Source organism: Geotrypetes seraphini, chromosome 10 (assembly GCF_902459505.1).
Source record: "Geotrypetes seraphini chromosome 10, aGeoSer1.1, whole genome shotgun sequence".
Taxonomy (NCBI): domain Eukaryota; kingdom Metazoa; phylum Chordata; class Amphibia; order Gymnophiona; family Dermophiidae; genus Geotrypetes; species Geotrypetes seraphini.
The window spans coordinates 121,819,300-121,880,187 of NC_047093.1; the positions used below are offsets into that span (position 1 = coordinate 121,819,300).

Consider the following 60,888-nt stretch of genomic DNA (forward strand, 5'->3'; position numbering starts at 1 on the left):
TCCTGTGGATGCTTTTCCTTCTGATAACATTTGCTCTAGAACCAGAACTGTACCATATAAGGCTTATGTGAACACATAAAGGTTTATGGATGTGAAATGCATGAACTGTCTGGTTTAACATGGAGGATGTCCTACTCTGCTCCTTTTTCCAACCTCATGTTGGATGCTTGTTAAAAAGAACTTCTGATAATTGTTCCTCCTATAGTCTGCTCATAAAACTTCCACACACATCACTTTTCCTCACCTGGAGTACTGCGTCCAGCATGGTCACTGTACATGAAGAAGGACACAGTACTACTTGATAGGGTCCAGAGGAGAGTGACTAAAATGGTTAAGGGACTGGAGGAGTTGCCGTACAGTGAGAGATTGGAGAAACTGGGCCTCTTCTCCCTAGAAATGAGGAGACTGAGAGGGGACATGATCGAAACATTCAAAATACTGAAGGGAATAGACTTAGTAGATAAAGACAAGTTGTTCACGCTCTCCAAGGTAGAGAGAACGAGAGGGCACTCTCTAAAGTTGAAAGGGGATAGATTCCGTACAAACATAAGGAACTTCACCCAGAGAGTGGTAGAAAACTGGAACGCTCTTCCAGAATCTGTTATAGGGGAAAACACCCTCCAGGGATTCAAGACAAAGTTGGACAAGTTCCTGCTAAACCGGAACGTACGCAGGTGAGGCTGGACTCATTTAGAGCACTGGTCTTTGACCAAAGGGCTGCTGCGTGAGCAGACTGCTGGGCATGATGGACCCAGCAGCGGCAATTCTTATGTTCTTATGTTCTCAGAGGTCCCACACTCTGGTTGGGTGCTCATTAGAAACCTTCTCATCCTTCATTGCTTCTCCTACAGCCTCACACACTGGTTTGGTGCTCATTAGAGACTTCCACACCCATCACTTCTTCTGCAGCATCACATGTAGGTTGGGTGCTTCCTGGAAACACAGAAACACAATGGCAAATAAAGGCCAAATGGCTCATCCGTAGCATAAACTATCTCCCTCTCCCTAAGAGATACCATGTGCCTGTCCCACACTTTCTTGAATTCAGACACAGTGTTTGTCTCCACCACTACTGGGAGACTTTTCCATGCATCTACCATCCTTTCTGTAAAAAATGTATTTCCTCAGATTATTCCTTAGCCTATCACATCTTAACCTTATTCTTTGCACTCATCTATCATAGCTCCCCCAGAGTCCCACACTGCACACTCACCAAAAGCATCCTGCTAGTCCCCTCTTTTCTGTAGTCCTGGGTAATCTTGAGCTTTTCATCTGCCTTGGACAAAGCTTCCCAGCAGCAGGCTTCAAGTTTCAAGTTTAATCAGCTTTTGATATACCTGCCCACTGGGGGTCCTTCTGAGCAGTTTACATACAGCAATAAAATAAGGAGATAGAAAAGTGGAAGTTACAACCAGTCACAGAAAGAGATAGAACAGAAATCACAAATGTGCATCCAGAACTGGCCAGCTATGCCCCCTAATTCACCCAATAGCAAATGGTCCAAGCCACCATATGCAATGTTCTAATGACCAAACACATCCTGAAAAAATAACATTTCATGGGGGGGAAAAAAATGTTTTATTTCCCAATTTAAATTTCTGAAAATTCCATAAAGGCAGGTCAATAACACTGAAAACAGTACCAGAAGTAATATCTGGCATAATATTGGATAGGATGGATAGGAAAACTAGAAGATTTTACTGAGCAGATTTAAGTTTTCCTTTTGACAACAGGATGAGAAGCTCGTGATTCCATGATATAAACATTTTGGATAGCTGTATCTTAAGGATGCTGTTAATACACCTGCTGTGAGAAGGCACATACACACAATATTTAACAATCACCTTTCTCTGCAGAGTTTACAGTTTCTTTCTGGGTCGCCTCTGTAATGGCATTCCTTTTCTATCCTCTGTTCTTTACCAGTTGCATGGGGTGGGCTTTTATCTTCTGCACTGGCTTTGTTTAGGGTTTTTTTTTTTTAATCTGTGTGGTTGAATTAAGATTTGTAACTAGTGTTGACATCATCCCAGCAGTCATGCTCCCCCTCCCAAACACATTCTGTTTTCCAGCCCTACTTGCAACTCCTCCCTAGACCGACAGGATAAAAGGAGGCACCCAGAGCTGCAGGCAAAGGAAAGAAGCTGTTCCAGAGAGGATCAAGACCAGTGCCAAACCCTGCAGACAGGTAGGACCTGGGGAAATAGGCAGGGTATGTTTGGGGTTCCCAGTCACCAGAAGAAAAAATGTAGAGATTGTTACTGGTTTCTATGAATTCTTTTCCTATCAGTAACAACCGTACTGTGGGAAACCTGCAGTCTGACAGTGTCGATTCCAGGCTATTGATTATTTTACCAGCACATAAACAAAAAACCCTCTGGATGAGGTATGATGTGCCACCAAGGACAAAATAGGCACTAGAAGGGAACAAGAGACAATTTGAAAATACACCAACACTACAAGGGGACAAGAGAGAGACCATCAATGTATATATAGACAGGATAGTTATTCAATACACAGAAAATAAAAAGTTCAATAATGTATAGACACTATAAAGGGATAAGAGACACTTCAGTGATGATTGGATACTAGAGGGAGATTATTCATCAATAGACAATAGAGACTTACTGATTAAAAGATATTGTGAGAGAAGACACTAGATTCTAGAAAGAGAGTAAAATGCTACTTATCAGATATCAGAATGAGAGCATATCAATGAATGAGTAAAGTTTAAAAAGTGAGAGGTCCTTAGGATTGTATGAGACATATTTATTTAATTAGTTTTCTATCCCATCCTCAACAGGATGGGTTACATAATATACAGTTAACAGGTTAAAATCTGCCATAGTTACAGGACAAGTTGGTGTTTTTTTTTCTGGTACAAGATGAGTGATAAGTAAATATATAATTATTATAAAGAGATATAAAGCATGTTGAATGATTAAAAATTATGAGACAGACTTTGAATCGATAACTAGTATCAAACAATGGATAGATATTATACAAGACAGTCACTAATTAGATATTAGACAGCCCAACATTCTACGAATGGATATTAATCCTAGACAGCGATAGAGACAGCATGAAGCTCTGTGTGTTTGGGTGTAACTAGGTGTGTAGGAGTTGGGCTTGCTTGGGCTTCTGCTCTTCTTTCTTGTTAAGCGAGACCACTTGTTCACCATCAAAGATTTTCTGATGCAATATAAACCAGAACTTGCAGCTTGCTGTGTCCTCGCACTCCAGTATAGCCCTCAAAGCCCTCAGGGCAGCCTAACACAGAGCATCAGCCAAGACACTACAAATCATTGCAGTATGAGCCTTATGACTGTCCCGTAGTTCTTCAATCAGCACTTCTATAAATACACATACACCTTACGACACAGTTCAGCAGATATTTTAGGATCTAACATGCAAATAGTGAAGAAACAGACTCTTATGTGTCCTCTATCTCACATTTTTACAGGATTATGGTTTGGTTGCCACAGGCTTTCAGTAACCTCTGCAGTTAACAGACTCTCTGTGACTGCCTGCCTGCAAAGTTAGGGAGGGAGGAAGCACATGGATCTCCTTGCAGAAATAGGAAGGATGGGAGCTTATGGGTCTCCTTATGGGGATAACGAAAAGGGAGCTCCCAGGTCTCCCTGCAGAGATAGAAAGAGAAGGAGCTCACAGGTCTCTGTGGAGATAGAGAGCTCACAAATTTCCCTGCAGAGAGGAGGGAAGAAACTCAAGGGGTCTCTAAATGAAAATATTTGAGCATGGAGGGGAAAGGCGCTCATGTTTCTCTAGTTTTAGAAGCAATTCTGCTATTTGAGAGCAAGGTGGGTGCTACTGGCTGTGATAGGAAGAGAATCATAGAATTCTTTTTTGGGGGGAGTTATTCTGAGTATGTGTACATACCAGGATTATAGCCAACTCTCCAACTTTAGGGGCACCAAGGAGTGAACTGAAGGGTCAACACATTCCTTCCCCTCTTTCTCTCCTCCCCCTCCGCATGCACATTTATGTACCTTGGCTGGCGGGGATGCCAAAGCCTATCCAGCCAGTTCATGAGCAGCTTCTCTCCTCCTGGTGCTGATTCTTAAATGTAGTAGTCAGCATCATGCCTCCAACCATTGCCAGGACTTCTGGCGCATACTCAGTTTATGGACTGAGCATGTACAAGAAGTCCTAGTGGCTGCTGACCTCTACAATCAAGAATCAGCAACAAGATAAGGGGAGCTGCTTGGGAATTGGCTGTCTGGGCTTTGACATCTCCACCAGTTGTTTAAAGGGGTGTTGCAGTTCTGAAGTTTCAAGTTTATTGAAAATTTGGCATACTGCTCATCAAAACTGTCTGAGTGGTTTACATCATATGCTATGGGAATTAAAGAAAAGATACAATAACATAACAAATAAACCAAAATTGAAAAGGAGAGAGAGTTAAAAAAAAAATGCTGCTACTATTTGGGTTTTTGCCAGTTACTTGTGACTTGGATTGGCCTCCGTGAAGACAGGATACTAGGCTAGATGGACCATTGGTCTGACCCAGTAAGACTATTCTTATGTTCTTATGAAGAGGGATAGAACTTCATAATTTGATAGAAAAGAGAGGGGGGAAAAGAAAAGGGAAATGGGACCCAGGTTCTCCTGTGGCTACCTGCTCTTGGGTTATATGCTCTTTTATCCATTGTACAGGGAAACATAGTGTCCAAAGAAAGGGCAGACAGGGATAAACATAGAGGATCTCTATTAGAAAATGAATGGTTTAAATTAGGACCATACATCAATTAATCATGATTAAAATTTTTAATCTCAAAAAGCATCCCCCTCACATTTCCTTCTATACTCGTACAGTGACGAATGTAGACAGCAGAAGTAAATTCTCGGAACCGACACGTTTTAATTATTAAAGTTAAATTAAATCATTTTTTTAACCTTTTGTGGCTTAGTGATTTTATCTTTTAAAGATAAAATCACTAAGCCACAAAAGGTAAGAAAATTGATTTATTTTAATTTTAGTAATTAAAACGTGTCGGTTCTGAGAATTTACTTCTGCTGTTTACATTTGCCACTGGGGATACTATTTTCAATATTAAAGTGAGCTGTGCATTCACAGCAGCTGATTTTTATTGCTGGTAGAAGCTGTTTATGATACCAGCAAGTTACTTACAGCCTTGTTTGGCAAAACATGTTGGCCATGTTGCTGGGAGCACTTTGAAGAAATGTAAACTTATCACCACATTGTTTACCGTTTCTTCTGTTCCACTATGTTACTGTTTTATGAAACTATTTCTAGCTGGATAAAGGGAGAGCAAATAGAGAGGGTAACTCTGTTCCCTGCTCCTTCTTTACTTAAGTACAGTGTCACCTATCCCTCCTTCTCTTTTTCAGGTGCTCTATTAAACCATGACTTGCCCTCAACTGCTCCCTGTGCTGTTTTGTGTCGTGACAGCAGCTTTCTGCAACACACAAAGGGAAGAGAGCAAAAACAGGTGAGAGAACCTGACACAGAAACTCCCTTTCATAGATAGGGCTGTCTGTCATACTGGCTGGGGAAGCAGGGTGACTGCAAGAGGGGCCAAGTCATGGGGGTACACTATATGTTGCCATTTTGAGTCAATCTGTGAGCACACAAGCCTAGAAAGAAAAGGAACTTTGGACGATGGATCCAATCTTTTGCCGCCAAAGATGGTATCTTCTTTGTATGGCTGATTGTATCTTGCTTGTTTATAGAGAAAGCAACTGGCATTGACTGCTAATCAACCCCTTGTTTGCCTCTTTTTGTTTTAGAACTTTGTCTCCTCCTGTGATTTCCTTCTTGGAGATGTTAAAGAACCTGAAATCAGCATCACAACCTCCCTCAGCCATATGGATGACAGAGCGTTTCCAGTATGTGGTACCTGAGGAGGTCCAAGAACACATCAGTGCTCCTGTAAGGTAAGACTCTAAAACTAAAACAGAGCTGCTCATCTTCCTGCCTAAACCCACCTTTCCGCTTTCCTCGTTCTCCGTCTCTGTGGACAACACTCTCATCCTTCCTGTTTTGTCTGCTCGTAACCTTGGGGTCATCTTTGACTCCTCTCTCTCCTTCACCTGCCACTTCTTCCTCTATAATATTATGAAAATCCGACCCTTCTTCTACCAAAACACTTATCCAAACCCTCATCACCTCGCGCTTAGATGATTGCAACTCGCTACTCTCAGGCCTTCGATTTAGCCATCTGTTTCCCCTCCAATCCGTCCAGAATTTGGCTGCACAACTTATATTCCGGGAAAGCTGCTATACTCACATTACCCCTCTCCTAAAGTCGCTTCATTGGCTTCCCATTCGTTTCAGACTACAATTCAAACTCCTCTTACTGACCTACAAATGCACTTACTCAACTGCCCCTCACTATCTCTCTTCACTTATCTCCCCCTATGGGGGGGGCTTGGGCTCCACTCAGCTGGTAAGCCCCTCCTATCTGTGCCCATCTCTTCAACTGCCAACTCCAGTCTCTGTACCGTCTGCCTTGCTGCACCGTATGCTTGGAACAAGCTGCCCGAATCTCTACAGTGGGCTCTGTCTCTGGCAGTGTTCAAGGCTGTTAAAAGCCCACCTGTTTGAGAGTGCTTTCAACTCGTAACTCCTTTCACCTTGGGTTCTGCATCCCCAACCCTATATGTCATGTCTGTCCATCCAAGTTAGACTGTAAGCTCTTCTGAGTAAGGACTGTCTATAAATGTCAAAATGTACAGCACTGCCTATGCCTTTCAGTGCTATATAAGTGATAAGTAGTAGTAGTAAAACCACCTGCAAGGTTTACTCACCATCCCACACTTAATATGCTTGATAAGCATAAGCCAGGGTCAACAGGCTCATGCATCTCCCAACTCTTTTTGAAATGTACAAAATAAAGAAATGTAGATAAATTTGTAAGATTCCCAATGATTTGCTCTCATGGTTTCACATTGCCTCTAAGGCCTATTAGCCTGATTATCATAGGACTTTTTGGACTTAGCTCAGGATTTTTCAGCAGTAATCCAAGGCAAGTAACATTCAGCTAAATTAGTCTTATTATCATAGGAATATGTGGATTTAGTTCAGGTCTTTTTCAGGAATAGCCCACAGTGAGTTTTATTCAGGTGTTGTAGACTGATTATTGTACAATTATACTGACTATTGGGTAAAAGCTAAAATGTGATTGGCTGAGGTAGAAATATGATCATCTAAGCATCTAAAATCTAAAGAAAACATAATTCCCCTCTGGTATGTAAGACCTGGTGTGGCAGCCTTCCATGGTCTACTTCCCCCACATTCCCCATCCTTTACTAATGAAATCAGACTTAATCACAACCCTGATCTGACTGCATTTTTTGCTTTCTTTGCCCTACAGCCCCCTATCTCACCAGAGGGAGAAGCGCCACATCACTCTGGGTATTGCCATGCGAGGGTGCCATCTGGGGACCTGCCAGCTTCAGAACCTTGCCAGCACACTCTACCGCCTTGGAAACAACAATGGGAAAAATGGCTCTAACAGGAACACCAAGGACCCACTGGGCTATGGACGCAGACGTCGCTCTTTGATAAAGAAACAGCAGCACAGTCTTGCCCAGAGGATTGCCATGGTTCAGCGACAGCTAGCCACCTAGGCCCAAATCATTAGTACCACCTCCTATTCCACACCTCCCAATGCAATAAGACAATGCTTTTCCATGAAATGCAGACAACATGTAGAGCTTAAGCCTGCACATCTTGGCCTTCATGTGAAGCAAGTCCAGAGACCTCTACCTCAATCGATTCCAATTGGGAACATCTAACAAACAGCAGCCATGGACCAAATAAGGACACATTGAGCTGGGACTGATGATTGCATGCTCCTGGGCTAGCCACAGCAACTTTAAGAGAAAGGAGAAATGCATGCATCAGTTTGTGTGTATTAACAGAACTCTGTAATTGATGTGTACATGGCAAGCATCTGCATCACTGTTGCATCATCATGAGTACCTTGAACTCCTTTCTGCATCCTCAGGCACAGAGCTTCTCTCTGCGAGGTAGAGAGTGCACAAGCAGCAGGGTCTCACAGAAACATTACCAAGGAAAGGGTTTTGAAATCTCCACCCCATACCAGAAGCCATTCTCTGTATTTCTTGTCTCTAAAATCCTTTGCTACTTTTTCACTTTAGACAGTTATTCTTTGACTGGTCCTGTTTCTGCTCTAACCATAGACAAAAAAAGACCCAAGCCACATTTTGCAGCATGGAAAATGTGAGACCATAATTAATCAGGCTTAAATTAGTCTTAAAAGAAAGTATTTGATGGAACTTGAGCACAGCAAGAGCTGTCCAGCTATGCACCAAGGACAACAAGCAGCAAGAGCTGTTCAGCTGGGAACCAAGGATAGCAAGCAGGACAATATAGAAGTGATGCTAGAAGGGTCATGCAGATAGCTTACTGTGAGGTTCTAATCCCCATTCCAAAGAACTGAATGTGCAATGTCTTCAGCACCACACCCCTGAATCCCGGTTCCCGTTCTTGCTCACACTGCATTCCTGGGTTTCCATCCCCCAACCTCAGCCTTTAGACACTCTATAGCTGGGTCTCTCCCAAACCCTCTGCCCTCATCCCTGAGCCCCTCTCAGATCTTAGATACACCCTACACATCAGAGCTTCCCAACCTATAGGTTGGGACCCAAATGGGTGTCACAAAATCCACATTTGCGGGTCACATCTTGAGGGGTTCTCCACAAGTGCATCATTATTCTGCACCTCAGGGGTGTCGCATAATTTTATTTGGCCACAATCATAGTGATCACAGCCATAAAAAGAATGACAAGCACTGCTATGTAAAGCCGCCCCGCCAAACCCTCAACCCTTAGATATACCCCATCCAAAAATTTCTCTCCGACTCTCAACCCTTAGACACATCCTATTACCTGGGTTCCTTATTGCCACATCACAATTCTGGGTACAACCTCTAAACCTTCAGATACACCCTATCCCTAGGCTCTCACTTGTTAATTCCTGCCCATGTAGCATCTGTTGACATCCCACCCATACACTGTCTCTCTTTGTGCTGCACCTCTATGTCCCCCACCTCACAATTCTCCTCCTTAGAATACCCACAGTTCTGTATATATGCTATTTAAGGATATAAATTTTTATATTATATATTTATAGTTTATAATGTTTAATGTGCAGTTTTATATCATATTTAAGTTAATGTAAACAGAGTACTTGACTTCTTTCTGGGTCCAAGCTGTATGAATTAAAGTGATTTACCACTGAACATAATCATACTAATTTCCTTCCTGCTATGATTTCTTCAGAGCTCCAAACTGTAGCTTGCTCCTCCCTCTCCTTGAGTCAGTCTGATTGATCTAGTATCCCAGTGCAAGCTGGGCTTTGTAGTCTCCTAAGTATATCTTTCCTGGTAGGGTATTTGAGGTCTGTAATGTAACTAGCTGTGATGTCCAAAATGAAAAGTTGGAAATCAAATTGAAAATGACGGAGCCTGCCATAGGGATTCAGGCAGTTTGTTTCACAGCAAGAAAACATTTGCCTTCTAGTTAGCTTGGAATTGAGCTTAGTGGCTCAGTGGCTGTGCTGTGCATGCAAGTTATATTCCCTCTAAGCCAGGGGTAGGGAACTCCGGTCCTCGAGAGCCGTATTCCAGTTGGGTTTTCAGGATTTCCCCAATGAATATGCATGAGATCTATTTGCATGCACTGCTTTCAATGCACATTCATTGGGGAAATCCTGAAAATCCGACTGGAATATGGCTCTCGAGGACCGGAGTTCCCTATCCCTGCTCTAAGCGGAGCACATGAGCAATTGTTCATACATTCTACAAAGGATCACGCACAAAAATACTTGCAAATCTGGAAAATATGGAGATTTTAGAACTTGTTGCTCAAGCAAAAAAAATTTTTTAGAATTTGTTGCTCACATAAAAAAAAAAATTTGCTCACACTCGGCCAATCCTTAGAAGGAGCATTGTATGCCAGTTCAAGTCTTTTGATCTGTGGCAAAGGCAGGTCTACACAGGGCAGGATTAATTCTTCAAGGGCTCCTAGCACACAAATACACTGGGCCTCCTAGCCCTGCCCACACCCCACCCCGTTTTACCTGTTTTCTGAAAGTTGGTCAAAAATGTATTAAGGATCACCTTTTCTATTTCTATCAAAACAGCTACAATACTACTTTATCCTAAAGCAATAAAATAAAAAAATAGAATTTTTTTCTATCTTTATCATCTCCTTGCCATTCTCTTTCTTCCATCCACTGTCTGCCTCCCCCCCTTTGGTCTGGCATCCATCATCTTCCCTCTGTACCCCTCATGGTCTGGCATCTCTCTCCCTTTCTCCCCCTTGTGGTTTTAGCATCACTCTCTTCTCATTTCCTCCAATCAGATCTGATATCTCTTACTCCTTCCCTGTTCTCTGGCATCTCTCTTTCTCCTCTCTTTTCCCTTTCCTTTTCTTCTCTGGTCTTCCTTCTCTATTTTCTGCCTCCATCTAAATTAAATTCTTTCTTACTATTCAGTCCTCAGTTTCCCTGTTTTCACTATGTCTACTCACAGCTTGCCACCCCTTTCCTTCACCCCTCCACTATCTCACTAACTCTATCTTCTTCCCCCCCATCCAGCATGTGGGAAAGCAGCAGCAGTGGTGAGGAGGTGAGGGCCCCTCACCTCTGCTTTCCCATATGTGCCTGACGCTGACGGCACAAGTGTTCCCCACTTCCATCATCTACCCCTTGTATCTCTCTCTCTCTTCTCCAGATTCTCCCCACTTCCATCATCTGCCCGGCTGACTGCAGTGCTACCGTCTCTTTCTCTCTCCCGGCGCCACCCCAGGCCCATCTCCCTCCCCTTCGCGTGGGTCAGTCACCACTCACCTTTCAGATTTTTTTTTTCAAATGGCAATAGGCCCACGGGAAAGATTGGCATCAGCCCCCCACACATGGGCTGCAACCATCCGTTCTGTTGCAAGCGGTGCAGCTTCTTGCCCAAAACTGCCCTCTGATGCCAACCGCCCAGGCAGAAACAGGAAGCTGCATCAGAGGGGAAGCTTTGGGATGAGCACTGCTTGTAACAGAACGGTTGCTGCTGATGCCGGGGAGTGGGAGGGGGCGATGCAGATCTTTCCTGGGGGGCCTGTTGCTGTTTGAAAAAAAAAAAAGCTGAGTCGTTTGTCACTTGTTTATTCAGCGGGGCCCCCTGGCAAGTTCGGGCCCTAGGCATGGGCCTATTGGGCCTACCCGTTAATCCAGCCCCGGGTCTACAGATTCTGTAGACCAGGGTAGGTCAACACAATGATGGTACCCATTATTTGAATTTAGGTGTTGTGATCTGTGGCCCCTGGCCAAGAAGCCTCATAGCTACAGCTGAGCTTGGTACTGGGAGGGGAAGTAAAAATAAGAGAAAATCTACAAGAATTTATTAATGAAGACATGATTTGCACCCTGACAGCAACTGATTCTAAAGTTCTGAGTTATTTGGATGTCCAGAGAGCAAGAAGAAAGAAACAGACCCAAAAATAACAAAATATTAAGGGCCAAATATACTGTGCCTATGGGAAAAATGATCTTTAGATATAGCTCAAAATTGGGGTTTATTTTATAACAGATTGCCTAGCTCGTGCAGCAAGTGTACATATAAACCCACCAGTGATTCCCACTATGAAGCTACAGACAAACATTTCTATCTATTCTAGAGCATACAAAACATATAAGAAAATGCATACACATATTTTTGAACATTCAAATAAGTCAGTCCAATCCATACCCCATCTCCAGACCTCTGTTTTATGTATGTAAATGGCTTTTAAAATTATCTCTTTGAGCATAATGTGCATTTTCATGGGCAGCCACAAGATGTCACTAAAGTGGTTGTTCATTTAAGTTTTACGGACACTCTTCCCTTCTTCATCTGGATTAGTCAAATGTCTCTGAGGTCCCCTTTTTACAAAGCTGTGATAAATGCCACACAACCCATAGAAACTGAATGGGCTGCATCACATTTGCCATGTGGGAATCGCTACTGCAGCTTTGTAAAAGGGGCACAAAATCAATTACAAAGTAAACTGTGAGAAAACTTCTGTAAACAGCATGCTTGTTTTTTCAAGGTGGAAAATTAATGATGGAAGGATAAATAATTGTATTTCTGAGGCAAGCTACAGGAACATAGGATGGAAATAGGTTGTTGAGATATGAGTTTTCTTTACTGCTCAAGGTGTGCTTTCTGGCTAGAAAGGTTAGGGCTCTTTAGCTTGGAAAAGAGACAGCTGGAGAAATGATTGAAGTCTACAAAATCTTTAGTGGTATAGAATGGGTATAAGTGGATTGATTTTTTTTATTTATTTATTACAAAGACTAGGGGGTAACTGATGAAGTTACAGGGAAATACTTTTAAAATCAATAGGAAGAAATATTTTTTAGCGAATATAGTTAAGCTCTGGAAAAAACTGTCAGAGTATGTGGTAAAAAGAGATTAGGTTCTTACCTTGCTAATATCTTTTCTAGTAGATAGGTGTGTCTTTCTGGGTAATATCTCTGTGCCTGCGAGGCAGAAGGAATCCGCTTCGGTTTTTGAATCCCTCCTACTTCACCAGAGGGCTCTACTGCCCCCTTCAGTTTGCCCCAAAGCAGATGATAGCCCCTTCTAGAAACATATGTGAAGGAGGGGGTATGGGGAAACTCCACGAAGAACAAGTCTGTTCTGCTCTGCAATCATAACAAACATGTTAAGCAGTGAACAATCAACTATCAAAAACAGCAAAACAATCAAGCCAAACAGAAACATTAATGTGTCCTAGCAATAGACAATTCTTCATATCCTTAAGGAATGACTGGCATCCAACTGACAGGATTGGATAGGAACATTCTGAGTGAGACAGTAGGCAGATGCAGGAAATAAATGAGAGGGTAGGGGGTCCAGAATGACACAGAAAAGATACTAGCAAGATCAGAACCTAATCTCTTTTTCTAGTGCCCTTCTGGATGGACATGACATACGAAAGCAGTCTCAGAAATCTAGGGTGGGATCACTGCGCCGGCTTGTTAATACTGAGGGCCCAAAGGCAGAGTCCTCCCTTGCCGCTACATTCATTCTGTAAAATCTGGAAAATGTATGTAGAGTGGACCAAGTCGCCACCCTACAAATCTTCTTGGGGGTGACTCTACAAGCTTCAGCACACGAAGAAGCCACACTTCTAGTTGAATGTGTCTTTACGGAGACTAGTGAGTGTTTTCCACAGACAATATATACTAATATAATGGCCCTACGGATCCATCTCTTTCATTTGAAAGGAAACACTGCAATGAGAGGGCATAGGATGAAGTTAAGACGTGATAGGCTCTGGAGTAATCTGAGGAAATCCTTTTTTTACGAAAAGGGTGGTAGATGTGTGGAAGAGGTGGTAGAAACAGAGACTGGTGTCTGAATTCAAGAGGACCTGGGATAGGCATGTGGGATCTCTCAGAGAGAGAAAGAGATAATGGTTACTGTGGATGGGCAGACTAGATGGGCCATTTGGCCTTTATCTGCCATCATGTTTCTATGTTTTTATCTGGAGATTGTGACTTTGGAGGCTGGTGCGCCGCAGCTAGCCTGACTAGTGAACGCAAAAATCAGATAGCCTGAACCCGTGGGTGACCTCAAGATATTGGAGAAGCACTCTTCTCACATCCAACTTTTTCAGATTCTGTTCTTTCTTCTTAGAACCTGTGGACTGGAACACCGGCAATCTAACTTCTTGATTGACATGTAAAGCTGAAACAACCTTTGGCAAAAAGAATGGAATGATGCGCAAATAAACTCCAGCTTCTGTGAATTGGAGGAAAGGCTCTCTACAAAAGCCTGTAACTCCGAGACTCTTCTTGCTGAAGTAATGAGCACAAGAAAAACCATCTTGAGCATCACATCCATCATCCTTTAGTGGCTTGGAGCCTGGTTGAGACCTTGCAAAACCACGTTAAGGTTCCATGAAAGAAACGGGTGTTTTACTGTGGGCCCGAAACGCAGTGACTTCTGTCTATGTCCGGATGAGACACCAATGAAGTTGGTCTCAAACCCTGAAACAAGAGAATCCCACCCCTTGGACTTTGAGCGATGTCACTCTAAGCCCATTGTCAAGGCCAGGCTGGAGGAAGGCTAACACCACAGAGATCAGAACAGAGAAAGTCTCCTCCTTTACTTTAATACACCAGTGCTGGAAAGTTTCTTATGCCTTAGAATAAGCAGAGACCATCGTAGGCTTTTTGAATCTGAGTAGCAATTATTATTACCTCCAAGTATTCTTTGTGTGCTAACACCGTGCGATCAAGAGCTGTGACGTAAGAGCAAAGCGATCCAGATCTTCTATGACCACCTTATTTCACCTTTATTTGTAATTTCTTTTTTATTTTACCTTTATTTGTAGTTTTTTTTCTGTTATTTTACTTTTCTGTGTAGTTTTGGTCATGTATTCTATCTTTTTAAGTAGTTTCTATTATTTTACCTTTCTGTGTAGGTGTTTTTTGTTGTTGTTATTTTACTTTCTGTACAGATTTTCTCGTGTATTTTACATTTCTATGTAGTTCTGTTATTTTACCTTTAATTTCTGTGTAGTTCCTATTATTTTATTATTTTCCTATTATTTATTTGTAGTTTCTGTTGTATTACCTTTCTGTGTAGTTTTTAAAAATATTTTACCTGGGTAGTTTTTTAAATGTACTTTATCTTTTTTGTATAGTTTCTGTTATTTTTCTTTCTGTATAGTTTCTTTCTTTAATTTACCTTTCTGTGTAGTTTTTCTCATATACTTTACCTCTCTGTGTAGTGTTTCTTGTGTTATTTTACCTCTCTGTATAGTGTTTCTTGTGTATTTTAACCTTTCTGTATAGTTTTTTTGGTGTGTTTTACCTCTCTATGTAGTTTTCCTCGTATATTTTACATTTACGTGTAGATTTTCTTATGTTATTTTACTTTTTTGTGTAGTATTTCTCATATATTTTACCTCTCTGTGTATATTTTCTTGTATATTTTACATTTCCATGTATATTTTCTCGTGTTATTTTACCTTTCTGTGTAGTTTTTCTCGTGTATTTTACCTTTCCATGTAGTGTTTCTGTGTATTTTACCTTTCAGTGTATATTTTCTCGTGTATTTTACCTTTCTGTGTAGTTTTTCTCGTGTATTTTACATTTCCATGTAGTGTTTCTGTGTATTTTACCTTTCAGTGTATATTTTCTCGTGTATTTTACCTTTCTGTGTAGTTTTTCTCGTGTATTTTACATTTCCATGTAGTGTTTCTGTGTATTTTACCTTTCAGTGTATATTTTCTCGTGTATTTTACCTTTCAGTGTATATTTTCTCGTGTATTTTACCTTTCTGTGTAGTTTTTCTCGTGTATTTTACATTTCCATGTAGTGTTTCTGTGTATTTTACCTTTCAGTGTATATTTTCTCGTGTATTTTACCTTTCTGTGTAGTTTTTCTCGTGTATTTTACATTTCCATGTAGTGTTTCTGTGTATTTTACCTTTCAGTGTATATTTTCTCGTGTATTTTACCTTTCAGTGTATATTTTCTCGTGAATTTTACCTTTCTGTGTAGTTTTTCTCGTGTATTTTACATTTCCATGTAGTGTTTCTGTGTATTTTACCTTTCAGTGTATATTTTCTCGTGTATTTTACCTTTCTGTGTAGTTTTTCTCGTGTATTTTACATTTCCATGTAGTGTTTCTGTGTATTTTACCTTTCAGTGTATATTTTCTCGTGTATTTTACCTTTCTGTGTAGTTTTTCTCGTGTATTTTACATTTCCATGTAGTGTTTCTGTGTATTTTACCTTTCAGTGTATATTTTCTCGTGTATTTTACCTTTCTGTGTAGTTTTTCTCGTGTATTTTACATTTCCATGTAGTGTTTCTGTGTATTTTACCTTTCAGTGTATATTTTCTCGTGTATTTTACCTTTCAGTGTATATTTTCTCGTGTATTTTACCTTTCTGTGTAGTTTTTCTCGTGTATTTTACATTTCCATGTAGTGTTTCTGTGTATTTTACCTTTCAGTGTATATTTTCTCGTGTATTTTACCTTTCTGTGTAGTTTTTTCTCGTGTATTTTACATTTCCATGTAGTGTTTCTGTGTATTTTACCTTTCAGTGTATATTTTCTCGTGTATTTTACCTTTCTGTGTAGTTTTTCTCGTGTATTTTACATTTCCATGTAGTGTTTCTGTGTATTTTACCTTTCAGTGTATATTTTCTCGTGTATTTTACCTTTCTGTGTAGTTTTTCTCGTGTATTTTACATTTCCATGTAGTGTTTCTGTGTATTTTACCTTTCAGTGTATATTTTCTCGTGTATTTTACCTTTCAGTGTATATTTTCTCGTGTATTTTACCTTTCTGTGTAGTTTTTCTCGTGTATTTTACATTTCCATGTAGTGTTTCTGTGTATTTTACCTTTCAGTGTATATTTTCTCGTGTATTTTACCTTTCTGTGTAGTTTTTTCTCGTGTATTTTACATTTCCATGTAGTGTTTCTGTGTATTTTACCTTTCAGTGTATATTTTCTCGTGTATTTTACCTTTCAGTGTATATTTTCTCGTGTATTTTACCTTTCTGTGTAGTTTTTCTCGTGTATTTTACATTTCCATGTAGTGTTTCTGTGTATTTTACCTTTCAGTGTATATTTTCTCGTGTATTTTACCTTTCTGTGTAGTTTTTCTCGTGTATTTTACATTTCCATGTAGATTTTCTCGTATATTTTACCTTTCAGTGTATATTTTCTCGTGTATTTTACCTTTCCATGTAGTTTTCCTCGTGCATTTTTAACCTTTCTGTGTAGTGTTTCTCGTGTGTTTTACCTTTATTTCCGGTTTCTTTCTCTTCTTCGTCCCTCTCCAAGTGAAGCCTCAGAGCCTCCTCCCTCCACCAGCTTCTACAGTCTCCTAGGCAACCGGAGGGAGCCACGCCCTGGTCACGTGGCGTAGGAGGAGCGGGAGGGGAGGGGAGGGCTACGTCCGGGCCGCGTGGGCTGTTGACCGAGGCTGAGCGTGACGTCGGCGGTCGACTGGAAGGTACGGGAGGCGGTGAGAAGCGCTCGGGTTAGCGCGAGCCGCCTCTTCCACTCCACCCCCCCCCCTCCCACGGTTCCAGCGCGAGCAGCTCCTTCTACCTATCCCCTTGTTCCGAGCGCCAAAGGGAGCACGCGACGCCCCTTCCTCCCTTGACGGGCGCGAGAGGGAGCTCGAGCCGCCGCCATTTCCCCTTCCCGAGGGGGCGAGGGAGGCACACGGAGACCGGGGAAGGCCAGGGGGGGGGGGCAGCAGTGATGAGAAGGGCAGGCGGAGCCGCTGTGGAGCTCTGCGGCCGCCCGGGATAGGGAGAAGAGGGGAAAGAGAACGTAACCTAAGAAGAGCCTTCCATCGAGCCTAGTAGCCCAAAACCCAAGGAGTAGCAAGATCCCATGCGAGTCCCTGTAACTTCACCCAATGTCCCCGTCTTCCTAGTTTTTGATGGAGCGAAAAATCGATCCCCACTTCAGTCATATCTCCCCCCTCATCCCTCTCTTTTTCAAGCTGAAGAGCTCTAACCTTCGTAGTCTTTCCTCATACCAGAGGAGTTCCATCCTCTTGATCATCTCCCTCGCTCTTCTTTGAACCTTTCTAGTGCCAATATATCTTTCTTGAGATAAAGAGACCAGAATTGAAGACAATACTTCAGGTGAGGTCACACCATGGAGTGATACAGGGGCATTATAACATTCTTAGTCTTGTTAACCATCCCTTTTTGAATAATTCCTTGCATCCTGTTTATTTTTTTGGCCTCCATTGCACATTGGGCGGAAGGTTTCATCCTATTGTCTACGATGGGCACTAACCCCCAATAAGGATTTGGTTTGGTAAGGGGAGGGGAGGGGGGTCTGCGTGGAAGAAGATGGTCTGGATTGATTTGGGGAGGGACAAAGTTGTCTGCAATGGAGAAGAGCTGGTTTGATTTGGGGAGGAGGGAGGGTGGTCTGTAATGAAGAAGTGCCTGGTTTGATTTGGGGAAGGGGAGGGTGGTCTGCAATAGAGAAGAATCTGGTCTGATTTGACCTGGGATTTTGTCCTCTTCTGGTTTGCTTCCTACCTTTAGTGCAGGGGTGTCCAACCTTTTGGCTTCCCTGTGCTGCTTTGGCCCAAAACATTTTTTCTAGGGCTGCCCAAGCACTCAAATGGTGCAGCAAGGCAGAGGAGGGAGCCGGCAAGATGGTAAACACCCGGGGGCAGCAGAGGAAAAGACTGCATCGCCCTCGACCAGAGCCGCACAAAATACTTCACGGGGCCGCATGCTTTAGTGTATGTGTTAGTGGGACCTCTTTTGCTGCTACCCCACTAGTGGTTGGTGTACCCCAGGGTTTTGTCTTAGGACCTTTTCTCTCTACACCTCTTCCCTCAGTGCCCTGATCTCCCATAGTTTCCAGTATCACCTTTATGCTGATGACTCCCAGATCTACCTCTCTACACCTGAAATTTCACCTAAAGTCCAAGAAAAAGTCTCTGCTTGTTTGGCTGACATTGCTGCCTGGATGTCCTGCTGTCATCTGAAACTAAATATGTCCAAGACTGAGCTGCTCCTCTTTCCTCCTAAAACCCTCTGCTCCTCCTAATTTCTCCATCTCTGTAAATAATACTGTCATTGTTCCAGACTCATCTGCTCACAACCTTGGAGTTGTCTTCGATTCTGACCTCTCATTTTCTATGTATATCCAACAAGCTGCTAAGACCTGTCGCTTCTATTTCTTCAATATCACCAAAATTCGCCCTTTCTTCTCTGAGCACACTACCCAGACCCTTGTCCAAGCTCTCACAACCTCACGCTTAGATTATTGCAATCTACTCCTAACTGGTATCCCTCACTGTCGCCTCTCCCCCTTGCAATCTGTGCAAAACTTTGCTGTTCGACTCATCTTCTACCAACCTCGCTACGCTCATGTCACCCCTCTCCTTAAGTCACTTCACTGACTCCCTATCTGCCATCGCATACAGGTCATAAGAAATGCCTTCACCGGATCAGACCTTAGGTCCATCTAGACCGGCGACCCGCACACGCGGAGGCTAAGCTAAGTGTTCCTTGATGAAGACCTTGTTAACCCATATCCCTCAATGTGATTTGCAAGAAGGTGTGCATCCAATTTACCTTTGAATCCCAGAATGGTGGTCTCCGTCACAACCTCCTCTGGGAGAGCATTCCAAGCATCCACCACACGCTGTGTGAAACAGAACTTCCTGACATTTGTCCTGGGCCTGATGCCCCTCAGTTTCAGTCCATGATCTCTTGTCCGTGTCACATTTGACAATGTGAATAATGATGTTTCTTGCTCTATTTTGTCGAATCCTTTTAGTATTTTAAAAGTCTCTATCATATCCCCTCACAGCCTTCTCTTTTCGAGGGTGAACAAACCCAGTTTTCCGAGACATTCCTTGTAGCTCAGATTCTCCATACCCTTTACATGGCCCTCCTCTGTACCCTCTCCAGTAGGGTTATATCCTTCTTTAGATAGGGAGACCAGTGTTGGATACAGTATTCCAAGTGTGGTCTGACCATCGCTCTGTAAAGCGGCATTATGACGTCCACCGATCTGCTCGTGATCCCCTTCTTTATCATGCCCAACATCCTGTTTGCTTTCTTTGCCGCCGCTGTGCATTGAGCCGATGGCTTCAGGGTCCTGTCTATCAGTACCCCAAGGTCTCTTTCTTGTTCGCTCTTGCCCAAAGTTACACCTAACATTTTATATTCATGCTCCTTTTTTTTCCTGCCCAGGTGCATCACTTTACATTTTTCTATATTAAACTTCATCTGCCACATGTTCTATCTCTTCTGTATAGTTTGTATCCCTGCAGTACCGTGTCCCATTCATTTTCTTCGTTTCACCATGTTTCTGTTATTCCAGTGATATCCAGCTCTTCCCTTCTTGCTAGTGCTTCCAGTTCCCCCATTTTGTTTCTTAAGCTTCTGGCATTTGTGTACATACATTTGAGCTCCCTTTGTGCTACTTTCTTGGACTATTTAGTCTTCACATTCCTTTTTGTAACTATTTGTACTCTTTCCTTGCCTCTTGCAGTTTCAACATGCTCTTCCCTTTTATCTGAGCAGTTGTTTGTAGTTCCCTCTCTGGACTCCTTAGTCTTTACATCTCTTTTTGTATTTATTTGCGCTCTTTTCTTGTCTCTTGCAGATTCAACATGCTTTTCCTTTTTATCTGAGCAGTTGCTTGTAGTTCCTTCTCTAGGGCCTCTTGATGTCCGGGCCATCAACTGGTTGTTGACTGTCGGCTTTTCCCTGATCCTTAGTTTAAAGCCTTCTCAATGGTCTTCTTCATGTTTTCTGCCAAGACTCTCGCTCCTTGCTTGGTGAGGTGTAGCCCGTCCTTTCTGAAGTATCTGCTTCTTCTCCAGAATGCCGTCCAGTTGCGCACGAAGTTGAAACCCTCCTCTTCGCACCATTGTCTCATCCAGGCGTTGATCGCTCGTAGTTCATCCTGTCTCTTTCCATCCGCTCTCGGTACCGGGAGGATCACGGAGAAGGCCACTTCTACCTCCCTGATCTTCAGTTTCCATCCGAGTGAGCGGAGCTGGTCCTTCATTTCCTCCCTGTTGTACTTTCGTCCGCTGACATCGTTGGTTCCCACGTGGATAAGCACAGCAATGTCCTCTCCTCCTGCACTGTCTATGATCCTGGTGATCCTGCTGGCCACATCCTTCACTCTTGTACCAGGTCAAGATCTTATTGCTGACCTACAAGTGTGTTCATTCTGCTGCCCTTCAATATCTCTTCTTGCTTCTCGCACACCTCCCAGAGAACTAGATGCTTCCCAACTTTAGATTCTTTAACTGCTAGGCAGATACATTATCGCATTGGTATTCATTTACACTGAATGAATCCTACCTGTGATATCTCTTGACTTCTTTATGCGAGTGGTGCATGCACTTCTGTTAATAGTCATCCATAAAGTTTTATTTTGCTTGAATGTTTTTAAAGGGAAAAATATAACAGAGCTCCTCTGGTGCTTCAGTTAATAATGCTCTGTTCAGTAGTTGGCGTCAAACAGGACAGAGTGTTTCTGTAATTGAAGTACCAAGTCCTTTACTAATGTTCCTTTACTAATGCATTCAGGAGAAATCTGAAATTAGAGCATGCTGGTTTAGTACGTCACCCCTATGAACAGGAATGAGAAACACTGGTGTGTTTGAACAAAGAGCAGGATTTCTGTATTGAAACTCCTTGTGGGGAAGAAGACAGAATTTGAAGTGTAATCTCCACAGGTAAAATATAGAATGTCTTTGGGTGAGCCAGTTGGGTAAGAATTGAAGATACACCAAATCTCCCTTGTGCTACTTGGCATTCTTGATCATAAGATCTGAATGCTGTGCTTGCAGTTGTGCAGAGAGCTTTCTCATGCAACCTCAGTTCTCTTATTATGGCTTCCTCTCCATATTTTCATGCATATATGATAAATTAACTTTAGGTAGGGTTTGTGGTGTGCTCTTGATTCCAGAAATTGCAAAGGTACCGTAATTGTTAAGTTTTTAGAGAGTCATATCTAGAGTAGAGTTCATAAATGTTTGCATCTGTTAGTCACGTGGCAAAGTGTGAACAGGTTATCATTCCGAGTTTACTGCTCTCCTATCTGGCCTTATCTTTTTTCAAATAATAACCTAACCTTGATTCTCTATCAACAAACAGGATGAATGAGCATGAGATAACAACAGCTTCAACACAGAATATTCTGTCAACTCAGAATGCAGCTGGTACCTCATGAGTCCCTGGCTTTGAGTTCAGATTGACTGCTTTTTTGCTCTCTTTATTTTATGGCTCTTTATTCTTTGCTTTATTTTTTGGCTCTTTATTTTTTGGCCCCTTCTAGTTTTTTTGTTTTGTCCCTCCATATTCTGTTGGGTCTCGCCCACTGCTTCTCAAAGTTTCCATGTCTCCCATGTTTTGGTACTGTTTGCTAAAAATGGAGTACAACCTAGAAAAGGTTATGTTATTTTATGTTACTCAGGTTTTCTATTCTGCCTTTACCTATTCAGTTCAAGGTTGGATTACATTGTAAGAGGTATGGATAGAAGATCAAGTCGAATTTTAAGGGATCACCTACAGGTTATGGACCTGATGGGCCGCCGCAGGTGCGGACTGCTGGGCGCAATGGACCACTTGTCTGACCCAGTAGAGGTGACTTCTTATGTTCTTATGTTGAGTCAGTCAAATTACAGTGAACAGTTTGACACAGACATTCAATACAGTTGCTTTTACAGGTAGATCAGTACAATAATTATTAATATAGTTAGGTCATAGTTACAAATACATAGTTACAAGTTCAAGTAGGTCATCATTGGCTCATCGTTATGTTCAAAGAGTTTGCATTAGACAGTTTAGAAATGGGCTTTTACAATTACCATTTTGGTTACTTCAAGATTGGCTCCCTGTCTTGGTAGAGAAATGCTTTTTAAGAGTTTTCTGAACCTCAGGTAATGGTCACAAGATCATAGTGTAGGTGGTAATTGGTTCCAGCATTTGCTAATTGATATTGAATGGATAAGGTACTCTAATTTGCCTGGTAGACTTTATATTGTTGCATGCTGGGAATTGTAAGTGGAAAAGATTTTCGGTGGATTATTTGTTGGAGGCACCCTGGAGTAGGATGGCCAACTCATGTTAGCTAGTTGGAAGCGTTGCCTGTCAAGATCTTAAAGGCTGTGATGCTTAATCTAAACTTGATCCTTGCGGTTAAGGGCAGCCAATTTATTTCATATAATAGAGCTGTAGGTGTTACGATTTCCATAGTCTGTATACAGTATTAAGTCTTACTGCCACATTTTGAACTAGTCGTAGATGCGATAGCAATGTTTTAGAATAGTGTTCTTCAACCACCGGTCCATGGACCATTGCCGGTCCACAGAAATTTCCTGCCGGTCCACAAGGCCAGCACATGCATTAGGCCCAAAACAGTGTTCTTCAACCACGGGTCCACGGTGCGATCGATGCGGCGTTATCTTCGAGCCAGCACCCTCTTCCTAATTGATTCAGTGCACAAAGCCATGGGCAGTGGCTCCTACGGGCATCCTGCGCCTGAACCGCAGAGGGAAGGCTTCCAGATGAGGCAAGGGACGTGCAAGGTGCAATTAGTACTATTATGGGGGCGGTGTCTGGGGTGGAGATTGTGTAGAGATGGGCGGGGTCTGGCCCACGACTTAGCTCCATGTTCTTCAACAGCTGGTCCACGGACCAATGCCGGTCCACAGAATAATTATTTTATTTCTGCCGGTCCATAGGTGTAAAAAGGTTGAAAAACACTGTTTTAGAACAAAGAACTAGTGTGGCCTATATGATATGCTGGAAATTGAGGCAAAAGGTTCTGGTGTTAAAGTAGTGACTGAATGTTTGTTAGTCATATTATTTAGATGATGACTTAGCTTGAACCTGAAAAAAAGATGATTATAGTTTTTTTTTTTGCTTCAGGAATCAATATCTTAAGGTGTGGTGTTCTTGCAAATAGATTAGCTGGAGTTTGTTTTTCTACCAATTCAGGAGGGGGGGGGGGTGAATACTCTTAGTCACAGTGATATAAGAACATAAGAAGTTGCCTATGCTGAGTCAGACCAGAGGTCCATCGCGCCCAGCAGTCCGCACCCGCGGTGGCCCATCAGGCCCATGACTAAATCAATGGAGACCTCCTTGTCTCATGTATTTCTTGTTTCTCACTAGTTTCAATTGAGGTCTAAGAAGAAGTTTTAATAATTGTTTAGAAAATGAATATGGGTTTTCCCTTTTTCAGCTTTTCCTATATAGTTTTTAGATATTTTATGGTTTAATTAACTGTTTTCCTTGGTTGTTAAAATGATACTCAGTATTGCTGTAACAAGTGGATTCTTGTATATTTGATTTGAAAATTATAAGTAAAAAAAAGAAAGACAGTGCCCTTCAGACCGACACAGAACCGGATGGGTTTACGCTCCTGTTCCAGCAGGTGGAGACTGAGACATTGACATTTGGCTACAGTATAAGTGTGCTGTGTAGTCTTTTCTTCATCTCCAGCAGGTAGAGTAGTAAGATTGTGCAGTCTGTTGGATCTGGTTAGGGAATATTTCTGGTTCCTTTTGCTGTCCGGATTGAGCTTGGGGGACCCTCTTGGGGGTTCTACTCACTTTGGAGCTGCCACACTAGAAAGGGTCCCTCCCCCCCATTTCCCCCACCTCCCCAGGTTTTCTGTGTTTAGAGGAGCCTCAACTGTATGCCTTTGATCGATACCGGCACTACAGTTTAGAGTGCCACGTGGGGTCTGCTCTAACATGTTACAGTTGTTGAGCTGTGAGAAGTTTAAAAAACCAAAAAAAACACAAGAAATAAACGAAGCATAAAGTGGTCCTGAGGCCACTGTTTTTGTACAGCGTTGTGCATGAGATTCTGATGCATTTAGTATGAGCACTTCTAAAAAGCAGAACAAGTGCGTTTTATGTGGACACCGAGCGGAGTCTTGTTCGCAATGTTTGACGCTACTGAAGTGTTCTATTAAAAGCCATTGCCTTCAAAGATTTTTTTTCAATACCATGGAGGGATCACAGGTACCGCCCAAGCCATCAACGTTGAAGGCATCACCATCGCCTGAGGTACTTGCTTCCATGTCGATGTCGCAGGCTACAGCTCCGTTAGGTAAGCCAGCTAAGAAGTCACCAGCTTCCCAGATGGTGTCTCAGGCCACTAAGGTATCGAGTCTAGTCATACCGGCAAAACAGAGACCATTGATGCGGATCACATTCCCCACTAGTGGCTGTGATTTAACCTGCTGTCTTTAGAGAGAGCTGATGTTACAGGTGAGTGACTTTCATTGGGTGTCATAAGCTGATTTCTGAATTGGAAAGCATCTGATCCCTAGACCTTGTACCAAAGAAGTGCCAAAAGAAATTGTTTGCTCAAGGTTGGTTCTTTCTTTTCACAGGCTGAACTTGTAAGTATCTTTCCAGGAACTCACTATTTTATTCCCAAGAACATATACTACAGAGTTTTTCTAAGTATAAGGCTAGCAGCTATATCCAGGGTTTTCCTGACTGAGTCCAGTATGTGAATGCTGGTTGGATTTCTGTAGTAGGAGGACAGGATAGAAAAACTTCTAAAGGCACCGGAGAGTGGTGGAGAGCTGGAACGCTCTTCCGGAGTCTGTTGTAGGGGAAAACACCCTCCAGGGTTTCAAAACTAAGCTGGACAAGTTCCTGCTAAACTGGGATGTACGCAGTTGAGGCTGGACTCATTTAGAGCACTGGTCATTGGCCTGGGGGCCGCCCTGTGAGCTGTTCTGACCCAGCAGCGGCAATTCTTATGTTTGGCAGATAGCCTTCGTGGGGAGATGATATGAGGGCTCTTACATAAATATAAGGTACTTGTAGGTCTTAACAGTGAAGGATGCAAGAAAGAAATAGGAGCTAAGTTACAGTGAGACTTGAAACAAACCATCTTGAACTTCTGTACCCCATGGCTCAAGTTTTCAGAGAGCTGAGTCGTACTGGGGAAGAATCTGCGGGCCAGGAAGAATCACTTATTGGGCTGGGTTGTGGCCTAAGGGGCCATAGGTTGGACAAGCTTGATATAGAGGATGTGTGCGTAGGACCTGCGAGGAAGAGAATTCTTGTAGATTGCATTTTCCATGGAAATACAAAACTCTCTTGACTTCTACATGTTCTGTACCTGCAGCAGAGTTGAAGGTGGAACTGCACACACATTTTATTTGAAAATTGATGAGAAGTGGCTGTTTGCTTTGATCCAGCGGAGCCAGTTTGAATGAGTACCCCAGTCTGCGGTTTGTTGGTTAGTCTTAACTTTGGTTTCCTGGATAAAATACTTGGTCACAAGGATTGCAAACAGTGCCAAGAGACAGCAGTCTCCTCTTTCAACCCAATGTTTCCATGTTTTCTGTGAGACTGCCCGAACTGGTTTCACCTTAGCCTTTTGCCCTCATGCCTGTCTTTTCCTTGTATTTTATTGAGAGTCGAGGTGTTAGCTGTCCCATCATCAACCTGCTGAACCTGTTAAGAGGAATTATAAAACTGGGCCTCTCCCTTTTTCTGCCTTGAGTGGGTGGGTGAAATACATGGACCAGCGCTGTCTTTGCTGCATAACTCTCAGTAGTAGAGTTATGCAGCTTTACATCGCACCTCTGGGGCTCAACTTCTCTATGGTAAGTTCTTAGTGGGCATAAATTTGACCACTTGAAAAAGAGGTATTGGAGGAAGGGAGATGGGCGGGCATATATGGATTTAAGCCCATATCTTACCATGCACTTTGCAAGTGCATGTAGCCACATAGCCTATTCCTTCTCTATTAACGTGCATACCTTATGTTCAGAATTAGCAATAGTGAAAACCATTATTCAAAGGGTTTGAAAAATCCAAGACTATTTGTCACATATTTTCCAGCTACATTTAGCCAGGTAGAAACAAGGGACGCTGGAGCATTAGCACAGTCTCGTTTTTCTTTAGATAGTACTCGTATTCAGCACCTTTCAGCAAGTTATCTAGATTCCAGATATAACATTTCCTGCACATGCCTAGTTGTTTCTCTGCTTCAGTACTTGGATCGTGGTGTTTGTATGTCTGGTGTGCTTAGCTGTAGTGTGTGGTTCTCGTGCTCTGCTGTATGATGTACAAAGCTCTTTCCTGTGCTGGGCTGAATGTAATGGACCTTCCCCATTTTCTATATTAGATTGTGGGGTGGAAGTGAAAAGCATTCACGCCAGGCTTCTACCACTGCTGGAAGGGAAGGGGTTAGCTATTGTACGAGAGAGGATACCTTTCTCCTACAATACAATATAATTCTGTGCTGTTACCCAGAATCCAGCAACTTGTTCGACCAGTCCTGGCAGAGTCGGAAACAGGTTGGGTTACTTCAGTTTTAGATAGCCGGCAGCACTGAAGTTGGGTAACTTCCAACAACACATGAGTAAGCTGAAGAAATCCTGCCACTGGCTGAGGCGCCTCATGTTCCTGGTGCCCATGGTAGAGCAGGGAGAATTGTTCTCGGACTGGAGCCAGATCAGTGCTACAGTTACAAACTTGCAGCTAAGTGCAGGAAGCTACAAATCACTAACAGCAGAAGAAATTTTAATTCCTAGGCTCTCTCCTGCATTCCCCCCCCCCCCCCACTTGCAGTCTTGCTTCTAATTTTGTGCTCTAATCTTTCCCTAGATTCCTGGTTATATGGCCAGGGTTTGGGAATTTTGAGTGCAGACCAGCATAATTCTCTGGTGACAGGCAGGATAATGCAGCCATTCCTTTGGTGATGTCCTCCGACAACTGCCAGTCCTGAGCTTCCCTTTTCATGTGCTTCAGGCCTGTGCCAGATTTCCTGCTTTTTCCGCTGCATTCTCTTCCCACTCATGCAACCCAGTCAGATGTATTGGCCCTCTCTCCAAATAACAACAACACAAAGTGAACAAAAACTCCATAAGAGGTTTCCATTCAGCACCAGCCTCTGCAGTGCTGACCTAGTGGGCCTCTCAGAAGTTCCAGCAGGATTTTCTGCTCTTGAATGTGCCATGTGCCCAGACCCCATAAATACTACAAGGTCCGAGCACATCCACTGCAGCAGATCTGGCCTTATCTAAGAACAGGGATGTTGAATTCAGGGCAAGATTTTTCAAATGTACCCCCAAGCATTTGGGAATGGAGCTACTATTCCTAAAGCCAGAGGCTTCAGCACTGCTGTGACATGTCAGCAGTCAGCCATGCTTGCGCCTTCCCTGTCCAGCCCCATAGCTGATTCAGGAAAGTCTTCCTCACCCCTTCCCTGCAGCAGTATAAAGCAGACAGAGGATAGGGTGACCATCGCTTCTTCCACCATGCAGCTGACCACAGCACACGCAATTCAGGCAAAGAAGGCAAAATCCTTCAACAGCAGGGGCCAAAAGTCAGCAGTGATCCAGGGACCTTCGGATCATCACTCCACTCTTGAGCAGTCCTCTGTAATCATCATCCAGTTTCCCTCTTTGGTGCAGCTCTTCCACGTACAAATCCGGAACTTATCAGGGCATTTCTCCTGTAATCCTATCTCTTCTATTCACTTCTGGCCTCAGGAGCACAGTGTCTTCCCTCCCCCACTTAGCCATTGGAGCCCTTCCTTCCACCACAAAACCTGTCACTTCCAGTCCCTATTCTCCTACTCCAAAGCCTGCTATCTCCACTGTCTTAATGGGCAGATGTTTTCCTCCAGCAACCCCTCTCCATTTTTTCAGATGACAGAGATGACCCAATACCACAGAGTCCAGATTAACCCTCCTTTAGGATCTCACATGTTTCCTTCAGCATGCTGATTCCCTGCCTTAGCTTCAGCCTGGACGATGTCCCCAAGTGGCAATATGTATATGTTTGTTTATTAAGAACTTTATTTACTGCATAACAGCCTAAAAGGATCTAAGCGGCTCACTTCAGAAAATCCTAAATGATCCCACAATGGTCTCTGAGGACTGTGTCACCCCCCCAAAAAAAAATCCCTCTCTTCCCTTTCAGCAATCCAAACAGGGGCATGTTCCGATAGCTGTTTAGGTTCTATTTGTGCCTTTTTATGGTGTTTTTTAAATATGTTAGTAATAGTAGGAAGCGCAAAAGTGGCATTGTGAGACTCAAAATGTGAAGGGGAGGAATATGTATAAGTTGATAAAGATAAAGGCGAATTACTTAACAAATAGTTCTGTTCTGTGTTGTTCTGCAGGACCGCAGAAGACAAATGCAAATAGAAATGGAGATGTGATAGATCCTGAACAATTTTAAGACTGAAAAAAGCCCAGCATAGACAGAAGTAGCCTCTCCACCATAATTCAGCTCATGAAAAGCTTCAGCTAGAGAGGGCCATTCCCGATTGGCAACCACTGGAGGACATCCTTTGTTACAGGTAAGCAGGTCCTGAAAGCGTTACTTGACTGCCTGCTGCCTGTTCACTTTCTGTTGGAGGAGACTGATAGGGGCTGCAGTGAGGTGCTTACTGGTTTCGTAGCTGTACTTCTGCTTTCTGCATATCTTGGTCACCACTCTTGGTCCTTGATGTAGGTGTCTCTTGGACGTAGATAATGCTTCAGTATGATTCCTTTATATCTTTCCTGTGGGTCTAGTCACAGCTTTCTAATAAACCACATGGAAGATGGACACATTCATATTCTTATACCCAAATAGGAGATTCTCTCTTTTCAAGGTAAACACAGATGTCTCATTATTTTAATTATTATTCTTTAGCACTCTCCAGACCAGTAGAGGTTAACTTTACGAATGGGTATATATCTAATCATGACCAGCAGGTGGAGACTGAAAACAAAACTTTGGGACAGTATATACTATCCTCCCTTCTCTATTTCCCTCAGTCTTCTTTCAGTCTCCAGCAGGTGTTGAGTGATCTGTACCCATCTCTCTTGGTAGGGCTGTTGGAATTTGTTTAGGGGTTTTTTGTCCCTGTTTTTGGCCGGACGGAGCTTGGTCGGGCCCTGTTTGGGGGTCCGTCCGACCTCGGGGGTGTCAAACCCGGCGGGTCACGAGCGGGGTCCCTCCCCCCACTTCCTCCACCTCCCCACATTTTTTTAGAGGAGCCTCAGCAGTAAGCCTTGCCCCCTAAGTCTAGCAAGGCATATTGCTTCGAGAGCCTGTGGAGTCTGTTCTGTAAAAAACATAAAAAAATAAAAAATCCTGAGGTAGTGCTGGTCTGGAGGGTTGTTTCCCTTTAAGAAAACTGTATTTTACTGTATTTTTTCATGTAACCAGCACTTTTTTATAGCTAGGTCGCGTCTGGAGCAATTGTGCCCTTCTCCGGGGGAGTAGGCCACAATTTTAGTCCAGCCGCGAGGCACTCGCGGCCGGCCTGAACTCGGCGGTTTGGGTCGGTGAGGTGGTGGAGCTCCGTCGGCAGCGGCTGCAGGCGCCCAGAGCTCCCCGCCGATGGTGCCTCGCGAGTCGGCTTGGAGCAGTGGGGAAGCCCGGTCTTCCACAACCGCCCACGGAGGGATTCCCCGAAGGATTCCCTCTCAGCTGATTTTTTGACAGCTGATGCCGACTTGCCTGTCTTAGCGGCTGGGACTGTTCAGTCTTCTCAGCCGCTACAGGCCATGGAGGGAGCATTTTTGGCGGGAACTTCGCCATTTTCTTTGTCTGGCCCCTCCATTTTGTCTGCAACCTCAGGTGACCTTCCCCCTGTATGGCGAACACAGGGGCAGGTTTCAGCATGGACCCCTGCTGGGGCAGGGAGTCCCTGGGGACCCCCAGGGGTTTTTTGCCCCCAATTTATTTTCTTTCTTTGTGCGGACTTTTGGGGGTCCCACGTGCGCCTGGGGGGTTTCGGGGGGGGGTTTCCCTCCGCGCCCCCTATGGCTTTGCCTCCCTCTTTTCGTTTGGCGTCCCCTCTTCCTCCTCCCTCATCCAAGCGCCCGCGGGGGGGCTTGGATTGCGAATTGGTGGGCGGAGGAGCGTGTTGGCCTGGTTGAGGACCTGGCTGCTTTGGCGGGCTTCCAGGATCCTCTAGAGGGGACGCCTGTTGGCAGCGGGGCGGCGGGTTTCCCGTCTTCCAGAGCAGATGCGTCCGTGGTGCGCTTTTTTATTCAGAGGGATGAGCTTTTAGACCTGTGTAGCAGGTCTCCTTGGTGCTGCATTTTTGCAGTGGCGCCGCCGGAGACGCCGCGTATGGGGGCCCCTCTGCTTCAGGGGGTCTGTCCTGGTTCCCGCTCTTTTCCTGTGCGTCAGGATTTGCGGGATTTTGTGTTGGCGCAGTGGCCTATGGGCGCAGTTTCGTTTGGTGTGCGCCTTGGCTCTTGGGTATCCCATCCCGGAGGGAGGTAGGGCTACCTTAATTTCGCCAATGGGGAACGCGGTGGTCTCGGCACTTCCTAAGCGGCATACCGTGCCTGTTATGGACGGTTCTGCTCTTAGGGTCTCGGAGGCGCGTGCGTTAGAGACTCTTCTTAAGTATGATTTTGATGTCTCTGCCTTTGGGGTCCAGGCGGCTGTTTGTGGGGAGCTAGTCGCTCGCGCCGTGTTTCGGTGGGCTGAGCGTGTCCTGGATCGGGAGTCTGATGACTGGTCTCTAGTGGATCAGGAGGTAGCGAAGATTGCGATGGCTGCCTCGTTCCTCTCAGATGCTCTTTATGACTTGGTGCGGATTTCGGCTAAGTCTATGGCATGGCCGCGCGGCGTATTTTGTGGCTGCGCGCTTGGGCGGCGGATTCTGCGTCCAAAGCTAAGTTTACTAAAGTTCCCTTTAGGGGGTCTTTTTGTTTGGAGAGGAATTAGATGAGTTGATTCAGACTCTGACGGACTCGAAGGTGCCCCGTCTGACTGAGGACCGTGCCCGCCCTGCGTCTAGGTGTGGGGCTGCCCGGGGGCGTTTGCGGGAATTTCGCAAGTATCGCCCGGGGCGTGGGGCTGCTTCTTTCCCGGCTCAGGGTTTTTCCCGGGGTCGGTTCTTCCAGCGCATGCAGCCCTTTCGGGGGGCCCGTCGGGGGGCAGGGAATCCCTCCGCCGGTTCCCCCGCTTCCCGTCCTGCGCAATGACTCCTTGCCGGCGCCCCCTTTGGTTCCGGTGGGGGCCCGGCTGCGCAAATTTTTCCCCAAATGGGCCGAGATCGCGTCCGATCAGTGGGTCCTTGAGGTGGTGCGGGACGGTTACGCTCTGGAGTTTACCCGCTCTCTGCCGGACTTTTTCCTCGCTTCTCCATGTCAGACTCCATGGAAGACGCAGGCTTTTTGTCAGACCCTTCAGCGTTTGCTAGATCTCGAGGCAGTGGTGCCGGTGTCCCCTACGGAGTGGGGCACCGGCAGGTACTCCATTTACTTTGTGGTGGCCATAAAGGAGGGGACCTTTCGGCCCATCCTGGATTTGAAAGGGGTCAACAGAGCTCTCAAGATTCCGTCTTTCCGCATGGAAACGCTGCGGTCGGTCATTCTGGCGGTTTAGCCGGGGGAGTTTCTTACGTCTCTCGATCTGACGGAGGCCTACTTGCAGGTTCCAATTCGGGCCTCTCATCAGCACTTCCTTCGCTTTGCGATCTTGGGGCGGCACTTTCAGTTCTGTGCGCTTCCCTTTGGTCTGGCCACGGCTCCTCAGACGTTCACCACGGTAATGGTGGTCGTCGCGGCAGCCTTGCGGTCGGTGGGCATCCTGGTTCACCCCTACCTGGACGACTGGTTGATTCGGGCAAAGTCGTTGCAGGAGAGCTCCCGGGTTACGGCTCGGGTGGTGGAGTTTCTCCGGTCGCTGGGCTGGGTGGTCAACCTTTCCAAGAGTCGGTTGGTCCCGGCTCAGCGTCTGGAGTGCCTTGGGGTTATGTTCGACATCTCCTTGGGGAAGGTCTTCCTTCCAGAGGCCCGGGTGAGCAAATTGCAATCTCAGATTCGCCTGCTTTTGGCGTCCCGGGGTCCTCGGGCGCGAGATTTCCTCCAAGTCCTGGGGTCAATGGCGGCGTCCCTGGACGTGGTGAGGTGGGCGCGGGCCCACATGCGTCCTCTTCAGTATGCTCTGCTCCGGAGGTGGTCTCCCCGGAGGCAAGATTTGGATGTTCCGGTTCCCCTGCGAGGCTTGGCGCGCTGCAGTCTGCGCTGGTGGCTCCGGACCCCTCACCTGGTTCAGGGGGTGGGTCTGGATCTCCCGCAGTGGACGGTGCTCCTTACGGATGCGAGTCTCCTCGGTTGGGGGGCTCAGTTTATGGGCCACTCAGCTCGGGGCACCTGGTCCGCGGAGGAGGCCTCCTGGTCGATCAACGAGTTGGAGACCAGAGCGGTCAGGCTGGCGCTGTTAGCTTTCCACTCCCTTTTGCTGGGCAAGTCGGTCAGAGTCCTGCCGGACAATGCCACGGCGGTGGCTTATGTCAATCGTCAGGGGGGCACCAAGAGCACTCCTGTGGCGCAGGAGGCGGCTCGGCTCATGGTTTGGGCGGAGTCCCATCTTCTGGACCTCTCGGCTTCTCATATAGCCGGGGTAGAAAATGTTCAGGCAGACTTCCTCAGTCGTCACTTCCTGGATCCAGGAGAGTGGTTTCTCGGCGCCGGAGCGTTTCGGTTGATAGTGCAAGATTGGGGGCAGCCCCTGATGGACCTGATGGCCACGAGTGGCAACGCCAAAGTGCCCCGCTTCTTCAGTCGTCGCAGGGAAGGGCTGGCCGAGGGTCTGGATGCTCTGGTCCAGCCGTGGCCAACGGAGGGGCTGTTGTATGTGTTCCCTCCTTGGCCGCTGGTGGGCAGAGTGCTTCTTCGCATTGTTCACCATCCGGGTTTGGTGGTGCTGGTGGCTCCGGATTGGCCTCGACGTCCGTGGTATGCGGATCTGGTGAGGCACCTGGTGGCGGTTCCTCTTCCTCTGCCTCTCTCGGACGACCTTCTGATGCAGGGTCCCATTCCCTTGTTCGACCCGTCTCTCTTCTGTCTTACGGCGTGGCTCTTGAAAGGGGTCGCCTTAGCAAGAAGGGATATTCAGACAAGGTGATCTCTACACTGTTGGGGTCCCGGAGGCTTTCTACCTCTCGGGCTTATGTGCGGGTTTGGCGTCTCTTTGAGGAATGGTGTCGGGCGCGGGGAGTGACCTCTTTTCGCGCTTCTCTGCCTAACATTCTAGAGTTCTTGCAGGATGGCCTGGATAGAGGCCTGGCTTGGTCTTCTCTCCGGGTTCATCTTGTGGCCCTGTCGACCTTTCGAGGGTTGGTGTCAGGTCAGCGTTTATCGGCTCTTCCTGATGTGATTCGGTTTCTGCGGGCGGCCAAGTTGCTTAGGCCTCCCCTACGGCCCTCGGTTCCCTCTTGGGATCTTAATCTGGTTCTCTCTGTTTTGGTGCGCCCGCCTTTCGAGCCCTTGGACGACTGTTCTTTGAAGGACCTTACTTTGAAGGCGGTCTTTTTGGTGGCCATTACTTCTGCTAGGCGTATTTCTGAGCTGCAGGCTTTCTCTTGTAGGGCTCCCTTCTTGGAGTTGTCTAGGGAGCGGGTCGTCTTGCGGCCTGTTCCTTCCTTTCTGCCGAAGGTTGTTTCTCCTTTTCATGTCAATCAATCGGTGGTTCTCCCGGTCTTGGGTGGTCGGGAGGGCTCTTCTGAGCAACGGCAGCTGCGCAAGTTGGATGTCGGTCGGGTCCTTCGCTCTGATGTGCAGCGGACCCAGGAATTCCGGAAGTCCGATCATCTCTTTGTCCTCCTGGCTGGTCCTCGTCGGGGAGCTGGCGCTTCTAAGGCTACTATTGCGCGCTGGATCAAGGAGACGATTGCTTCCGCTTATCTTCTGAAACAGCAGCCTGTTCCGGAGTTTCTCAAGGCTCATTCCACTCGGGGTCAGGCGGCTTCTTGGGCTGAGTCGTCGCTCGTGCCTCCGGTGGATATTTGTAAGGCTGCGGTTTGGTCCTCCTTGTATTCTTTTGTTAGACATTATCGGGTAGATGTTCAGGCGCGTCGGGACGCGGTGTTCGGTGAGCGTGTTCTGGTATCGGCCCTTCGGGGGTCCCGCCCATGAGAGGGACTGCTTTGGTACGTCCCATTCGTAAAGTTAACCTCTACTGGTCTGGAGAGTGCTAAAGAAGGAGAAATTAGGTTCTTACCTGCTAATTTACTTTCTTTTAGCTTCTCCAGACCAGTAGAGGTCCCCACCCTGTCTGTTGTTGTTGTTGTTGTTGGGGCTGTTTTCGCGGGCAGTTTTTGTTTTTTGCTGCGGGTTCTAGTATTTTTCTAGGGCCGGGGAGAATTAAAGAACAGCGGCTGTGGCTCGGCTGGCTTAGCTGGCGAGCTGTGGGGACATTTTCCTTCGGGTATTTCTCCTCTGCATTTTCCAACAGCATTTGGGTATGTTATTTGTTACTCCTGTTCGGAGTATTGTTTTCTTCCTGTTTTCCAGTTCTTGGTTCTGCTTGGCTATTCGGCAGACTGAGGGAAATAGAGAAGGGAGGATAGTATATACTGTCCCAAAGTTTTGTTTTCAGTCTCCACCTGCTGGTCATGATTAGATATATACCCATTCGTAAAGTTAACCTCTACTGGTCTGGAGAAGCTAAAAGAAAGTAAATTAGCAGGTAAGAACCTAATTTCTCCTTTTTAATTATTATGTTTCTGAATTTACATATATGTTATAATAAATTTGATTTTGTAGACCCCTGTAAGCACCACAGGTCACCTCTTTTGTTTTTTCCACATTCTTATTCTGCCATATTCACGCACCTCCTGCCAGGATGTGGAGATACCAGAGAGCTCCTCTGAATTGTTCTTGCCCTAGACCATTTGTCCAGAGCTGATACATGTGAATTCTGGTGTAAACCTCAGAAATCCAGGGTCAGCAGAGATCAGTCCCAGAGTGAGAAGAGTAACATGCTTAGGCAGGCAAAAGATTGGGGGGAGGGGAGTGGGAATACACATTAAAGTAGCAATCTGTTAAACCTGTCTTTCAGGGCTTGGAGTTCAGCTTTTGTTAAAATTCAGCCACAGCTGATTATGGGATAGAGCTGTAGCACACACCTTACCCTGCAGATTCGAATAGGCATTTCTCTTGTGGTTAGGCAGGATTCCTCTTGTTCTGAGTGGCTAGGGAGAGTCTATGGTTGGTAGAGACAGAACTGTAGAAAAGCGCCATTTTTACAGAAAGGCTCAAGAGCAAGTTCTGGTTTGCTTCCAGGATTGTGTTGTTGGAATTACTGGGGAATGTACCGTTAACCACTCTGTATTGGCTTCATCCTCTTGCTGCACTGCAGGTGCTGCTTCTCACTTTTTCATTGCCCTTTGAGCTTGTATGTACATTTCCTCTGTATCAAGGGTGAGAGCTGTACGTCAGACTCACAGCTCTCTTCCTTTGAGAAATGGTAGCCAGAAGCTTGCAGCTAGCATCTAGTAATTTTATGGCCTCATGTCCTGAATGTTTTCTCCCGTAGATATTTTAATATTTCAGAAAGTTAAACACACCAGGCAGCTGAAAATGGCACTGCTAAGTCTCTTGGGTTCTTGAACTCCAAGCAATTTATTACGCTCTTCAGGCCTTCCGTCCGTGGATTTCCAAAGGAAACATTCTTATTCAGACGGACGATCAAGTGACTATATTTTATGTAAACAAGTAGGGGGGCTTGGGATCCTTCTGACTCTAGGGAAGCTTACTGTCTATGGAACTAAGCTCTTTTTCTTCACGTGAATCTTCATGCAGTCTATATTCCAGGGAAACACAATATCCTGGCAGACTCCTTCAGCAGGAAACTCGATCCTCATGAGTGGACCCTAAATCCTACTGTTCTACACCACATTTTCCAACAATGAGGGACTCCCAGGTGGATCTCTTCACTTCTGAGAAAGGCAGGAGAGGGGAGATATGATGGAGATGTTTAAATATCTACGTGATGTGAATGCACATGAGTCTTTCATTTGGAAGGAACCTCTGGAATGAGAGGGCATAGGATGAAGATAAGAGATGATAGTACTACTCGAAAGGGTCCAGAGAAGAGCAACAAAAATGGTTAAGGGACTGGAGGAGTTGCCATACAATGAGAGATTAGAGAAACTGGGCCTCTTCTCCCTTGAAAAGAGGAGACTGAGAGGGGACATGATCGAAACATTCAAGATATTGAAGGGAATTGACTTAGTAGAGAAAGAGAGATTGTTCACCCTCTCCAAGGTGAAGAGAATGAGAGGGCACTCGCTGAAGTTAAAAGGGAATAGATTCTGTACAAACATAAGGAAGTTCTTCGCACACCAGAGAGTGGTAGAAATCTGGAACGCTCTTCCAGAGGCTGTTATATGGGTTCAAGAAAAGGTTGGACAAGTTCCTGCTGGAACAGAACATACGCAGATAAGGCTAGACTCAAATAGGGCACTGGTCTTTGACCTAAGGGCCACCCCCTGAGCGGATTGCTGGGCACGATGGACCACTGGTATGACCCAGCAGCGGCAAATCTTATGTTCTTAGGCTCAGGAGTAATCTAAGGAAATACTTTTTTTTACAGAGGATGGTAGATGTGTGGAACAGTCTCCCGGAAGAGGTGGTGGAGACAGAGACTCTCAATTCAAGAAAGCCTGGGATAGGCACCTGGGATCTCTTAGAGAGAGGTAGAGATAATGGTTACTGCGGATGGTCAGACTAGATGGGCCATTTGGCCTTTATCTGCCATCATGTTTTAATGCTCAATGCAACCTGTTTTTCTCCCTATGTCCAGCTGCATGAGCAATAGCAAGAGATGCATTTTCCATTCAATAGGGCATAATCTCTATGCTTTCCCACAGTTTCCTCTCATTTCCAGGGTTCTTCAAAAAGTTACTGCAGACAACTCATACTCATTGCACCCTGGTGGCCCAGACAGATATGGTATCCACTGCTCCTGGATGCTCCTCCAATTCCATTAGGGGACCATCCTTCTCTCTCAACAGAACAGCCAACTACTGCATCCCAATCACTGCAGTCTCAGTCTCACGGCTTGGAAATTAAGACTTCATTCCTAACCAGCCTTCCTTTCTCACAATCAGTAAAGTCCGTTCTGCTTGCAGCAAGACGACCTTCCACTAGAAAATCTTTATCAGGCTAAATGGAATCATTTTTCATTATGGGCACATGCTCGAAGTCAAGATCCTCTTCATTGCACATTGGATTAATCTTCACATATCTTTTACACTTGTCAGACTCCGGCCTAAAGACAAACTTTGTAAGATTTCATTTGTCAGCCATTTCAGCATACCACTCATTGGTGCATAGTAAACCTGTTTCACAGAACCCTCTCATTTCTCATTTTATGAGGGGTCTTACCAATCTTAGACCTCCACCGAGAGACCCTCCTCCATCCTGGGACCTCAATGTAGTCTTGGAACAATTGATGAAAGACCCTTTTGAGCTGCTGGGATCTGCATCTCTCACCTTTCTTTCCTGGAAAACAGCCTTTCTTACAGTGCTCACATTAACTAGAACAGTTAGTGAGCTTCAAGCTTTAGTCACGTATTATCCTTATTTACAATTTTTTCCAAATAAAGTGCAATTACAGAATCATCCTAAATTTATTCCCAGGGTGGTTTCAGAATTCCACCTTAATCAAACCATCACTTTGCCATCGTCTTTCTACCTCCTCACTCCTCTGCAGCAGAAGAATACCTTCATACATTAGATTTCAGACGAGCACTTCTTTTTTACCTCAAGGAGACTTTTCAATTCCGCAAATCCAGCCAACTATTCATTTCCTACAGTCCAGCTACCCTTGGCCATCCAGCAACTAAAAGAGCTATATCATCATGGATTACACGCTGCATCCACTCTTGTTACGCAAGAGCTCATATTAAAATCCTGCAAGATAGTAGAGGCATAAAACAATATTAACAGTTAAATGTATCCTTGAATAGAAATGTTTTTAAGTTTAATTTAAATTTGGTAAGAGAGGAGTCTTCCTGAAGGTATACTGTTCCATAGAGATGGGACAGTGACAGAAAAAATTGATTTTCTGGTGATAGAATTTCTAATAGATTTTGATTACTTGAGCGTAGTGATTGTGTATGTGTATATGGAGTAAGATATCTATTGATGAATCCCGGGGATTATGTCATTCTGGTTTTAAAAGTTAGGAGTAGAATTTTATAAGTAAGGCGATGTGATATGGGCAACCAATGCGCTTTGATTAGAAGGAGGTTACATGATTGAATTTTTTTGCTATGAATGGCAGGCAGGGAAGAAAACACTGATTTGTCACTGCCCTTGGGGCAGGTCCCATATACTCTGAATGATCGCTTCTCAATTTCAGTCCAAGAGGAAATGGAATTAATTTATGAAAATCTCTGACACAAAGCATCTCACATGCTCCATCTCACACACCCACTTCAAAGACAATTTTCTGTCCATTTCTTTTTCAGGTGTACTGTTAACATCTCAAGTTTAAGCCTGTGCCAAGATGGCAGAAGCCCACCAAGCTGTTGCATTTCAGTTTACCGTCACCCCCGAAGGCATTGACCTCCAGCTCAGCCATGAGGCCCTCAGACAAGTCTATTTATCTGGACTCCGCTCCTGGAAGAAGAAATTTGCCAGGTTTAAAGTGAGTTTCTTTATCGTCTATCTAGACCGGCATAGACGAATGGGTCTACACTTCTCTGCCAGCAGGTGGAGACTGAGAACACATTGACTTTTGGCAGTAGTACAAGTGGGCTGTGCAGTCCCATTTACAATCAGTCTGTTCGCAGTCTCCAGCAGGTGGAGGTGATAAGCTTGTGCAGTCTTTCCTCTTGTTAGTCAGGGCCTATTGGATCTGATTAGTGGCCTTTTTTATTGTCCCTTTTTCTACCTGGACAGAGCTTGGGGGACCCTTTCGGGGGTCCATCCAACCTCAGGGATGCCACACTCCTGCGGCCGAGTTCCTTCCCCCATGTCCCCAATTTTTTTATTAGAGATGCCTCAGCTGTCGCCTTGCCTGAAGGCAAAGACTATAGCTTTGAGAGCCAGTGGGGTCTGCTCCTGGTAAAGTTTTTCTTAAAAAAAAAATAAACAAGTCCTGAGGCAGTGCCGGTCTGAATGGAAGCCATAATTGCTCTTAATTGCTTTTTGTTGCAAACTGGCACTTTGTTTTTCCTCCTTAGTGGTTTGAAAAAGTGCTCATTGTGCTCCCGCCAAGTGGTTGAGGCTAGAGAATGACATGGTGGCTGTTACCCCCGGATAGCTGCAGGTAACCTGCCAAAACAGGGGGGGGGGGAAGAGTGCTCACTGCGGGTACGGGGACAAGGCCATCCACCGCCCCGTGGAGCGGTGAATGGCCTTGTCCCCACAGTTAAGGGAGGGAATGCGCGCGGCCCCCTCCCTCCCCTTTACTTTTGCGGCGTGTTTTAAGTTTGAGTAACTTGTTCAAAGCCACTGGAGCCTGCATGCAGTCGCGTGCGTCTGTGGGCGGAAGCTTCTCCTCTGACGCAACTTCCGATTGCCGCAAAGGTAAAGGGGAGGGAGGGAGATGCTCGGACCGCGTAAGGGGTGCTTAAGGGCGGTGAGGTGGTGAGAGGGAAGGGTGGTGGTGGAAAGGAAAGGAACAGCCGCTGAATGGGGTGGAGAGGAACAGATGCTGAAAGGAAATGGTGAACAGAAAGGGGGGAGAAGATGCTGAAGGGAAATGGGGAAGAGAGAGTGGGGAGAAGACGCTGAAGGGAAATGGGGAAGACAGAGTGGGGAGAAGACGCTGGAAGGGAAATGGGGAAAACAAGAGTGGGGAGAAAACGCTGAAGGGAAATGGGAAACAGAGAGTGGGGAGAAGATGCTGGAAGGGAAGAAGACATAGATGCCAGACCAATTGGGGGGGGGAGTGAAGGGAGAGGCACAGTAACAGAGCAAATGGAAGATGCAGAGAGAAGACAGACAGTGGATGGAAGGAATTGAATGAGAAGATGAGGAAAGCAGAAACCAGACAACAAAGGTAGAAAAAAAAATTCTATTTATTTATTTTTTTTTGCTTTAGTATATTAGTTGTATTGATAAAAATTTATAAACAAAGCCCTGCCAGCTGAACATCTCTTTCTCTAGTTCAGCAGCCAGAACTTTGATTTATAAGGAAGGAATAAGCTAAATATTGCAGTACTGAGGCTTGTATGGATGCTGCAGGGATAGTAGTCATGGGAAAGGGGCGGTAACAGTGGTCGCAGGGACAGTGGTCGCGGACAAATTTTTTTCCCCATGTCATTCTCTAGTTGAGGTGTCTGGCATCTGCATGAAGTGCTCCGAGCGCTGCAAAGGGGACTCCTCTGCTTTGGGTGCTGGTGAGTAGGGTTCCCCTTCGTGCTTGCACCACTTGTGAGCAGTCGGCGGTGGGGAGGCCTGGGCTTCCCCTATTGCCCACAAAGGGATTTCCCCAGCTGGCGGTGTGGGAAATCAGGTTTCCCTTACCGCCGATAGTGCTGAAGATTCCCTTACTGCTACAGCTGTTTTTGCAGGCAGTTCTGCTTTAGCGGCTGGGCCCATTCAGGCCTCTTTGCCACTACAGACATCGGGGGAGTTTTTTTCAGCGGGTTTTTCTTCAGTTTTGGCGGGAAGCTCTGCCATTTTGCCCGTGGCCTTGTGGAAGAAGAAATTTGCCAGGTTTAAAGTGAGTTTCTTCCATACAGGGCTTTTTTGCTGTGCTTTGTATTGGGTGGGTTATTTCTGCTTTCCATTGCTTCCCATGCTACTCTTTGCTGAGCCCTGTTCCCCAGGACAACCTTGTGTTCTTGTGCTCTTCATTTTATACCACAGACCATTGCAAAGCCAATGATGATGATATAAATTCATCAGCAGCTGAGGAGATGTCAATTGCTTAACCCCACACTCTTCTTTCCTTGTACACAGAACAGCATTATCACTGGGGTGTACCCTGCAAGTCCCTCCAGCTGGCTGTTTGTCGTTATCACCATCATAGCAGCAATGTATACACGGGTGGACCCCTCCTTGGGTATGATTGGGAAGATTAAAGAGCATCTGCCAGTCAGGTAGCACCACTTGCCTGTGTCTAAATGTCCTGCTCTGTCCCTCCTCTCATTCTCTCCTCTCTTCCACAATGCATACATGTTTCACCAAGGTCTGCAGTCCCTCCTCTGTGTACCACTCATTCTCTCTCTTGTCTTCTGCAGTGCATACCTGTCTCACCAGGGCCAGAACATTATTAGTGGTTTGCTCTTCTCCACAATCCTCTGGCTGGCTCTCATTATGACCATGAGATACATTCTGAAGCAGCTGCTTTCCTACCACGGCTGGATGTACGACCAGCATGGAAAGATGTCTGCCACCACCAAACTCTGGCTGGTATATGGTTTCTCCTTGCTAGGCTTGTCATGGTGCTGTCGTTTAGTTCTTTGATTGTCTTGGTGGGGGGCTGGTTTTCTTCATAGGATTGGATTCCTGAGTTGTTAATGCTTGCCTTTGAACCTCCAGACTTTGGTGAAGATTTTCTCTGGTCGAAAACCCATGCTGTACAGTTACCAAGCTTCCCTTCCTCGCCTTCCAGTTCCTCACATCAAAGACACGATGACCAGGGTGAGGTTAAGTGTTGCACAGTGGCATCTCATGTGAGCACGTGACTCTTTGGGCACTGATGGTCTGTCTGTTGGTGGGAAAGCACAGTTCTTTAGCTAGATGACGTCTGAGATGCATCCCTTTGTTTTCTAGTACTTGGAATCTGTCAGACCACTGATGAATGACCAAGAATTCAAAAGGATGACGGGCTTGGCAAAGGACTTTGAAGTGAACCTGGCTCCACGGCTCCAGTGGTATCTAAAGCTTAAGTCCCTTTGGGCCTCTAACTACGTAAGAAAACATTGATGCTTTATTATCTCCTGATATCTGCTAACTCTCTCTCTCTTTGTGCATCCTGCACTGGGTGCTCTCAGTTTCTGTTTTGTGGTGTCATTAATGGAGCCCCCGCCGTCTCTTTTCCAGGTGAGTGACTGGTGGGAGGAGTATATCTACCTGCGAGGGCGGAGCCCCCTCATGGTAAACAGCAACTATTACGCCATGGTGAGTGCTGCTGCCTACTTATCAGTATTGTATGTGTAAGATACATATTAAGCACCTTTAACAGAGGCAGCCTGAGGCATCCCTGCTGCTAGAAGACAGCAGTGTCCATCCCTGGACAGCTTTCCTAAGCCATCACTCAGATGAATATGCTTTGAGAGATTCCTGAAAGCTGGGCATGTTTGCAGCACTTGAGGACCGGAGCTGTGGCCCTCCTGGTAGAAGAGAAGTCATTTTACTGGGTGACAGTAAAATAAGGCTACTTAGTAATGGGGTTCTCTGTGACTGATTTCACCCTCTTTGTCCAGAGAGAATAGAGCTCTGTGATGACGTGCCATCTACTATAATATTTTCCATAAAGTTAAGGTCCTCTTGGGCAGGATCTTATCAGTTACCTGTTCCCCCATTAGGGAGTGGCTTCATTTGCGCAGCTTGCTCTGTTATTGTGTTAAAAACAAGCGGGTGAGTGTGTTTAGCTTTAAACTAAGCTACTGAAAGTTTCTTCTCATAGTGTGCTAGTGATAGGAGGAGCCTAAGAACTGAAGGTACTGGGACTCTGGACAATTCACTTAACCCTCCCATTGCCCCAAGAACAAAATAAGTACCTGTAAATAATATGTAAACCACTTTGATTGTAATCACGGAAAATGGAATGTCAAATCCCATCACCTTTCCCTTTTTTTTTTTTATATTAAAGATACAGATTGACACAGGGACAAATTTTCCCCCGTCCCCGCGGGAACTCATTTTCCCATCCTGGAGAGTTCTTTTCCTGTCCCTGCCCCGTTCCTGCAATCTCTGTCCTTATCTGCAGAGCTTACAGGAATGGGGCAGAAGTCGCGGGGAGGGGGAAATTGAGTCATTCTCTAATTAAAGACCAAAGAGGGATGTGGAGTTTAGTTCCCGGGAGGAATGCGCTCTTCATGGGTTGAGCGGGATGCAGAATCTGTGCCTTTTCTTTCCATTCACTAAGCACCTCTTTCACTTGCTAGGATTTTCTATATGTCACTCCAACTCCCGTCCAGGCCGCCCGGGCTGGTAACACTGTGCATGCCATCCTGTTATACCGCCGCAGGCTGAGCCGTGAGGAGCTGAAGCCGGTAAGCATTGTTGGGTCTAACGGTGTGTGTAAGTGGCAGGTTAGAGTAGATATGATTAACCATAACCTCGAGTTATCATTCTCTAGAGAGCCTGGGACTTAGTGGGTGCAGCTCTGAATGTCCTGATGTTTGTCAAATGCTTTTAGAGTGCCTAGAGACTAAGGTTGGTACCTGGGTAGAAATGTAAATTAGATCAGGGCCCTGATTCTGCTAAGTCAGATTTAATTAGACGTAATTTAAAGTTAGGTGCTTAACTCGAAAACCTTGATTAAAATATAGAAACCTGGCGTGGTTAGGGGGCGGATCATGGGTATGTTTTCAAGTTAGGTACCTCTTTGTGAATTAGGTGCCAATGGCTCTAATATTGGCGCATAATTTTAGGCAAAGAAAACCCTGGGGTAAATTGGGAACGCCTAAATGTTAAGCATGATTCTATAATAGACGCCTAAGTTTTATAGAATAAGCTAACAGATCAGTCAACGAGTTAGCCCCATACGGCGTCACCAGCCTGAGGCACAGTGGAACAGCCCTGTAGAATGTCTGGTTGGTTTTTCTGTATGTGTGTCTGGTTGGGGGGCAGGGGGACGGGAAGAGGTGCAGAGGGCTGGGGGACTGATCTTGCATTCTGTTGTTATCTCCCTTCCATGGAACCTATCTGACCCTGTGGCACCCCTGGCTGGTGCTCACCCGCATGCCTCCTCCCCTCCGTCCTTCCCTCTTTGTGAGCACAGAGCAGGGTCCCAGGATCCATTATCCCGCTCTGTTCATCCCAGTGGGAGCGAACCTTTAACACCACACGCATACCTGGAGCAGAGACAGGTGAGTTCCTGGGTGAGCCAGAAACAGGCTCTAGTGGTGAACGGACCTAACAGAATCCATCTTTCCTTCTTCTTCCTTCTCACTGTCTCTAAGGTTTGCTCACTTGCTCTGAGGCTTTTTCCTAGTAGATTGAAAACTTTTCGATTTATTAATAATTTAACACCTCTTCCAATTCAAAAATCTACATATCAAAATATCTGGCTAAACTCCAGGATCCAAATAGGCGGTTTTAAGTTATCTGGAAGGATTGGATTAAAGCAGGTATACGAACCTTAAATGATGTTATATCTAATGATAAACTGCTGGATTTTTCACAGTTGCAACTTCAATTTGGCCTTGGTAAAAAACAAAGTTATAAGTGGTTGCAACTGAAGCAGGCTATTCAGGCAGGGTTCCCTGAATGGAAATCTCTTAATAATCAATTTAGTTTAGATTTCTTATGCTTTCAGGCAGACTTCCTGGGACACCAGGCCGCACAGTAGTATAAATTATTATCTGGCTATTTAAATAAGAAACTAAAGACTGGACTTAAGAGATATTTGGAGCATTGAGATTATGCATCTCAATGGACACGTATTTGGTCTTGGAGGATGAGATGTACAATGTCGTCTGCGTCTATGAGGCAAACATGGTTTTTCCTGTTGCATAGAGCACTCTGGACCCCTGTTCGTTTACAAAAATTGGATTGCTCTAGGTCTAATAGATGTTGGCATTGTCATCTCGAGGCTGGAACTTTAGATCATTTATTGTTTTATTGTCCATTCATTAAGGCTTTTTGGCAGTCTATTTGGGATCAAATAAATTGCTTGTTATGTAGCATTGTCATATGACACAGTTTTATTTGGCATGTCCATGAGAGCTAAAAGTCAAATATCTGCTAATAATAACAAGCTTTTGATGATATTGACAGGAGTTGCCATCCAACAAATAACATAATTGGAAGGATTGTAAAAGGCTGAATTATTGTTTCTGGTGGAATTCAGTTTGTCACGTGTATAAAATGGAAAGAGCGTTGGCAGTTCAAAAAGGTTATTATAATAAATTTAAGGATGTGTGGGGACCATTATTAAATTGTTATAATGAATAATTTACACTTTTCCCAATTTTAATTCACATGTGGATTTGGGATGGGGGATTCTTGGTTTTCCACTAATAATATATATATGAAAGACATAAGATATTATTTTCATGAGATATAATATAGTTGTATTTGAATTTGGGAGGGGGGTGGGGGTTAAATCTTCTTGTTGTATGATATTGTAGATTTTCAAGTGTTATTGTAATATATTTGTTTGATATTTATTGTACACTTGTTGTAAGTTATAAAATGAATAAAGAAATTAAAAAAAAAAAATTGTTCAGCTAATATTAGATACTATTAGTTAATTCACAGGCCACCTTCAGCAGAAAGTTCGTGACTGGATAGCTTCAGTTAGCCAGTTATTGCATCTTATCCCCATTCAAGTACTCCAGAATATCAGAACATCCATAGAGGGATCTTTTTTTCTAGATAAAACTGGAAGAAACTCTACAGCTTGTGTGCAAACCTAAAGGAAAAGGCCGGGGAGATGGACTACTAAGACCGGTGAAGGGCCTTGTGTGTGTTGTGTATAAAAAGGGTCTGATCTCTTCAAGGCTATTGATCATGATCTCTCTACCTCCCTTTCCTCCTGTCTGGTTTTTTTTTGCTTTTGTTCTTTGTCACTCTTTTGCGTCTTGTTCCCTCTGGCTTTTCCTTCTTCTCTCTCTCTCTCTCTGCCCTCCCCTTCCCTCTGCTCTTTTCTTCTCACAGCTGATGATCCAGGGCACCTTACCCATGTGCTCCGCTCAATACGAGCGCATGTTTAACACAATTCGCATCCCAGGCTTGGACACAGGTAGGACATTTTCCTGTCCAGATACAGGAGAGCAATGCAGAAGACCTTTAGCAGTAGCTCTCAGGCTTTTACCTTTCTAAAATACAGGCATGAGAGAGAACTTGAGCTTGGCCTCATAAAACAGAAGAGGGAGGAAGCCTGACATAGCAAGTTGCATTACTAGCACAAATAATGTGAGGCTCATACAATGACTGAGACAATGTTGAATAGGAGATCTATAGCATCCTTAAACCTCCCCCAAGAGATAAAGGAACTTTTCCAGGGAATACACATGGGATTGGAACAGGCCAGAACGAGAGAAAAAGAGGGTCTGAGAGATATAGAAAGGGAAATCTCCAGATAAATCACACAGAGGGGCTGGGACAGTGCAGGACAGGATGATGTGTCATAACCTTATTTGGGGATCAGGGAGTAGCGGCAGAGGCTTACATATAAACAGGGGCAGGTGACATAGCTTCCTTTTAATCTCAGCCATCTGTGTTTGTATTAAGTGTCTTTGGGTGGTGGGTGAGGTTTGGTTTGGCTCGCTTGCAATTTTGACATGGTGTTTGCACTAATATGCACATGCTTGTGGAGTGTCTGGTGCTTTGGGGGAATCTGGATTCAGGGGACTGCTTCCAGCACATTTGATTCTAACAGGATAGGAAGAAAACGTTCACCTGTACTGCACCGGAAGATAACTGTCCCCTGTTCTCTTAGGAGCAAAGATCTACCATTAACTCTTGCCCTTGCTGTATTTGTAAGGGATTATTTCTTATCAAAACCATCAAGTTGGATACTGGGCTGAGCCAAGGTCCTGCCTGTTGTGAGCTGTGTGTTTGTAGTAATCTAACTCTTGGGTTCAACTTTGAATTCCAGTTGGTATGGCATGAGCTCCAGTGCCTTAGAATGGTGCCCTTTTCTCTTGTACAGATACCATCCAGCACTACCAGGACAGCAAGCACATCGTGGTATACCACAAGGGACGCTTTTTCCGCGTCTGGGTTTACCATGGTGGGCGGCTGCTGAAGCCCAAGGAGCTTGAGTTGCAGTTCCAGCGCATTTTGGATGACCAGTCCCCTCCGCTTCCCGGTGAAATGAAATTGGCAGCCCTGACTGCAGGCAGCAGGTGAGAGCATCCAGAACAGAATTAAGAGCTTAAGGGCTGCCCTAAGGACCTGTCTTTTTAATAGTCCACTTTGCACTGCACAGAAGCCACGTCCAGATTTTAGAATGGGGCTAGGATCCATGCTTAAGCAGAGCATTCCCTGATGATAATTGTCTTGCAGGACTTTCTGGGCTAAGACGCGAAAGGCTTATTTCCGGAATGGGAAGAATGGACAGTCCCTGGAGCTGGTAGAGAAAGCTGCTTTCTTTGTTACCCTTGATGACAGTGAGCAGGGGCTGCGCTACGAGGATCCGGTGAACTCTCTGGATGCTTATGCCAAGTCCTTGTTACATGGGAAGTGTTATGACAGGTTAGTGAGTGGTCAGTTTACTTCATCCTGGATGTAATGCTATTGTGGGGCTTTGAGGATATCCCAATAAAAAAGCTTGAGAGGAATTGGGATTTGTTTTACAACCACACTTCCCTATCTGTCCCAGTGGGCTCCCAGTCTGTCTAATATACCTGGGGCAGTGGAGGATTAGGTGACTTGTCCAGGGTCACAAGGAGCAGTGCAGGCTTTGAATCCACAACCTACTGCCCCACACTGTCCTCCAATACAAATATCAGGTGTGGGTCAAGTATAGACCAATGAAGCCATTGTGACATCACTGATGAGGTTGGCTCTTAGGCATTGGTGGAATGAGGCATTATGACATCAGGGAAAGGGCCTGGCGGGCTCATAAATATTTAATGTACTTGGGGCCGTGGAGGATTAGATGACTTGTCCAGGATCACAAGGAGCAGTGCAGGCTTTGAACCCACAACCTCTTAACTCCTGCATCACACTCTCCTGGCCTAGACTGGGGCTTTAGATCATACCAGTTTATTTCATGCATTTTTAATTTTGGATAGCCTGGAAAGTTGGCTGCAGCCACAGTATTCTCTCTCTAGCGGTAACCAGTACCTAGCAGATCCCAGGGTCTGAGTATTAATGCACTTGAACTCCATTTTCCAGAGCCCAAAGTTTGATGCTTAACTCATTATAATTTAGCAAATATGGGAAGATGGTTGGAGGGTGATGTGTTCCATTTGAAGGTTCCCTTTTTCTCTCTCTCTCTCTCTCTCTCCACCCCTTTGAGAAAAGATCTGATGATAACATGGGATGGATGATGGGAAGACAAAAGAAGGAGTTTTAGTAGATGAAGGGCCTGCTAAGTCATTTGCCCTTTCAGCTTTATGTTCTGTCTGTCTGTTATTCTTATGGACTGTTCAGTATTTCAGTTATATATGTCTTAGTTATTCTTTGTATTTAATAATAAAAAGATTTAAAGATCATGTGGGCCCTTTTTAAGAGCTGGTCACAGTTTCATATAGGGGTTATGCAGTGAGATGAGCCAAGTGGTGATTTGCATAAGCCATGTGTGACTCCCTGGGGTTCAGGTCCTGCTCACAGTGTACATACAGAGGCCAAGTCTGCTACTTTCCACATCTTAGACCTCTGTTTCTCATGGTTTTGTTACAGGTGGTTTGATAAATCATTTACATTCATTGTATTCAAGAATGGGAAGATTGGTCTGAATGCAGAGCACTCGTGGGCTGATGCACCCATCATTGGACACCTCTGGGAGGTCAGTAGGGGAGAGAGAGCTGTGCTTTATCAGGGCTAGTTGGCCACAGAAGTCGTCAAGCCGTTGTATTTGCTTTCCACTTTTTAGTCTATGCTCGCAACGGACTGTTTCCAGCTGGGTTATAATGTGGATGGGCACTGCAAGGGTGAAGCGGACCCCATGTTGCCAGCACCACAGAGGATGCAGTGGGAGATAACTGCAGAGGTGAGCACAGAGACTTCACCTACCGGACCATATGAGTAGACTTGGCTTGCCAGAGGATGTGGTAAGAGCAGATAGCGTAGCTGGTTTTAAGAAGGGTTTGGACAATTTCCTGGAGGAAAAGTCCGTAATCTGTTATTGAGAAAGACATGGGGGAAGCCACTGCTTGCCCTGGATAGATAGCATGAGTGGCCAATCCAGGTACTAGTGACCTGGATTGGCCACTGTGAGAATGGGCTACTGAGCTTGATGGATCATTGGTCTGACCCAGTAAGGCATGTTCTTATGTTGGATGAAATAGTTCCATTTTATTTTAGTTGGAAATGTTTTGGGCAAGACCTCGTTCAGAGTATTGTCCAGGTCTTGGGAGTATTTGAGAAGAGGGCAGATGTAAAGGGATAGAAACATTCATGCACCTGAAAAGCATAAGTAACGCACAAGGGTGAGGCAGCTCTAGAACAAGGCCCAATGCGATCAATATTGGGGAATATTTCGGGAAAGCTTGGGATAAACACAGATCATCCTTCTCAGTAGCAAAGAATTGAAGAGAGAGCACAGATCAAGTGGGGTCTGGACTTGTTAGTATATTTTGTAGCCTGTCATATTCCTGAATCTTTAGTGGCATCTGGGCAAACTGCATTCTGAAGAAGCCCCTTCACTTTGTGTTTTGTCTTGCAGTGCCAGGAGGCAATTGACAGCTCCCTTCAGGAAGCACAGACGCTGGCAGATGATGTTGACTTCCACACCTTTCCCTTTAAAGACTTTGGTAAAGGTCTGATCAAGAAGTGTCGTACCAGCCCTGACGCTTTCATCCAGATCGCTCTGCAGCTGGCACACTATAGGGTAAGGCTCAAGTTTTTTCTGTATCCCCTCCTTTTCAAGCTTTGAATTCTAAGCAGCAGATAAGGGATGAGAAGAATGTGCTGAAAAAAAGACATAATCTTGAATCCTCTGTGCAAAGTGTAAATCTTCCTCATCGGTGATTCTTTTTTTCCTTTCGTGCCTGGTGTTTTCTTTACATTTTACTTCCAGCTTATTCAGAAACAGTCTAAGATCCTGGTACTATTAGCCTTTACTGGCAGCTTCTGTTCAATGTATTTATAAGTGATCTGGAAACAGGGATGAAGTGCGAAGTAATAAAATTCGCAGATGACATCAAACTAATGGGGCTAGGACTAAAGAGGATTGCGAAGATTTACAAAGGGACCTGAACAAACTAGGGGAGTGGGCGATGAGATGGCAGATGAAGTTCATTGTAGAGAAATGTAAAGTCTTGCACGTAAGAAACAGAAACCCGAGGTACAACTACATGATGGGAGGGCTGTTATTGCGTGAGAGTACCCAAGAAAGGGACTTGAGGGTAATAGTGGACAAGACCATGAAGCCGTCGGCACAGTGCGCAGCGGCCGCTAAGAATGCTAGGTATAATCAAGAAGGGTATTACAACCAGAACGAAAGAAGTTATCCTCCCGTTGTATCGGGTGATGGTGCGCCCACATCTGGAGTACTGCGTCCAATATTGGTCGCCGTACCTAAAGAAGGAAGGATATGGCGATACTCGAGAGGGTTCAGAAGAGAGCGACACGTTTGATAAAAGGGATGGAAAACCTTTCATACGCTGGAAGATTGGAGAAACTGGGGCTCTTTTCCCTGGAGAAGCGGAGACTTAGAGGGGACATGATAGAGACTTACAAGATCATGAAGGGCATAGAGAGAGTAGAGAGGGACAGATTCTTCAAACTTTCAAAAAATAAAAGAACAAGAGGGCATTTGGAAAAGTTAAGAGGGGACAGATTCAAAACAAATGCTAAGAAGTTCTTCTTTACCCAACGTGTGGTGGACACCTGGAATGCGCTTCCAGAGGGCGTAATAGGACAGAGTATGGTACTGGAGTTCAAGAAAGGATTGGACAATTTCCTGCTGGAAAAAGGGATAGAGGGGTATAGATAGAGGATTACTGCACAGGTCCTGGACCTGTTGGGCACGATGGACCTCGGGTCTGACCCAGTGGAAGCATTGCTTATGTTCTTATGTAATCCGCTTAGGTTTTAAGCAGAATAGAAATTTAAAATAAATAATGTCAGTATGTTAACAGTACAAACATACTGATTGTGAAAGGATCAGAATTATCTCCAATCATTTGGTCTGTGGCAGTGTTTCTCAACTCGGTCCTGGAGCCCCCCCCTTGCCAGTCAGGTTTTCAGGATATCCATAATGAATATACATAGATTTGATTTGCATACACTGCCTCCATTATATGCAGATTTACTTCATGCATATTCATTGTGGATATCCTGAAAACCTGACTGGCAAGGGGGGGGGGGGGGCTCCAGGACCGAGTTAAGAAACACTGGTGTATGGGACTTGCTTAGCAGATAATCACAGAGAAAGTTCCAGATCTTGGACTTTATTACTCTGCACAGAGTGTAGCAGCAGGATATGGCATCTCAGGTAGCTCTTCATGACAACGAATTCCAAATATTGTTGCTTACTACCCATTCCTATGGCCATTTTAGAAAACAATTGACTGTTTAATGAATCATCTTATTTCATGTAACATGTTTACTTTTATAACTTTGTAAACCGCGTTGAACTTCTGGTTAAGCGGTCAATAAGCACAATATTATGTTATGTTATGTTACAGCTGAGGGGCCACCATCTTTCACCACCTTATTCAAGTGTGTTATTTTGTTAGTTAACCATGGCTTTGCAGAGAACTGGAATTTTTCTCTGACCGCTAGAGACCCTTAACTGCTATCTTTTAGGGAGCCCAATACTTAAGAAATCATAGTTTTAAGGCACTGCTTTACAGTAGGGAAGATTCAAGTTCTGCAGTCTGCATCCCTAGTAATGTCGGGGGGGGGGGGGGATATTTCTGGCTGCATTTCTCTACACTCTTGTCTCCAGGCTAACCGGCGTAACCCCTGTGGTTCCTTTACTTCTTATTAGGACAAAGGCAAGTTCTGCTTAACTTATGAAGCATCCATGACTCGGCTCTTCCGAGAGGGCAGGACTGAGACTGTTCGTTCCTGTACGGTGGAATCTTCAAATTTTGTGAAGGCAATGATGAACTGTAATGACACGGTGAGTTCAGGAGAACTGAGAGCATTCCCTGCTTAATGTGTTGAATCCCTCAGCAATGCAGTGTGGTTGGTGCTTGATGCGTGGAGGGCTTCTTGTTGTAACATGAAGATATCCCAGGTGCTCAACGAGGAGCCTCTTGCTTACAGTTAATAAACAGAGTGTTTGTTTTTCTACCCCTAGGATGAGCAGCGGCTGAAGCTCTTCAAGACAGCAGCAGAGAAGCATCAGTTGCTCTATAGGAACGCCATGACTGGAGTTGGTATTGACCGACATCTCTTCTGCCTCTACGTTGTGTCAAAATACCTGGGAAAGGATTCTCCCTTCCTGAAGGAGGTACATAAAGGACCTTGTGATTTGGACATACCTGACATTTTTAGCAGCTTAGCGCCCCCTTCAGGTAAACTGTGGTAGGAAAAGCCAGAAAAGCTTGAGTATGTCTGGAGAGCCTGAACTGCTGCATCTCTTTTAGGATCTGAACTGCCAAACTTGGCATTTTATAGAATGACACAATCTGCATAATGAGGGGACTTTTTATTAAAAAAAAAAAAAAAGCAGCCTGGCTGTGGTAACAGCTTACTAGGGACAAAGATACTGTGGGAGCGATAATGGAAGAATGTAAGGAATGGACTTATAGTCACAGATTTAGGAGAGGAATCTCTGTACAATATGATGGCATATCAACTTGCCATTTCCCCTTTCCACAGATCAAGGTTTGCCCATCGCCCTGCTGCTCTAGATCCTTGCAATGTTGAGTCTCTGCCCATCCCAGGCTTTACATTTTCATTTTTATTCACTGAGGAGAGATTGTGTTTGTAAAATGCCATCAAGAAATGCATCTGCCATCCTGATTACAAGAGAGAGAGAATTAAATAGATGTCTCCATGAATTAGTCATCAGAAGGGGGACAGCACAGGACCTCTTCTAACAGATGTTCTAGAGAGAGAGACTCAGAGGTACAGAAAGGGAAATGTCTGGGACAGTGTAGGACAGAACAAGACCACTGATGAAGAAAAGATCATCTGTGTGGGAGGTGGTGCTTTCTGAGGCTTGTCTCACACTGCGGGAGTTTGCGTTGCACGTTCAGATATAACCTCTTACTCGGCAGGTACTGTCGGAGCCCTGGCGATTGTCCACCAGTCAGACCCCCATTCAACAGGTGGAGCTCTTTGATTTGATGAACCACCCAGAGTATGTCTCATGTGGAGGTGGCTTTGGACCCGTGAGTAAAGTTTCATTGCTTTCCCATCTAAAACTCTCCTTGAATGCCAGTCCCAGGTGCACTTTGGTAAGAGAGACAGGCAGGCAAAGGAGGATCCGAGATCTTTTGAGAAGGGATTTAGTCAGTGCGTTGCACTGGAAAACTGGTCCATGTTTGCCTAAAAGCAGTAGCAAAGAGAGTGCGGGTAATGCATAATTAAGCTTCTGTGTATTTGCTCTCATTTTCTGTCTTTTAATTTGATTTTTTTTATTGTACACTGCTTTGCTGCTAGCCATGAAAGGCAGTATATTAAGACTAATAAATCATTTTCTCCCAGGTGGCAGATGATGGCTATGGTGTCTCTTATATCATTGTTGGAGAAGATCTTATCAATTTCCATGTGTCCTGCAAGCATTCCAGCCCCGAGACAGTGAGTGAATGCTGACTCCTTCTGTACTTTTCCCTCCTTCCCATAGCCATGCCGTCCGTTTCCTGTGTCCAAATTAATTACTATCTGGTTGATATTCAAAACGATTTAACCAGCCAGAAACAGCCGCGAACTGGTTAAATCTCTTGTTCGGGGCTATCCACTAATTTTCGGCAGCACTTAACCAGTTAGGCCGGATTCTGTACCTGGTGCCGATATCAGTGGCTACCTTAAAAGTGTCAATTGCGCATCAGTGCCAGTTTCAGAATTGCACCTATGGGTTTTCCAGTGTCTGTCTTTGTGTGAATCACGCCTATGTAGGTGCAATAGGCTGCCTAATGCCACTTCTGACATTGGCCACGCCTACTTTGTCATTCAGTGGCCTAAAGTGCCTTTGGAGGTGCAGTTTCTAATGGCGTTCTTCAATTAACTTAAGTGCCTCATTGAAAGCCGACTATTTTGGCAGCACTTTGGGGGCGGAGTCAGCACTCGGCAAGTTAAGTGCCAATTATTCAGCATTGAAATAGCCAGAGTAACCACATAAGCATGTCCTGTCTTGTGCAGCAACCCATGGCTGGTTAAATTTGGTATATCGACTTAAGCAGCCATGTGTTAAACCAGATATGTACTGCCAAAGCCTGGACAATCCGGAAGTAACACTGACAGCAGTCAGGAAAACGCTAGTTTCCCCTTATGTTTGAGCCTGTTTGCTGCAGTCATGGGGTTCTTCCCCCCACCCCCACCCTTTCTTAAGCTGCTCTCTCCTCTCTGGGATCTTTTCAGAATGCTCATCGATTTGGAGCCCACATCCAAAAGGCTCTCCTGGATATCTTGGCCTTGTTCAAGCTGGATAAGAAAGACCTCAAGAAGTAGGACCACCCCTGGCTGCCAGCCATTTGCGCTCCGGACAGGACAAACTTAAGAGATGACAGCAGAACCAGGGATCGCCTCATTGCTCACAGCACAGAAATAGCACGTAAAATGTCTGTAGAGCAGCTTTATATAGGCACCTCCACGCACTCATAAACTGCCCAGTCTGTAGGGCTTCTTGAATCAGGGAACCACACACACATGCAGCTGTTTGTTACTGCCCCCTCTCACTAAAAATGACTCCTGTGTTCACTCTAATACCCTGCTTTGATTTACCTTTTCAAACTGCATTTAGTTTAGTCTCTTTGTATAACCATCTTTGCATTGCCCTAGGTGTGCATGCTCTCTCCCCTGGCTTATTCTTGCACCCTCTTAGTTAGGCCCCCACTTACATATGCAGTGCATTGGTTTGTATTTGTAGAAATTGAATTTTACCCAGACCAAAGCAGCTAATCCAGCTGCTCTACCTCCCACATGTGGGGGCCCACAGGTGTGAAACCACTTGCTTTTAGGGTTTTTCCGTGGCTGTTGGCTCTGCATGTTTCAGGGACTTAGTTGCCTGCTGTGGGTACTTCATGCTGCTGTGTATATAAACCCCCCCAAGAAAACGTATTTGTTTGCCTTCTCTCTAGGCTCCCAGCTGGAACATGATGTGCTGGGGCCATTTATCTTCTAGTATGAGGCACAGGTACAGGAGACCAGCAAGTGTGTCACTCTGGAAACCAGATCCCATGGGCGAGCAAAGAGAGCTGTGCGGACTTCATTCCGGACCATTCCCCCAGTTTATGTCTTGTAGAGCAATGTGAATAGATCGTGTCCGTCGCTTTCTTGGAGACTTTGAGCTGCCACCTCTGAGGATGCTCCATGCTGAGGTGGAGCCCAGCCCACCATCGAGCCACTCAGGGAAAACTGCAGAGGCCATCTTCAGCTCCCCGGGAAGGGATATTTGCAAAATCTTCCTGTAAGAATCAGAGTGCTGGAGATGAGACTGAGGGCCTCCAGAGACAGCAAATGTTTACTGTACTGCTCTGGTCTAGATCTCCTTCCTCACTTGCTGCTCAAGCCACAGGACACCCTCATGTGTTTCATGTTAATTAACCTTATCCGGCCATGGGCCTGTGCTGGATTTCTCTGAAAGGCACCTGCGTCTTGTGGTAATCCTTCCCAGAGCTGTTTCAAGGGCGCATTCCTCCTGCAAACTGCTTGGTAGACAAAAACCAATCCACTGTCCAGGCAGAGGACCACCTGCCATGTCCCTCCCCACTGAAGCAGGGCATTTCTTCTTCAGAGGAATGTGCTTGGGGTATTGCATCCTGTTTGCCTTTGGGCTTTTGCTTTCTTTTCTGTGTTCAGTGTCTGATTTAATCTTATTGTCATTTATCAATGCAATTTCAATATTGAAAAACACTTGAGGGCCATTAAAAGCCATTATTTAAAATCTGATTGGTACATACAAGGCGTCTGCTTCAACTTTGTTTTGTAAATTGTGTTTTGTGGGTCAGCCTCAATGTCTAAACTGTAAAATGTTTTAAAAACATCTTTTTTACTGAATTGATGAGAACTCCTGACACACTGCTGCTAGTGCAGAAATCCCCCATCCCTTCTCTTGAGTGCAAAGATCCTGGATATCCTGAGCACTCTAATGTGATCAGTCATCTCAGGAGTGCATAATTTGGAAAAGCGTACCTTCAACAAAAGTTCTGCCAGATTAGAATATTTCTATAGAGCAATTGTGAGAGCCTAAAGTAGCCCAGCTGCATTGAAACAAAGAATAACAGAGAGAAAATTCTAAATTACACTCATCAACCACAAGGCAGGTGGTGAATATAAATTAAAGACATAGGGCCAAATAGTCAAAGGAATTATGCTCCTAATTTGGCCTCTGAATGCCTAAAATGATGCTGAATTTCACTAAAGTCCTACATTTAGCTGTATAAAAAGAGGGTGTTGATGGGAGGAGGTACTTAGGAGCATGCACTGATTTTTAGCGTGAGACTCAAACATTTAGGAAAATTATGAGGCCTAAATTTTTTAGCACTCTCCAGACCGTTATAGGATCTGTCAAGCGGGTATGTATCTCATCATGACCAGCAGGTGGAGACTACCTTAAAGTCGCCAGTGATGGACGCGGTGGTCTCAGCTATTGCTACACGGCATACTGTGCACGTCGAGAGCAGTTCTGTCTTAAGACTCTGAGGAGCATAAGTTGGAGACCATTCTTAAACAGAATTTTGATGCGTTTGCCTTTGGGGTCCAGGCAGCTATTTGTGCAGGACTGGTGGCTCGCACCATATTTCGGTGGGCTGAGTGAGTCCTTGACAGTGAATCTGCTGGTCTGGAGGTGGCGAAGATTCAGATGGCTGCCTTTTTCCTCTCAGATGCCCTCTATGACTTCTTACAGACATCTGCCAAATCCATAGCTGCTCGTTGGACCTTCTGGCTTCGGGCTTGGTCGACGGTTGCAGTGTCCATCACTAAACTCTCTAAATTTTCTTTTTTGGAGGGGGTCCTTGTTATTTTCCAGAGGTTTTGGACTGGTTTGTTCACACTCTGACGGACTCTAAAGTGACCTGTCTGCCTGCAGACAGTGCTTGCCAGGCTGTTCGAGGTGGCACTGCTCGGGGGAGTCTGAGATTTCCTGAGTGTGGGACTGCTCCCTACCCAATCTCTGATTTTGCCAGGGGTCGGTTCTTTCAGCGAATGCAGTCCTGTTGGGCCCGTCGGGAGGCTGAGAATCCCTCTGCCAGTTCCCCCGCTGTCCGTCCTGCCCAATGACTCTGTGCCTGCGCCCCCTCTGTTTCCAGTGGGTGCTCGGCTTGATGGCTGTTTCTTCTGCTAGATGTGTTTCGGAGATGCAGGCTCTCTTGTCGGTCTCTCTTCTTCGAGTTTTCTAGGGAGCGTGTAGAGTTGAGGCCTGTTCCTTCCTTTCCGCCAAAGGTAGTTTCTCCTTTTCATGTCAGTCATTCAGTGGTCCTCCCAGTCCTGGGTGGTCGGGCAGGTTTGAGCAAATTGGATGTTGGGCGGGTCCTTCACGCCTTCTTGCGCAGGACCCAGGATATCAGGAAATCAGATCATCTTTTTGTCCTTCTAGTGAATCCTCATAGAGGGGATGGCGCTTCCAAGGCTACCATTGTGCACTGGATCTAGGAGACTATTGCTTCCGCTTATCTTTTTCAGAAAAAGACTGTTCCAGAATTTCTCAAGGCTCATTCTACTCAGGGTCAGGCAGCTACTTGGGCTGAGTCTTCGCTGGTGCCTCCTGTGGATATTTGTAAGGCGGTGGTCTGGTCTTCTCTACATTCCTTTGTCAGACACTACCGTGTGGATGTTCAGGCGCATCGAGATGCGGTGTTTGGTGCGCATGTTCTGGTGTTGGCCTTTCGGGGTCCCATCCATAATGGGGACTGCTTTGGTACGTCCCGCTTGTAAGATCCTATACTAGTCTGGAGAGTGCTAAAGAAGGAGAAATTAGGTTCTTACCTGCTAATTTACTTTCTTTTAGCCTCTCCAGACCGGCTTAGGATCCCACACTGTCAATTGTCCTGTTCTTGCATGCAGATTTTCATTTTTCGGTCAGTTTCTAGTATTTTTCTAGGGCCAGGGAGATTAAGAACAGCGGCTGTGGCTTGGCTGGCGAGCTGTGGGGACCTTTGCTATTTGCATTTGTTTCTTTGCATTTTCCAACAGCATTCCTGTTTTTATTTGTTGATACTCCTGTTCGTAGTCGTGTTTGTTTTTCTGTATATAGTTCTTACTTCTGCTTGGCTATTCAGCAGACTGAGGTAATTAGGGAGGGGTCACATGATATGTATAGTTCCAAAGTTTTGTCTCAGTCTCCATCTGCTGGGCATGATGAGATATATACCTGCTTGTAAGATCCTATACTGGTCTGGAGAAGCTAAAAGAAAGTAAATTAGCAGGTAAGAACCTAATTTCTCCTTTATAAGCATAAAGTTTAAGCAGTTAAGATGCATTTTCAGCTGAAAATAGGGTACAGATTGGTTTAGCTTTTTTGGATTATCGAGTCCATACTAGATGGATTTCATAGTTTAAACACTGGGTGCCTCTGTCTCTCAGTGAGAGTTATGTTAATAGTACAAAGAGCAGCTATACAGTCTCTTCCCTTGTAAACTGCTTAGAACTGTTTGTGGTATGGCGGTATATAAAAATAAAGTTATTATTATTATTAATAAGAAAGCTGTATGGTTTAGTGGGTAGGTTTCACAGTAGAATTTATAATAAAGAAAATGAAATTCACAGCTGAGCTGAATGAGTAGGAAGTGCCTAGCAGGGAGAGAGGGGTGTGGCAGCAGTAGGGGAAAGCAAGGAAAATATCCTTGTGTAATTGTCTCCAGTACCTCTGCATAAATGTGCGAGTGAAGGATCAGGGTCAAAATTAGGCAATTACCGTAGTCCACCCCCCACTCACACATTTCAGGGGTTCCCTAAACCGCTCTACATCTGAAGGAAGTATAGCTTGCCGGTGGACTTTGGATTCGCCTCCTCAGTTTCCACCCTGGTCCCCAGCATGTTTAATATTGGCGGTGGACTTTGGATTCGCCTCCTCAGTTTCCACCCTTGTTCCTGGCATGTTTAATATTAGCGGTGGTCTTTGGATTCGCCTCCTCAGTTTCCACCCTGGTCCCCGGCATGTTTAATATTGGCGGTGGACTTTGGATTCGCCTCCTCAGTTTCCACCCTTGTTCCTGGCATGTTTAATATTAGCGGTGGTCTTTGGATTCGCCTCCTCAGTTTCCACCCTGGTCCCCGGCATGTTTAATATTGGAGGTGGACTTTGGATTCGCCTCCTCAGTTTCCACCCTTGTCCCCGGCATATTTAATATTGGCGGTGGTCTTTGGATTCGCCTCCTCAGTTTCCACCCTGGTCCCCAGCATGTTTAATATTGGCGGTGGACTTTGGATTCGCCTCCTCAGTTTCCACCCTGGTCCCCAGCATGTTTAATATTGGCGGTGGACTTTGGATTCGCCTCCTCAGTTTCCACCCTTGTTCCTGGCATGTTTAATATTAGCGGTGGTCTTTGGATTCGCCTCCTCAGTTTCCACCCTGGTCCCCGGCATGTTTAATATTGGAGGTGGACTTTGGATTCGCCTCCTCAGTTTCCACCCTTGTCCCCGGCATATTTAATATTGGCGGTGGTCTTTGGATTCGCCTCCTCAGTTTCCACCCTGGTCCCCAGCATGTTTAATATTGGCGGTGGACTTTGGATTCGCCTCCTCAGTTTCCACCCTTGTCCCCGGCATGTTTAATATTGGCGGTGGACTTTGGATTCGCTTCCTCAGTTTCCACCCTTGTCCCCGGCATGTTTAATATTGGCGGTGGTCTTTGGATTCGCCTCCTCAGTTTCCACCCTTGTCCCCGGCATGTTTAATATTGGCGGTGGACTTTGGATTCGCTTCCTCAGTTTCCACCCTTGTCCCCGGCATGTTTAATATTGGCGGTGGTCTTTGGATTCGCCTCCTCAGTTTCCACCCTGGTCCCCGGCATGTTTAATATTGGCGGTGGACTTTGGATTCGCCTCCTCAGTTTCCACCCTTGTCCCCGGCATGTTTAACATTAGCTGTGCATGAAAGTATGGAGAACGAGAGTTTCCTAGCTGCTGTATTTTTGTATCTGTTTCGGTGCCGCAGAAGCTGGAACTGCTCCCTCTGAAATGCAGCGGGTCAGTTTTTAGAAGAGGCTGCTAGAGCTTATTTCTCTGAATCTCTAATTCTGAGAAGGGCCATTTTTTATGTTCACTCAGTTTGTTCCCAGTCCAAATTTGGTCTCATTCTTTTCCAGTTTTGAAGGGTTATTTTGCCCCCAGAGAGAGAAACAATCTTGACCCATTAGGCATAATTTATTTAGCCATTGTATTGGGAAGAATAATAGTAACTGCCAAATTATCATGTGCACTAACTGTGCTAAGAATAATGTATTTTTTTTGAGAGTGGAGAGTGGGCATTGTTGTGCCAGTCAGAACAGCTATGTTACTGTGCATTAACTGGTTCCTGCAGAAATACCGCACAAGTCCTTATCGCCTACAACCTAATGGCAACATTAGCATACAGCCTTTAATTTAAAAAAAAAAAAAATTATGGCTGCTGTAAAAACGAATAGCCTATGGGGGCAATAAGGCCACTTTTTGTCAACATTATGAGTGTAGATCTCATTCTTTACTATTGTAAACCTCCTTGATGCTTTTTGTGATAGGA

The 60,888-nt window shown here is 45.1% G+C and overlaps 1 protein-coding gene and 2 long non-coding RNA genes across 5 annotated transcripts; 1 reads left to right on the forward strand and 2 right to left on the reverse strand.

Annotated features, from left to right (window-relative positions):
- Positions 1–14,432: 14,432 nt before the first annotated feature.
- Positions 14,433–16,046, reverse strand: LOC117367800. The gene is made up of 2 exons (XR_004540850.1): positions 15,544–16,046; positions 14,433–15,512 (listed from the first exon to the last, which is right to left on the reverse strand). It is a non-coding gene; the product is annotated as an uncharacterized LOC117367800 (long non-coding RNA).
- Positions 16,047–16,182: 136 nt separating this feature from the next.
- On the reverse strand, positions 16,183–16,434 carry LOC117367801. Its single transcript, XR_004540851.1, has 2 exons — positions 16,343–16,434; positions 16,183–16,311 (listed from the first exon to the last, which is right to left on the reverse strand). It is a non-coding gene; the product is annotated as an uncharacterized LOC117367801 (long non-coding RNA).
- Positions 16,435–16,948: 514 nt separating this feature from the next.
- Positions 16,949–56,118, forward strand: CPT1C (carnitine palmitoyltransferase 1C). Of its 3 annotated transcripts, none has more exons than XM_033960755.1 (20): positions 16,949–17,020; positions 28,686–28,865; positions 38,781–38,959; positions 41,224–41,363; positions 41,505–41,676; positions 41,806–41,907; positions 42,040–42,177; positions 42,310–42,387; positions 43,377–43,484; positions 44,216–44,303; positions 47,093–47,288; positions 47,449–47,637; positions 48,790–48,895; positions 48,983–49,099; positions 49,775–49,939; positions 52,046–52,180; positions 52,361–52,513; positions 53,286–53,399; positions 53,716–53,808; positions 54,589–56,118. In XM_033960755.1, exons 3-20 carry the CDS (start codon positions 38,819–38,821, stop codon positions 54,676–54,678), a joined length of 2,325 nt encoding a protein of 774 aa, XP_033816646.1. In that variant the 5' UTR covers positions 16,949–17,020; positions 28,686–28,865; positions 38,781–38,818; the 3' UTR covers positions 54,679–56,118. The 3 variants fall into 3 exon arrangements, with proteins under 3 accessions (XP_033816646.1, XP_033816645.1, XP_033816647.1); XM_033960754.1 differs by lacking the exon at positions 16,949–17,020 and adding an exon at positions 17,605–17,666; XM_033960756.1 differs by lacking the exons at positions 16,949–17,020; positions 44,216–44,303 and adding exons at positions 17,605–17,666; positions 46,096–46,180.
- The last annotated feature ends 4,770 nt before the right edge of the window (positions 56,119–60,888 follow it).

Bases quoted from the DNA above. Each gene is read 5' to 3' on its own strand.
- CPT1C (XM_033960755.1), top strand. From the start codon at position 38,819: ATGGCAGAAGCCCACCAAGCTGTTGCATTTCAGTTTACCGTCACCCCC. The intron at 47,638-48,789 runs GTTAGTGAGTGG...GTTTTGTTACAG, and splicing joins CATGGGAAGTGTTATGACAG to GTGGTTTGATAAATCATTTA. The intron at 53,400-53,715 runs GTGAGTAAAGTT...ATTTTCTCCCAG, and splicing joins GTGGAGGTGGCTTTGGACCC to GTGGCAGATGATGGCTATGG.